General features: G+C 39.1%; 1 long non-coding RNA gene and 1 pseudogene across 1 annotated transcript; one reads left to right on the plus strand and one right to left on the minus strand.

Moving 5' to 3' along the window:
- Positions 1-47,547: 47,547 nt before the first annotated feature.
- Positions 47,548-52,882, minus strand: LOC132977348 (uncharacterized). Its single transcript, XR_009673817.1, has 3 exons — positions 52,798-52,882; positions 49,054-49,253; positions 47,548-47,921 (listed from the first exon to the last, which is right to left on the minus strand). It is a non-coding gene; the product is annotated as an uncharacterized LOC132977348 (long non-coding RNA).
- A 69-nt stretch (positions 52,883-52,951) lies between these two features.
- On the plus strand, positions 52,952-59,576 carry LOC132977248 (contactin-6-like; annotated as a pseudogene).
- The last annotated feature ends 12,513 nt before the right edge of the window (positions 59,577-72,089 follow it).

Below are 72,089 nucleotides of genomic sequence, written 5' to 3' on the forward strand. Positions count from 1 at the left end.
CATCTGCACCTTGCCTTGGGAAGTCTTGTCCTCAGAAGGACTTGAATGCCCTGTCGTCTTGCGACTGGATTTCATTTGCATCAGAACTGCAGATGGATGTTGGAAACAGTAATGGGTTTAACTCTAATAAGGCAGTCAAATATTACTCTGAAAAAAGGTGCAAACAATCCACTCCAAAAATAAGTAAAACAAATTAATGCAAGATATGCTTTGCTTGTAATTAGTGAAAAAATCTGCAGAGAGAATCACTGCCACAATTCCCGCCAGCCTCAACGTCATCTATTGGCCAATTTTACATACTGTGCATTTAAGGTCGAATCCAAACATCTGCCTATTGTGCCCCTCAAGGCAAACTACTAGGCACACTAAAACTGCTCAACCTCTAGCATCTATTCTTTATACAAAGTGCTTATTATTGTAACATTTAATTTAAAGGTTTTGGGCTTACATTAACATGAACATTTGACCGACCCATCCATCAATACACCATTTTTCATTGTCTCATTATCATTAAGGATGCACAATATTGGATTTTTTGCTGATATAAAATATGATGATATTTTACAACTCAACTGGCCAATTTATCCCAACCCAATTGCTTAGTCAGTTTACGCTCACATTAGATAAGCCTAAATCTGGGCTAACTAGGTAAAATTACAACCAAGAATCAATAGCAATGAAGGTGGACTGTAGTAGCCTTGGAGGGAGAGAGGAAGCACTATCCCATAGTCCACATCTGACCACTGGTTGGCCTTTATTTGCCAATAAAAGCTTTCCACTCAGCTATGCTCTTCTTCTTAGGTGATTTGGGTTCTTTCTCATGGATTTTGTCCAAGAAGACCTTCGTCTGTATGACTGAAAGCAGAGTGGCTACACACTTTGGTTATGCAAGTTTTAGGGTATAATAGTAGGCCATATGGTATAAAGCAGCCTCGGTGACCTTGTCTTTTGGGAACATAGTTATTGACACACCTCCTATTGTTGGAAGGCAGTTAGACAGACTCAAAATCAGGACTGGAGAGAGGGTGCTTCTTCAAGTAGGCATTAGGGTTATCTTTTTCCTTTTACACTTAACACAGACAATCCTCTGGCATGATAATGCACGTTTGTTTCAAGGATCATTTTGGTATTTTGGAATCTAAGCCAGAAGGTAGAGGGGGCGTTTACAAACGCATAACTTCGCAAAGGAAAGTTCTGACAAAAGTTGCAGTTCTGAGAAAGCTACATCTGAAATTGCTGTTTTTAACTATCCCCAATGCATTTACTGTTCACATATGTCTAGCCTTCCAAAGAAGTGGACACCAAGGCTATAGGCTAGTCTTGCTTGTTTTTTTATAAGGGTGATAAAACCTGCTACCATGTAATGCATACATTATAATGTAATAATAATCTTTCCAAAATAAATGTTTTGGGTGTCTCTGAAGGCTTAGAACATACAGTATGTGAATAGGAAATACATTGGGAATCGTCAGAAGCAGCACCTTCAGTTATAATTGTATCAATACTACAGTCAAAATGATCCTTCAACATTTTACATAGCTTACCTCAAGGACATGCACCAGAGCCTCACTTGCATCTATACCCTCTTTGAAGGAGTGGAGGGGGACATTGATTGCAGCAAACGCAGGATCTCAAGAGCCTTTTGTAATGGAATCGCATACAATTGCATGTAGGCACACAAGTACACACCTACAACAATGCCACACCCCCACCACACAGTCATGAGGCAGTTAGACGAACTCACTATCAGGACTGGACAGGGGAGAGGGTGCTTCTTCATGAAGGCTTTTGAGTCTTCTTTTTCCTTAAACACATAATCCCCTTCTGTGGACCGATCCATAATGATTGTTGAGTCACTTGAATCAATTTCATCGCTGTCTCTTGGCTGCTCATGATGGCGCCTCTTTGTAGAGATTCATAGATAAGTCAGTTAATCATTTAGTGGTCAACTCCTAAATCAATCAATCCATCGACTTTATTTGTATAGCACTTTTCAATCAAACAAAAAGTGAAAAATCCAATGACAATGACTTTGTAGTTGTAGTTAAATAAAACTCCAAACTAAAAACACTTAAAACAGGAACTTATCAATTGCATCCCAAGTGAGGAAACACTAGAGGCAGATCACCCAGTTACCCAGTACTTTGACATGATTGATAATTTTAAGTGATTTCTTTCTTTCATTCGTTTTGGGAAAAATGTCCAAATATGATTTCATCTTCTGAAATGTGATATTTTATTGCTTTTTTAGTCCTCTATGATAGTGAAATTCATATCTTTAGGTTGTGAACTAGACAAGACATTTGAGACCTTGGGCTTTCGGAAAAAGTGATCAACATTTTTCACAACTTTTTGACATTTTTTTGATCAAACAACTGATCAATTAATCTGGAAAATGTTAAACAGATTAATTTTTGATTAAAAAAAACATTGGTTCAGCCATACCTCTTTCAATGTCTCCCAGGAGTGTTTTTTTGGGGGGATCTCTATGTCTGAACCAAGGCACTCACTGTTAAATCAATAAGTTTATACGTATTAAAAGGGATTGTCCTTTACGACAGGCTCATTCCATTATTCCCATTCTGGTCTTGTGGTCATGTAGGTTAATGGTAAATCTATCTAAATTGGCAATAACAATTAGCCTGTTTAATAATGTTAGGCTACATAAAAATTGAAACATTTTACTACAGCCTACTGTAAAGGGGAAGGAAACAAAAACGTTTCTTGGGTGCATACATGAGCATTCGCCTTAATAAAGGTAGGTTTGGTGACTGCCTACTGGTGTTACAGCATGAAAAATAACTGCTAAAGACACAAAAACAGAATAAACTTAAGTGACAAAAACTGAATTGAACACACCTATAGGCCACCATGCCTGTTCCAAAAGCAGTGCTGTTAGCTCAATGTGCTGCTGCCAACTAAAATAGGTGGTTAGTTAAGGGACGGCTGTGGGGGAAGGTTGGGGGTTTGATCCCCAGCTCCTGCAGCTACATGTTCAGTGTGTCCTTGGGCAAGAAATTTAACCCAGAAATGCTCGCCGCTGCTTCGTCGGTGGCGTGTAAATGTGTATGAAGCGGATTAGTTACTTCTGATGGTCACTGTACATAGAAACCTCTGCCATCAGTGTGAGAATGTGTAGGTCTAAAAGAGCAATGAGTAGTCAGAAGACAAGAAAAGCACTATACAAGTCATCCGATACACCATGACAGGCACGCCAGACTGCTTTACTCAGATAAAAGTTATGTGGGCCTGGGAAAGGTTTCCCGCATGTCTTTACAATACAGGGTGCCCATCACTGCCTTGCTGATGTTCGCAGCTATGAACACATTGAAAGACAAATATAGCCGGATGAAGTAGTGCCCTAGAAATAAAACCACGCGGGACTACTAAAAGTTGACACTTAGCTAGTGCTATAACCAGTTTAGAATAGAAATGTAGATACATCATTGGCTGCTGCTGAATGTTGTATATAAGTTACTAGTATAACTAAGGCTGACCCAACTAACTCATTTGGGGCCATTCCTAGGTATCTATTTTGAGTGGCCAGGGAAACATAATGGTTTGAGTTCCAGGTCTGAGACAGACTGTTTCAAGTAATCATTGTTAATAAAAGTACAAAACCCTAATAATGAGCTTAATTCATATACATTGTATATCCAGTGTATGCGACACACTGGGCCAGCCCCCTGTTAATTACATTGGCCATGGTCTATGCCAAGTCCAAAAGTCAAAATGTATTCAATAAAAATATATCCATGTAATAATTTCCTACATTCATAAGCCTCCATCCCCTCTTCCCATGGAACAGTCAGCTTTGCCATGATGAATATCCTGGAGGGCGCAGACCAGAGCACAATGTCCGGCTGTAGAGGTCATGGTAATCTCTTCGGGGAATTTATGCTGGCGGTAGAGGTCAACTGTAATCTTCCACTCTCCTCCTATGTCAGGAGGGACCTCTCCTTTGTTGTGACAAACTGGATCGGCCGCTGGTACGTATTTGGGCTGGCCATGTTTGCTTCCAACCTGCGGGTCTCCAGTATTTTAGTTACTTTGAGCGAGACCTGGTCATGCCGCCATCTGTACCGGCACTGCATCAGTGCTGCCTTGCAACCAGAGATAATTTAACTGAGGCTTGGGTTTCAGGAGTTGCAGAGTAGGCAGGTTTCTTCTTAACAGTACCAGAGGTGCAGGTTCCAGGGAGTGGGGAGTGTGTCGTATGTGGCCTTGGTGAGGAAATAAAGCCTTGCCTGGGGCATCCTCCACATTTCGGCCCTGTTTGTCACAGCCTCCAAAGTGGACCAGCTCCCTCGCCAATGTTGGCCCACAGCTTTGACCCTGTAGCTTTCCTCTTCCATCTTAAGATGACAAGATTTTTCCTCTTCTTCTTGGAGGCTTTGGACCATCTCTTTGGCGCCTTTACCCATCCTATGTAAACTCTGCCTGATTGTGTAAATCCGACAATCTCCTGATTTTTAAGACGATTGATGGCCTGGTCTCCTGCTTGGGTCACATTCCACTTGAATCCTGTGCAAACGGAGATTGGATAACTTGGATGGAAAGGGTCCAGTGAGTCTCTAAGCTCAAATTTGAGCCTCACCTTCTCCTTTTTGTACAATGTTAGTAATATTGTTAAAAGTATGTGTAATATTAGCAGTAACAGCTAAGTATGATACTAGACTGATCAGTCTAATATTAGCATAGCAATCGATTGATGATGAAACGTGGAGGACTGATTATGTTAACTATAGAGGTGGAAGTTGAGCCGCTCTTTGATTCACTCTAACATTTATAATAATGCTAATAGATGTAAGGTTAATATTACAAGTTTGTAGCAGTTGGAGCCGGAGGGGTCCACAGCAGCAGGCAGTCCAACCAAACCATCCGGCACAACCAAAGGAATGTTTATGTGGCTAGTCGAGCAAATCCCTAATAGAGATGCAAATTTGGCTTTCATTACACATGAATACCGTGAATATTGTAAACCTGTGACTTTATCTCGGACCTGTAGATAAGCCACCAATTTCCACCTTAGCTCCATTTACTGTAAACATTCTGAAACAAGTGAAAAGACCTTCTTCAAAATGTCTAGTTTAAAATGTGAAACATTTAATGTCATCTTTTGAATGTTGTTGCTTATATTACTTTTTGCAGCAATTATTTAGTTCTTTGTGAGCAGTTTCTTACAAAAACAAGATGAGAGTGCTTTTGTTCTCAGCTTATGTTTTAATTATAACAGGTTTTTTTTTTACCATTACCTGATATCAAATTAACGACATATTTGGACAAAATGTTGCTTTCATTACCATAAATTAAGGTAAGCGGTAAGACGGTGGATGATAAATGAGTTGATACTCTCACCAGAGAGCCACCTGCAGTCAGAAGTGCTCTAACTTTTTATACAGGGGCGATCTTGCCATCAATTAAAGTGACAAGAAGATGTTAAAGGTGTCTTCACAGGAAGTCTGCCTCTACGATTATAATGCACTGACAGGGAATAGAAAATGAGCCTTATGGACTGCTGACTGCAACGACACGGTTCCAGTGTATGTGCCAGATAGTGCCACTGCAATTAAGAGCTAAGCTTGTCTAATGGGGCAGCAACATGAAAAATTTGCGGTGGCCACTACTGTGAAAGGCTCTTACCGGCTCTGAGCTTCAAATCAACTGAGAGCAAACCTGTCGTTAAACAATATCTAGCAGATCAAAGTCACAGGATTTCAGCATGGATAGAGACCTGAACCAGGGGGCAGTAATGGTAAGCTTACTTACTTTACTTACTAAGTTTCTGTGCAAACTTTATGTGCAATAGCAAGAAAGCTTTATGTCTAATTGATAATGAATGGATTGATATTGCTAGTAGGGGTGTTGAGGATTCTGCATTCATGCAATGACAGAATATTATCGATGCTGACTAAGGCTGGAAATAAGCATCTGACACCCACCAGTCGCAGTGTCAGGTAAAAATACTCAAAATACATCCGAAGTTAGCAGACGTGATGTGTGATTTGTGACAGAAAACAAAGTAAAATTAATCCATGTTTGTTGAAATATGAACCAATGAATGAAAATGATTACTTGAAAATAAGAAAACAATTATGATTGGTTTGTTAGTTGTGTCTGTATCATGATGACGTTGCAGACGACGGTGACCCGCTGTGACCCTGCGAATTTGGTCAAGAGTTTGCGGAATAAGCGAGAATATCGGGCATTACGTGTGAAAGTTGGTGGCATCAAAAAGAAAGGCCAAGAACGAAAAGCATAGCAGAGACATCGAAATGAGGAAAAACATACAGACTATCTCGACTTTTTTTTTCAAAAGTCAGCTCGCTAGCAAAGAGCATCTCGATGATGCTAAAATAAATAGCGAGGGGACAGTAATATTAATGCAGCAGCCACTAATGTTTCTAGTTCACTCCCACCTCAAATTGAACCAGACCAGCATCCAGCATGACATCGAGACAAAGAACCCCCATGTCAACTTGAGCCCAACTTCACAGACTAAGAGGCCCAGCCCGACACCGAAGCGGGTGTCAGAGACCTGGTGGCAGGTACCAGTTTCGACAGCCTACTTGAACCTGAAAAACCACAACCAGGACCTAGACATGGCTCACCAACGCAAGATGACTGGGTTAATAATGTTATAGTTTAATGTGGAGACACGACCGGCGATATTTTGAAATCGATCCTCATCGAAATGGGTGCAATGGGGGCTTTTCAAAACCGCAGACCCAACTACCCAGCCTCTGCAAGGGATAGGACAATTGGTGGTAAAAGTCTTTGCTTCAACAATGACTTACTTTCTTGTCGTTTACCAAATTGTAAAAGGATATAGCCACTGGAAACACTTTGGGGATCACAAGATAAGTGGTGAGCATAGTAGCTGCATGCTATCTTTACATCAGAGATGCAAGGGCACCGTAACTATTGACTCATCTTTGATAATTCAAACGGAAGGAGCAAGACAATATTGGAGAGATGTCCTCAAAAGAGTCGTAGCGGTTATCAAGTTTCTCGGGGAGAGAGGGCTAGCCTTTAGAGGAGATAATGAATTGCTGGGGTAACCTCTAAATGGAACTATTTGCCCATTTTGACCCATTCTTAGCTGAACATATCGAAAAATTCTTATCTGTCATCGACAACCTGTGAAGAATTTATTGATGTGATGGGAGAGAAAACTAGACAGACAGTTGCGGATGAAATTTGGGAAGCAAAATATTTCTCAGTAGTTCTCATTTCAACCCCAGACCTGTCTCACGTTGATCAACTTACTTTCATTTTCAGATTTGTCAACAAGCGAAAGTCGTTGAACGTTTTCTTGCTTTTGCGCTTCCTGATGAGTAACATTAATTTGTGATACATGGTTATCCGTTTAAGAAGTGTCCTTGTTTTATTTTGACTGTAACCTTGATTTTGATAATAGATGGGTATGACAAAGTTTTAATTACAAACACAGAGCATCCCTATAACCTTAATTAACTCACTTGTACCTGCCTACTGAACACTAGAAGAGGTAAATGAAGAGCTGCTCAATGAGATCACTGTGAGCAGCATCCAGTGGAAATAAATGACGTCTTGTTTATAAAATACGCACACACAAAAACTGAGGTCCGCACCTAGCTGACATCATAGCCTCCATGTTTCTTTCTCCATGTATTGGCGGTGGGCAAACGAGAGTTAACGTGTCTTTAGACGAAGTGAAAATAAAATTGTAGCCACTCTTTGTGGCCACTGATTTAAATGTCTCTATACTAGTTAGTCATTAAATGAACAAATTAACTCAAAGATCGTATTTTTTTATTCTATTTTATTCCCTTTTTATGAAAACACACATTTAATTCTCCACAAAGCTAATACAAATGAAAATAGCAAATAAATAACATTTGTAGTTTTCATTATAATCTGTTTTTACTTGACTTTATTTTTGGTTGTATTGGATTTAGGTATTTTGAAGCCAACTTTCTGTAAACTTCATGCTTCAGCTGCATAATAAAGATCTGATTTTCACTAATTTGAGGTCTATTTCATTGCTTAGAAATGTATCCTATCTTTTGTAAAAAAAGAAAAGATGAACAGAACGTCATAAAAACAACCCACGCACTCTCGTACCTATCCATTTTTGCGAGTAAAGATAACATTTAAAAAAATTGATTGCTGTTGCATGTAGCTGAGACAAATGAATCCATGTATCCGTTTGCAGACACTGGATGGCGGAAATTTAATAATTTAGTTTTTCTTTGGAAAGACCTTCAAACCATGGAAAGTATTGTAGCTGATAAGGGATTTCCATAAAGAATACCGGAATATAAATCACACTGGTCTGTTGATGGGGGGTTTCCGAGAAAGAAAATGTCTTCCTGCGTGCAGTTTTTATTGTGTTCAGCAAAGTCTACAGTGTGCAGTTTGTGTACAGCTATATAGCTCTTTCGGTACCATTTATTTTCGCTTTGTGGTCTTACTAGCTGCAGTACGGTAGATCAGCTTTTAGCCTAAGGTGAAAGTTGTGACATACCCGCAGCATGCGAGCTGCGCTGCCCCGACTTCGTTGGTCACTCGTTAACTTTAATATAGGAGTCTTTCAATCCGAAGAGCACTACACAAGTTAATGAACAATATGCCACTGTTTGCTTCAAATGCATGAGGGAGGGTGAAAAGATGGTCTGTGTTGATACAGTATGAATCCCTACAGCTTGACACAAGCAGAGATGATGATTCTACAATTGATTTAGCAGACACTTTTGTCCAAAACTATATACTGTACATAAACCTATGTTTTATTTTGTTGTTGTTGTTGAGTACTTACAATAAAAATAATTACAAAAGTTATCACAACCAGAGAATTCCTTAATGTTATTGTTGTAACAGGAGGTGTCTTGACATGGCGGCCCCCATAACAGACGCTTCATGTTAATCGTTGCTATGGAAACACAGGATATTATGTCGAAACCCGCTAAATAAGGAAGCGGGGCGACTGTGGCTCAGTTGGTTGAGTCGTCGTCGCCTCTCAACCAGAAGGTCGAGGGTTCGATCTCCAGCTGGGCAACATGTCCGATCTGTCCTTGGGCAAGACACTTAACCTCAAATTGCTCCCGCTGCTTCAGTGGCGGTGTATGAATGGGATTAGTTGCTTCTGATGGAAGTAACTAATAGCGACCATCAGTGTGTGAATGGGTAGGTGTGACATGCAGTGTAAAAGCGCTTTGAGTAGTCGGAAGATTATAAAAGCGCTATATAAGCTCAATTCCATTTACCATTATAAAAGCTGCCGTACTGTTGCTGTATTTGCGGCTGCTGTGATAAAAATGTAATGTATTTTACGTGTATTTTATTTTTATTAGCCCATCCTCAAACATCTTCATAATGTCTGTTTCGCTTGTTCATCTTGACTACAGTAAACTTGGAGTTCATTGTCATTGTGGATTGGCGTACCAGGACAAAATAAATCAGTAAAAAGTCTGACGTGAGTAAGCAGGCATGGTTTCCATAACAAGGGTCGCTTAAGCCTGGCTCACACTGTGCGATTTTTCCCCGATTGTATAAAAGTCAGGGTGGCATGTCAGCTTACACTGTACGACTGAATCGTTTCAGCCTAACCAGACCTTGCGATTTATGTGCTCACACTGTACGACCCGATTGTCGGGCACGGCCGGAGAGCTCACACTGTACGAGTGAAATTGGGACGGAGCGTTGACAATTGTTAATAAAATTTTATTTGAAAAAAAACAAAGGACGGCGGTTGGTGAAAGAGAAGGAAGTGGAACTTGTTGTAGGATATAGAAAAGTTGATACAATCGTAGATATATGGATACAAGTTTCAGAAAAGTGCAGCACTGATGATCTGTACCGAAAACTAAAAAAACAAAAAAAAAAAAATTCTGGGTTTGCGTCCTGCCGCTGGTCGCCATGACTACACTCCTCCCTGTCTCTCGTGATTATATTGTAGTCCCACACAACTTCTGCCGGACCCTTTCATGACGTAATCGTCAAGATTTTAAATTCTAAATATCAAACACGTTAATAAATCGGGGCGTCCCCGACAATCGCCGGGCGGATCGTGGACATTAAGATTGGATCTTTGTAGCACTCACACTACAAGATAATGTGAGCAGATAATCGGGTCCGAGCAGCCTTGAGTCGGGAGCGACCCTGCGATTGTCGGGAAGAAAGAATCTGAGCTCAAATCGACCCGATTATCCTGCAGTGTGAGCCAGGCCTAAGACAGTACTCGCAGCTGAATAACATTCAACTGTCAGTATGTGGGAGAGCAGTGGGATTTGAAGATGGATAGCTGGTTACTCCTGCTATCTGTGTGCCAATTGAAGGCAAAGTTTTTGACATAAAGTCTGAGCCTTTCACCTCAACATGTAGACAACTTGTTTTAAGTTTTGAGGAGTGGAGAGAAAATAAACTAAGCAGTCAACGTTTTGTCTGTCTGTAGGCCTATTTCACCCATTTTGGATGGTTAACCCGTAACCATATCCACTTAACTTTCTGATATTTGTATTAGAAATAATACTGCTGCCATGTGCTTCAAGATGCGCTAGATTCACCTCCGGAAGGAATTGTTCCTCACTTGATTAATTATTGCGATTTGTGCCCATCCAAATTATCAGGTTTACTGTATGACCTTGTATGAAGTTATTAATAATAATGATAATAATAATAATAATAATAATAATAATAATAATAACAAAAGACAACAAACAAGAAATAGTCAATGGTGGTTGCATAACTTCTACTTCTGTGTTGCACACTGTCCACTGCATCGCTAAACCTAAAGCTGGGAAAGAGTCGTGACATAGATGAACTGTAGTATCACTAAACTGGATTTTTCACTTGAGAGTGAGACAGGGGTGCACACTTGGCAACTGCTTCTTTTACTCTCAGGTCATTGGGCATACAGCTCTTGCTCACCTGCAGATGGAGAGAGGGGGAACATACATCCCTTAAAACATTAATATTGAATAACCTGCCACACTTGTTTGGGACAATAATGGCTTTGGAGAGGAGACACTCTCAGGTTCACACAGACTCACGACTGACTAGCCTAAATGTGGTTGTCCTTGTCTTGTTTCCAGTGCTAGAGGTAAAACAGGACACAAGCCCTAAGGTGAGTTCCACACGGTAAAATGAGCTCAACACCTGCTTCCAAGAGAGTGCTCAATCTGCCTACCGGAAAAGATTCAAAGAAAAAGTTATTCACTGTGAAACACTCACTGCAGAAAAGTTTCCCCGAGCAGCTCAAGAAAGAAGAGATGAGAGTCTGCTTCTACACTTTAGAGACAGGGACTTGGCGGCCAGTGAAGTGCGATACCACTGCAGGGATATTAATGAGGATAATCATGACTTTGGTGAGGAGACACGATTAGGTAAAAGGGCAATATACAACACAGATGGGAAATTATTCAGCAGGCCAAAGCTACTACTTCAACATCTTTATCAGACCAACTCTCTAGACAAAAAAGGACAAGAGTGGTCCATTTAACCTCCACCCGTTAACCTTTTGCCCTACACAGGAGAGAAGAGGGCTGGTCCACAATTTTCTGTGTTCAAGGTTGGTGATCTTATGTATGATCACCATGCTGCATACTTCCTGATGAAGGTATCTGAGGTCTAGAAGAAAATCCTTCCTGGATGGTCAGGGTTTAACATAATGCTAAAACATGACACCATCCTAACCTCTACAAACATAGGCTACTTACCAGTCATTGCTGCTAGCCCAACAGATGTTACTACTGTCCACACCATCCTGAGACACTGTTGCAATTGCTGACATCCTGAAACAAAATAATAGGTGATATTTTTGGATCAAGCATACATGCCATGGCCAAAGAGATCCGTTAGCAAATGAGCACTTACTCAAATACATTTGTAGTGAGGATGGGAACATTTTACAGCTATGGCATACCTTTCATGTATTGGGAAGTTTTTTTTTTTTTACAAATGCAGGCCTTCAGGATGGCTTAATTGATTCTGAACTGGTGGCTGCAGGCTCCATCTGTGGAGTCATCACAAACTCCTGATGGTAGCGCTCCAGAGATTCCACTGGCAGGCATACCTGGAAACAGTCTCACAAGGAACATGGAGCAGCTTTAAAAGTTGCAACAGATTGGAGAGAGGCTTTCCATCCTCACCTCCAATCCATTTCTGTATTTGCTGAAAGAGAATGAAGACATTTGTCGGGGGGAAAACTATTAAATCTTCCCATTTTAGGATTTTTTAAGATTTTGGTTCTCTTCATCAGGGCTACTAGAGAAGGGAGACAGGGTCTCCATTTGTTAGCTGTGCAATGTTTACTGCTGTGGTTTTTCGCAAGTGACAAAGTAAGTTATGCCAGGTTTCTCACAGCATACTGGATTGAGAGTGACAAACACACACACTTCATCACACAGGCACCGTCATTCAGTTAACTTTGTGGCACAAAGGCAACAAAAGCATGGTCAAGTAATTATACAAACAACCAATCAGGGCTAAAAAAACAAAGGGAGGCATCAGTAGTGTCTCTCTAAACAAGGCCACAGTTCATCAATGGACCCTTCCACAAAATGAGCGGTTAGCCATCACACTTGAAGGTAAAACAATGGCTGGACAGCGCTCAGTTTCTCATCTGAATTTGGATGCCACCTGAATGCAGAGAGATCGGGCTGATTGGATTAACATAATGACCATTATCCCAAACATTGGTTAACCCTTTCAACCCTTTGCTGGATTGAGAGTCTCTCTTACAAAACTCCTCTGGTCAGCCAGCATTAGACAACATTTCCAAAGACTTTACCTGGGGAAAGTAGAGGTGTACAGATTCTGTGAGAAAAGGATTGTCAAAGCAGAGGAATCATTCTGTGACCCTATAAAGAAAATTGAAATTGAAAACATTCAAAGACAATGGCCAAAGCGCGGCCATAAAAATGAAATGAAATCACCCTAATGTCCCGCCATAACTTGTTTGCCAGGCTTATAGTTTTGGGCAATGTTTTGCAAATAAACATTTCTGAAATGTTGAAATTAGGAAAAAAAATATGAAACTTACAGCCTGGGTCCTTTGCCACAATCACTTGTGAACATTGATGGCTCTTTGGTTAAGACAAACAAAGTGAAGCTGATGCACATCTTGGAGGAGGACATCAGGCCAACTGCAACAAGAGACATTCCAGATGGCTCTGTTTGGATTTGCGATTCAATGATTCTTGTATAACAGTTAAAGATACAGCCAACATTTGCACTATATGCTGACCATGTACTGAGGAACTTGGTAAACCACATATTCAGAAACCAGAGCATGGGGTGCTGGTGGCGCAGTGGTTAGTGCGCGCGTCCCATTTATGGAGGCTATAGTCCTCAACGCGGGCGGCCCTGTGGCTCCTTTCCCCACTCTCTCTCTCCCAGATTTCCATCTCTATCCACTAATGCTGAGCGATGTAGGCGAGCAGAACAGGGTTTTCAAAAAAATTTAAATATATGGAGATGACCAAAAAACACCAAAGCAGTGGATAGAAATTCCTAGCATGGGGCAAAAGAAAGAAAACTTGCTGGAATATACTGTATTTTCCAACGTTGGAGCATATCTGCAAAGAACATCATTGACAATACAACAATCACTGTTAGACAAATGTCACAATTTTTGATAATTGGGACACAAACCTTGAAGAACTGGAGGTTCAGTACCTTGAGACAAATCAGGAGGAGGTGACACCAGACTTATGATGCATGCAGCCAAAAACGGCAGGGGCATGGTAATTCAGAGCCCTGACACTGATGTCTTTGTGCTGGCTCTCCACCTATATATGTCCCCTCTTGACAGTCTCAACAGCAGTACTTTTCATAAAGTTGCCCAAGCCTTAGGGACATTTGTAATTAAAGGCTTTATATGCAAAGAGATGTGTGACGAAACTCAGGCTTCTTCCATTAATATTCAAACTATATGCTTAGCTTTCTAAACAGCAGCATTATTGACTCATCTACATTAGAAAATACATAAAAGCAAAGCTGTCTGTTCATTTGTGGACTGTATTGTAAGGGGAAGATAAAAGTAAACATCCCCAAAGTTGAGTTCTGTTGAGTGCTTTGTCATTTCAAGCAATTGAAAAATGTGTCTGTTTAAGGGTGGAAATTGCCCAAAACTGGCAGTGTACCTTAATTTCCTGTTTTTCTGTGGTTGTGGTGATGATAACAATCACACATTGTTTTGAGGAGAAGGACAAACCTAAAAGCATGTGCTGCAGCTCACCAGTGTGTTCAGTGCTGCCCTCCAGGCCTCCGCACTGTTCATGTGACTGAAAGCAATTAATGGATACTGTATATCTAAAAGAATTAGCAAATTCAACGAGTAGCAACAAATAGTTATTTCACTTTTTTGTTTAAACAATTATCAAAATAAAAACACACAGCTAAGACATAATTTTCACTGGAGGCAATCAATCTGTGAGGAAAGGCCTGACACGGTTGAATATTTGGAGGCCTGAAATTCGAAACTATGAATAATTCATTTGTGGCACTTAAAGGAATGTGAAAAGAGCTTCCCTATCATTCATAATCTGTACAGCCGCTGTAATGCGAGTCTCTTGCCGTGGGCACTTAGTGGGATTTCCTGCACGCCATGTGATACCTGCACATGTAGAGAAGGGCTTGAAATAAATGTCCAGTGCATACAAAGATAGAAAAAAAAGCTAGAACTATTGCAAAAATCTGATAACCTTTTAAGCTGAAGTCCCAAAAATTACACCAAAGGTATAAAATCATGTGGTTTGAGGACTTTTATCTCACTCTTCAAAATATATGGAATACATGCATACATAACCTTTAGAGAAACAATATCCCAAAAGATCTCTCTGAAGCTCAGATATAGGTCATCTTGTATATATTTATATTTTTAAGGAAAGGCATATAATACCTGCGAGACACAAGGGAGGACTTAGATGAATGGTGACAGAATTTCTCATCATGATTTATAAGCTTAACTTTAATAAATCAATAAAAATGCACCATTTGTCTCATGAAATCTTGCATGAAACCATCATCTGTCATTGTTACATAAATCAAATAATTATAAATATTACAAGAGAGTAGGCTAGCAGCTATAAAAATTGAAATAGGGAGTGAGGTCTTAAATTTGTATGAGGGTTTAAGAGGTGTTTTCATCATACTTTAATATCTGGGTTCATTAGGTCAGTGAGTAAAGCACCTTGTGCACAGTGAGGTGTTGAATCCCTCATACTTAGGCTCAGTGGAAAGCCGAGAAAAAACGTTGGAGTTGAAGGGGGGGAACTTAAATTTATGTCTATCTCACTTTAAATAAAGCTCATACTGAGTTGTCACTATTGCTTCTGATGCTTTAATGAAATGGTTTCAGATAGTGTAATTTAGTGAAACTAGAGGTCTTCATAAATGTACATATTGGATTAATTATTTGGCGATCATAATCAAGATTTTTTTTACATCAGTTAGTTCTGATGTAGTTATTTAAGTTGATGAATGTGTTAAAGTTAAAGGTACACCGATTGTAATATACACTAATATCAAGTAAAAAATGTGATGCTTTGGTATAAACAGAAGTCCCTTCGCGATGCCAACTACATCTCATATAGTCATTCCCAAATTAGGCAGACACTGAATTATCATTGAAGAAATACATTACCGTATTTATAACAGGTCAGGTTGTGTGTTTGTTAATTTTGATATATTCTTCAACTTTGTTCTCCCCACCTTGTTTCGATTCAGTTGTATTATTGCACCTCTCCTCTCAATACACTCACAGCTTGTCCTGCCCCGACTAGTGCTGTGTCTCTTTGCTTGTATATGTCTTATACAGTCTGTTCTGATCTCTTGGCAATACCAGCAATACGTTTCATATAGGCGCCTAAATAACACAAATCGTGGAATGGTTCTCCCCCGTTGTGATCCTCATTTGAACGAGGCTTGTTCATAATGTAGCCAATCAAGACAATCATAAACTGTGAAGTGGAATGCAGAGCATGTGATGCACCTAGCAAAACTTTGTGAGGAGATCAGAGTGAGTTGAGGTTGTTTATTAGTTCTTAAATCCTGCATGGCAATCTTACAATGATTGACAAAAGGAAACTGGTTAAATGGTCAAATATACTTGAGCGGTCCAAAGTACCTGGGCAGGCTACCCAGTTACTGTGTGTCCTCAAGGAAAGACTGAGAAAGTCCACCATTCAATGCACAAACCTTATGTGTCTTAGGGAGGGTAGAGGTCGAGAGTGGGCCGCTGGTGCTCTAAGGGCAGGGGGTCCCAAACATTTCAGCCCGTGACCCCCTTAAATAACTGAGAACTGGGGACCCACCATCGTCCCTGGGGGTGGTTAAAAGATTTACAAACAATGCAAATAGTGGCGTTAGAACAGTACAAACAGAAACGCTATAGACGAACACACATACTCTCCTGAACTATTTTTTTCTTTGTATTTTCACAATAATGGATAAGATGTGCTATTTTACATTTTATTCATGACTTTGGAAGAGATCTCGCGAACCCCCAAGGGGTCCCAAACCCCCACTTTGGGAACTACTGCTCTAGGGATCCAGACCCACATCGCTCGATCTGATAAGGTGTCTCCGACTGGTCTGTGCACAAATTTGCAAACATTTGCTGTGCATCATACAGAGGCATTGCAAGCAGCATTGTTAATTTGTGTTGGATTTACTGTTTCTCAAGACAAAGAGGCTCTCTTCCTCTGTTTTTTTTTTTATAGTATAATCAAGTGATTATGAAGGGTTTTTTTTATTATTATTATGATTGCCTGTGAAGGCAGAGCTCTATCCACCTGCAGAATCAATCTGTCTTTTTTGATAGCTCTGCTGGAGTCTGTCTTGTTGGAAACCAAATTACACTGAGTAAATGGCCTTAGCAGTGCCACTGCAGACATTACGATTGCATTTGTTTGTGTCTGAAAGTAGATCTTTCTGATGTGTCTTTTTTCCTCATAAATGTTATCTCTTGTGGAAGCACATTATCATATTCAGAAAAGTGGGACTTGTGTAAGGTTTGGCAGAACATGTCTTTATATTGTTAATCCTCTGTATGAACTGCCTCATTTGGAGAGGAGGTGCCTCTGCCCTGCTTTAGTCATATGCAGGCTGCACCTTTGTAGTCGTATTCCTTTATAAGAGGGAGGCTGTGAATTAGGTCACTACATTGAAGCTAACTGGAAAGGTACAGTACTAAATGAAGGAGTTTGAAACTATAATGAAGCCTTTGCAACAATAGTAATCTAAACTTTGACTGATTGGAAATTATTAAGAAAATCTAGTAATTCAGCCAGCTGAGTTTCTAGGATTATAAAAACAGCTACTGGACCAAAAAACGACCATTGTATACTTATGTCACATATTAAGTTCAACTTTATTTTCCATTAGGATTGGGGAAGCATTGTTGTTTTCATATTGTGTTAGTAGGGGTGTAAGAACACACTGAGTCACTGAGTTATCATTTGGTAAATTTTAAAACATGTATAGAAATGTTAATTATTTAAAGAAGACTGTGAACATTCATTATTGACTTCAGAAGATATCCTGCCTTTGACAGTTTAGGCATTCAAATATTGGAAATCTTCATTGTTGAAGAACAAAAATGTCAGTATTACTCCATTATTCTCACCTGGAAATGTCTTTCCTAACTAGAGATGACACTGTGGGGATATTATTGTAGAGAAACCTTAAAACGTATGTGAACAGGGTGAGAAGTCAATTCGTGAGAGGTCAGGTTGGTAATGTGGTCTCATAGGTAATTTTTACACCAATGGCTTGTTTACTAAGTTCCAATTCAGATGAAAAAGTTATACTTTTTTATATTCTCCCTTGGTCGCTGAAACATAAAATCTGCAACTGAAAAAAAACAAAACCTCAAATATTAAAATATTTATGAAAGTGAAAAATGAAGATAAATAATTTATTCAAAAGAATTCCAGAATTGAATCAAAATTATATTTAATTTGAAAAAACGTTTCGTATACTTATTTTTATTTTGAATATATTGATGTATTTTTCAAAGTTCAAGCTCAAAACTTGAACTTTCAGTTTTAATTTTTTTTTTTTTTCAAATGAAACTTTTGGCCCTGATTTAGCTCCATATTAGAGAGCCTAACTTTTCAAATAAGATCTCTTCTGCTTTTGAGAAGCCCCATGGCAGTAGAAACCACAATTTCTGCACCCAGGTTTATTTACCCTGATTTTCCCAAAACATATAATATGGTGTTTTGATATCCGTCCAATTCTCTACCAGTTGTGTTTCAGACACTGATCAATCGACAGGCAGTGAAATGATAGCAATTATTATGATCCATAGTCTTTTAAGACTTACAAATTGGAGCACAGCAGTATCATACTGAGAGAGACTTTGAATGGCTGCCATGATAAATTTCCTCAGATTTGTCCAGGAGAACAGTGGCAATATGTACTTGTTAGCAAGTAAATTTACTTTGACGCATGTAAGCTCCTTTCTGAAGGTGTGAAACATGTTAAAACACGAGACATGAACCATTTAAAAAAAAAGCATGACACCACACAAGCCCATCAAATTCTCATATAAGCGTTAGCATCGCAACAGCCAGGCAAGCGACAGACACTTCACGACCAGAGGCAATGAACAGAGATCATTGGATTTTAAAACCACCAAGAACAAGCAATATCATTCATTACTTATAATATTTCATTGGCACAGCAGCCCATTATTTCAAAAAATGGCCAGGGTGCAGTACTTCGGTTTTGTTAAAAGCAGGTGACCTGAGGCTTCCCTCTCATTGGTTGTCTGAAGTATACCACAGGATGCAGCTCTCTGCGCCCCAGACACTCCTTCACACCGCCATGAACATGAAAGAAGTCAAGTCATGATAAGTCAAATGGCTAGAGATAATTGAACTTAAAAAACAAGTGCAAATCGACCCTGCCTTTTGCCTTCTCTGGATGTGTTTGCCTTATTGTGTATCCAACCTTGGATTGCATTAAACTACTGCCTTTTAAACGCTCCCTCTGAGTCTGTGTGTATCCATTGTCTGCCGATCTTTGTGTCTCATAAACATACAAAACTGAGTCAGACAAAAAGACAAGACAAAATAGATTGACAACTAAAAATTGCACATAAATATAAAAGGATGACATTCAGTAGTTTGTCAAAACTTTGCTACATACCCTTCTCTCGCTCAGTAAATGTAAAAGTCAAAGGACAGTTCATGTTCTTTTCATCTTTTTACATTGAGAATTGTGAATATTCTTCTCGTGGACTTCTCTGCATGTTCTATACCAAAACATTATGTAAGATTCTGTTTGCTGACCCTGTATTGAACCAGATGGATGTTAGCTTTTAATATCCTCCCCCTTCTCTTAGTCAGTGTGTAATATGCAATATCCAATGTTTGACAGATCTGAATAGTGCTGCATCTGAATTGAAGCACTATTCATATTCTCTGGTGGCTGGCAGGATTTGAGATGGACTGTAATATGAGATCAGGGGGCTTTTCTGTATATTAACAGCATGACAAAGATGAATACTGAAGCTGAAGACACTTTCTTAATATCACCATCAGTTTATTGTACAACCATGTGTGTTATATGATTTTTAGCTGTTGAGGATCTGGGGCATCATAATGGGATGTCATGTTGTCTTTATTGGCTCTGTGAAATGCTAAACGCCATGCGATTCATTGTATAACTCTCTTCGATATGAAAAAGGGCTCTAATTACCTCTCAAAAGGCTTCTGAAGTTAATTTCTGTTGTCACGTGTCTAACCATTTGCTCAAAGTGTAATGAAGTGAAACATGGCTCACCATAGTTCATAAGACACCCTCCTTCCCCATTTTTTCCCTTAGTCTAGTTTGTCTATTCCGGTGTGGAAAGCTGATCATCACTTAATATTCAACCAGGCAATTCTTTGCTCTGGATATATACATTTATCCGTGTCAATATCCATTCCTCGTTTAATCATTTCTCCACAGCTATCTCAATATCACAAGCTAGTGAGAGAGGCGCAGGGGGGAAGACATTATCTCTGCCACGGTGTTACAGTATTAGGGATTATCCCTGACAGATAGTTTCCCTTCTAGGCACCATTAGCTTGGCCTCATCCCATTTGGTATTTCCAACACCTGCGACCACCATCCGCCGGGCACAAGAATTATTACCATTGTATTTTTTCCAGGGTATATAAATTAATCATGGGGATCACAAGCAACTACTTTAAATTTCTGGACTGTGACCAAGAAACACATCCTCCCCAAGGATGCAGGGGACCTATGCATCATTAAAACAGAGTTGTGCTATCTGAGGAACATTGCCAGCTTCCTCACTTACCTTACGGGACTGCATCCCCGACATCCTTACCCTATGCATAATAGTTACTGTCAATGGCTAAATGTAATCAGGGGTCCTTGAGTCTGACTTTGAATGCAAAATGAACAAGAGAGCAGAATGCTAGTAGACAAAATAAAGTTGATCAGCTTGAAAGTGAAAGTGGACAGCTGACTACAGCGAACATAAATTAACATTGATTATTGGGCCGAGCAGGTACGCTAATGACTCAAGGCTGCAGGGGCTTGTTAGAATACCAAGGCAATGGACTGTAATGGTTCCCATATCCTCACAATCCACTAAATACCAATGGCTGTAAGCCCTCATTGAGCAACCATGGTATCTTGGATTTCCTGCATGAAAACGATTTGTTGGCTGCAGGTTAAGATATTACAGACTTTTTCAGTTATACTTAAAATTCTTGAGATGGTTCAATTAGATCCACATTTCGCTGTGATGGTGAGAAAAAGCTTTAAACTAAATGCTTTAAAACCATCTGAAATCAGACTGAGGTTTAGAAATGGCAAAAGCATAGTTTTAAAATGGATAAACAGAATATCTAACTATTTCAGTATGTACTTGGTTCTAAGACAGGGTTAGTACGGCCCAAATATGACACCGAAATTGAAAAGGAATTGAACTTTTTCAGCTCAGTCGAATTTGCTTTGCCACATTCATACAGTGCCTGGCAAGAACATTTTAAATTTAAATAACGGATTTGGAATTTTTCACAGGTGCCAAGCTACATATACACATATATTTGTTACAGTGAGGCATTTTTGGAAACTTCTGGACAACATTTTCCGTTTATTTAGTTTCTCAGATCCAAAAATAAATTAAATTGATGATGGCAAAGTTTAAATGCAAGTTTTGATTATCTTTACCCCATACTCATTCAGCACCATAATGAACATAAGGTCCTTGACACTTTGATTTTAAATTAGACTGAGAACAGCTTGAGACAGAGCAGTTCATTGTGAGAAGAGAATCCTTCATTCTGTCGTCTGTTTTGAGATGGATAAAGTTTCGTCATTGGTTTTCTCCAGAAGAAGCAAATACATCAACCCAGTGAGTCTAATAAGAAAAGATATCAACCAGATCTCCTGTTATTGATCCGTCCCTCTTTATGTGATTGAGACTCATGACAGGACTGTTGGCAGGATGACAAACCAAAAGGCAGAAGGTTAAAAAAGTTGAAACCAAATCAATGATGATGACTGACAAGATGAAGCTTTGATGGTTGGTATCGTTCCCCCTTCCAATAAATAATAAAGAGCTGAATAAATCTACTTCACTCCCTATATGCTAATGCTATTGTCCTTTCCCCTTCTTGGTTGATGATTTCTCTTTTTTATTCATTTGTCAGCTAAAAGTTTCCAAAATAACTGACGCTGAAAAAAAAACAATGCAAAAAATAACTTTAATTAAAAAGTAATTCTTCTGATTTGTTGGCATTTAAAAATAGACTTACAAATACTTATTCTTTCTCCTTTTCGGACTCATACTGTGCTAGTCCTGGAAAACTGATACTTTTTTATACCTACTCTAAGTTGGTGGTGTTTCAGGGTTCGCAATGAAAGGTATACTTTTAATTAATTTAGGATCAATACATGGTACACGGGCAACATATAAACCTTAAGAAAGTCCCAAAGAGTTGAACCTGTGGTCTTGCACGAGTTAAAGTCTCATCTTGTTTTTTTTTAAAGATTCGATTTTTAGCTTTCTATGCCTTTTTTGTCGTAGAGACAGGACAGTGGATAGAGTCAGAAATCGGGGTCAGAGAGAGTATGGAATGACATGCAGGAAAGGAGCCACTGGTCATATTTGAAGGGTTAGGGGCCGTCTGCTTTGAGGACAAAAGCCTCTGCCTCTGAGGACTAAAGCCTCCGTACGTGGGGCACACAAACTAACCAGTAGGTCTACAGAGTCCCAAAACTGTATTTTCTGATGTGATGGCAACTTTGGGTCATTCTGAATAATGCAAGTGTTGTACAATGTGCTCTAAAGTTATTTCCATGCACATAAATGTGGCAGAATAAAGACTGCATCAATACAGCACGGATTCTATCATGTTTATCACAATTTTCCTTGGCAGGGATGATCAAACTACACATTCGACATTCAGATTAAATTTCGATCGTTCTTTGTCTTTTGAAGTGCTTTGGAAAAGTTGGCAACATAACACCTTTATTTGTTACTGTGTAGTTTGTGCATCAATTTACCGTCTTTGTGATAATTACCATAGTTTGGTACAATTTATTAAGCAACTTATCCTTAATCAGACATCTTGACTTTACAGTGTCTATAAAACCTAACATAACCTGTAGCAGGGGTATTCTACTCTTCTGTTGCTGCTGTTGAGAGCCTTTTTTCCTTTTCTCTCCAGCATTGTATCGGCAGTATGTACTGTATAAACTTCATATTGGCTCCCAGTACAAGCATTTAGCTGACCTTTTGTCATGGGATTTTGGCTCTGCTTATTTTGGCTCACAAATTATTAAAGGCTCATACATTTTTCTCTCCATTTTTTTTTCTTCCTTTCTCCCTGAAGAATTCATGGCCACTGCCTCTCAATGATGTTCATTTGACCCCCTTTTTTTCCAGAGCCAAACTGAGGAGCATTTGCCTAAGAAATATACTCCACTCTATGGCAACTGGATGTGAAGAAGGAATATTTTTGACCTTGGAAATTGAAGATGGTGTTGCCATGGGAACTGTTAATCCTCCTGTCACTCAAAGACGGACTGTGTGGTGAGAAGCCATGTCAAGTCGCCTTTCATGACATACCTGTTATGCACACCTCTCACTGGAAGAAATGCATCTATCTTATGCATTTCTTCCAGTGAGAGGTGTGTTATATTTATTTTATTTGAATTGGAGGATTTTCAAATAAGAAATCATATTTTAAGTGTTTTTTTTTTTTAATCTGGGAAAAATATCCCATCACTCTTTTAATAGTTTGACAAAACATGCAGCATATATTCATTTCTCTTTAGTTCTAAAAACATATGCAGAGAATTACATAAAAGAAACAAGCTATGTTAACTTTGTGGGGCACGTTTTGTGATCACATAAAGTTTCCACACGTTTAAGTGAAACTGCCCTATCATTCATGAGACTGAATGTATTGAAAAGCATTTGTTAGCTGCAACAAGAATGAAAATTTCCCTTTCAGATCACTTTAAGATTCATGTTTGGAGAACGATAAAGGTCTGAGACAGAATTCACTCTTTGCCTCTCTGTTTTATTATGTCATTGTCTCGCTTTATGTCGAACTGTTGCCGCAAAATCTGCTTACTCTTTCTCAAAACCAATTTATTCTGTTTCTCTTCCAGAAACATAGACCTATAGTTAACTGAAGGTGTATCTCACCACTGAGAAGGAGACAGAGCTTTCACTTCCCTTCACGTGTTTGGGCTTCAGCTTTGGATTTACAGCTCCCACCTATGTCTGGATATGTTAACCTGCCAGCAACACCAAATAGGATATAATGTCGACATTCACATTTGACAGATATCGTAAACTCAAGCCAGCCGTTTGCAAGTCATTAAACAAATTCATTTAAATATATACAGCTTATGGAGTTGGGTCTAGTGTGATGGGGAGAAATGCTTCCATTTCCATTGATTTAGAATATTATCCTGAGTCAGCAGATTCACTGGGCTATATGCAGACGGCCAACACCAGAAAGACAAAAGGTTTTTGCAAAAGAAGACACATGCTGTACTGACCCCAAAATATACTTTCTATTGATCTAACATTTGTGTGCACTTTCATGAAAACTAATTAGGTTTAATTTGTATGGTTGTGTTCATGCATGCACTTAGCGGTCACTCGCGTTTGTGTATTTACAGGGCAAGCCTCGTTTCAAGCGTGGACAGAACCACTGGATCATTTCCCTGGTGAGGTTGTGTGGCTATTAAAGGTGCACTAATTTGTTTCATTCAAAGGACATCACAGCCGGGGTAAAAAAATTCTGCACCTCCCCCAGAGGCTGAGGAAACAAGGCCCTTACCTGAGGCAAAGACTCCCACTCTCATTAGGATGATGATCATCATAATGAATGCAGAACGAGCATTCTTTGTCCTATTCAAGGTTAGAGATTTGTTAAGAAAGCCTCTCGTCCTCCCAATTGCACAAAATACATTTCAAGCATTTTTCAGAGAAACACCAATGGCAGCATGGCAGATGATACACAGTGTCAGATAAAAGGGAGGGCCCACACCAGTCTGAACCATCTATTTAAGAAATGTTAGATTTCACAGGAGTAATTAGTACTTCACCCGTTAATTACTCTTGTGAATCGATTGGGGTTTGTTGGGGAGAAACAAACCATAAACAGCAAGCTCAGACTGAGCAGACATACAGTACTGAGCTATAGAGCTCTTCAGGCTCTCGGATAATTATATTGTAACCTAAGTAAGGCAATACTCTGATATGGCAACTCACATGTAAACAGCTAAATCAAATTATCCTACCTATGTTAGCATCATAATGAAATCAAGCATAACCTAAGACGCCAGCTGGTGTACTTGTATTTCTTTTACATGTAGTATAATATACGTATAGTGGTTACTGTTTACATTGAGTTAAATTAGGTTTGATTTTCCAATAATTCTGAACAACAAAGGCAATAGTGATGTGTGTGTGCTAAAATGATCTGTGATTGGTTGCTAATCCCCCCACATACAACAATTCTATACATTGTAACCTTAAGGTGCTGCAGGCCTGTCAAGCTCTGGATTCCTCCATGTGCTTTGAATGTACGTTTGGCTTTAGACAACAGTGCTCTCTATGTCACCTGGAGAGGTATGTTCTTTAATTCAAAAGATGAAAACAAAAGAGCTAAATTGTAAGGGTTGTAATCATCAGTATGTGTATCTACTCTGACATAATCTGCATCCCTTGGCATGCAAGATAATAAGCTTACTTAATACAGTTACCTCATTAGCATCCAGTCCTTAGCCAACACAGGAACACATCCATTACTGACTACATGAATTATCCTTCATATTTGTTTTCAATGAATAAAAAGGTTATTTTTTATAAATACACTGTTAAAAATGTTTTACACCTGCTATAGCAACAGTCATCTGCAGTTACGGGCTTTTCAGTCCGTGATACCAGATTTGATTTTCTTCTGTCTGAAATCAGAGACCACTCACTTCGATAAAAGCAGTGATAAAAGGTTTGCAATGTTGTGCGCATGTAAAGTACTCTTTTTGTCAAATTCTTCATACATTTTCTTGCACTCCGTTTCGTTGGTGCACTTAAAATATTCCTGTGTTTGTTCACATTCTTGGCTCATCTAATGGGTGTAGAACAACATTGCATGGATCAACACTTTCATGCAATCTAGAAATTAGAAGTATTTGTGCACAACATTCAGTTAACTTGTGTGTGCTTTAATCCATTACCCTAACCTGAGAATGTAATATGTGAACTATGTTAGAAATAAAAAGCACATCTGAGCATTTTATTAAAGGCTACTTAGCATAATGTGTCGGTTAGCTTTTATGCTATAGGTTTATAGATAATTGCTCTTTCAATGCAGAACATTATCAGCCACATGACATGTGCACGACGGGGTTTATTAGTGTAAATGCAGAATCCATTTAAAGAGCCATGTTGGCAGCTAATTATACGGGTGCAGAGTTTACAGTTTTCTGAAAGCTTAGAATTTCTGTATTAATTCAGTGACACTTGCTCAGCACCACTGTACCCCTAATTTATTTTTTAAAAACATATTATACAGAGAATACAAGCCATGGTCCTGTCTTCACACAGGAGCTTAGGGACTGTATTTGAATATAAGCAGACATTTTTTAATTACAAATTGAAGGGGAACCCACCTCACCATGAAGTGTTTTTTTTTTTTCCCTTTGATTGTTCATCATGTAAAATGGGGTGAGCAATACTGAATGTGAAACAATTGCTCTGCTTAGCAGTAAATGATACCCGGCTGTGGTAGTGACTACATATACATTTCAGTGTAGCCATTCATTAGAGCAAGAAGGATAATTCAATCCTAAACTGTGTGTGTCCTGGTGTTTTTCGCTGTCAAATAAACATTAGACAGAGTTAAAAACAAGGTGGCAAACAGCTTTCATTAATGAGAACAAGTTTTGTGCTTGATGTTGGTGGAAAGTTGTTGTATTCAAACTTGTGGATGGGAACCTGGTAATAAATAATCCACATAAAAGAAGAAGTAGTGTATCTATGCATTACCAACGACACACTTTGGACCTGTAGGGCTGGGAATCTTTGAGTGTCTCACGATTCGATTCAGAATCAATTTTCAATTCAAAATGATTCTGGATTCATTGATCCATTGATTCAAAGTCTATTTATGAATTAGTCCACAATTCAGGATCTGCTCCAGTCAACTGTAGGACTGGCTGGATTTCTTGTTGCTCTATTTGGCATTCTACTGAGTTAAAGAGCTAGCCTTAGCACTTAGCAGGGAGTGACTGATAAGCCCAAAGAGCAAAAATAAATCGATTTTTGGAAGTTATGAATCGAGTCAGCAGGGTGGCAATGGTCCTGTGTGACTCTGAAGTCTTTCTCAGATTGTTGTAGGTTTTCTAAAACTGGCTGAAACATGATTATTTGCATCATCAGTTTGCCAGGTAATGATTTGTTGTAAGAGGATAATGAAGTGTCAGGATTTTGTGGGGGGGGAAATGTAAACTATATCCTGGCTTTCCATAGCTAAACTATAAAAGTGTCTCATCATTTCTAGGGTTGCTCATTAATGTTTTATCATTGGGATCACGATTATTGAATTATCTTGGCTCGAACTAAACAAATCATGCCAATGTCTTGCTATAAGTGACAGATTCAAGAAGACGGAAGATAAAAAAATCAAAAATCGTTTTTTGCAAGACAATAAGATGCTAATAATTTTGCTGTTTAGCCATTCCATCGGACTGCTTGCTTGTTTGTTTTTTCTGTACTGTCCAGAGGTTGCTCTCAGTCTCGTGTCTGCCTGTTAAGTTTAGACTTTTAGGGGGGTGGAGAATGAATAAGTGCCATGAAATTTGCTGCATAGTTCTTGTGGATTCACTTTGTATCTCCCCTTGTCAAATTTTTCATAATACCTTGGGCAGTTTATGCATCATTTTGTCTGCGGCCTTGGGAACTCAACACATTGCAGCTTTAGAACACATTTGCAAGTGGACAAAACAGAAGCAAATTTGAAAAGACATGCCCAGCATTTCTGAAATCTGCTGCAGAGAAAAAGTCCATAACTTTACTACAAATACACAAACCACGTCAGCCAACAAAGAAGATGACATGAAATACTTTAGTATGTAGTATGCATCCAAACATTACCAACACTGTGATATTATAGTCAGTGGACTACATCAAGTAATGAGGACTGCAAGTCTTGATTTGGAGAACTTTTAATCATTGGAGTTTTGACTCGACCACAGCTGATATTTGCTTGATTCCTCCGGGGAGTTGGTTGGCATTTCCAAGATGCTCGGATTGATATGTCTTTCCACTGTTTTGTACTCTTTCACAGCTCAGCAGCATTTAATTAAAGGTGAAAGTAATCTCCCAGGCTTGATTGTTGAAGAACACTTTGGTGCATCCTGTACCTTGTCTCCAGCATGTGTTGTGATGTTAGCAGGGGGACTCAGGTTTTTTACCCTTCTAAGCAATCTAAACAGACAGAGGAATATTCAACACTATGAAATAACCCTTTTGTGGGTGTCACATTCTGACAAAGTTTTGACAGCTGTCAAACCGTTTCTCAACGTTTCTCATTTTTTAAACATTATTTTCAACTATTCTGCAGAATTTCAGCAACAAGTCAGGGAACACATTATCAGTGACAAAAGGGTGAGCCCTGGTTCTTCTCTGATGTCCTCGACTCCATTAAGGAGGTACAGTCCGAACTCCTGCCTGCATCAGCAATCTTTATTGTTCCTCACCCTTCTGCCTATTATCTCGCTGTAGCACTGCTGTGTCTCCTTTGTTTTCTATACCCTCCCACCTCCTCTTTCTGCTGCTCTTCTTCTCAAACTGTGACACTGTTTGCCACTCACTTCTTCTTATCTGCCAGACGAATAACTCTACCGCTCTGCCCAGACCCATGCCTTTACATCTCCAGTTCAGAGCTTAACACTTTTTTACCCTTGAGCTCACTTTTTTCCCGCCCATATGATCCGTGTCCACGCTGTCATATATAAAGTCGCCAACGCTCCACATCCCGGCTGTCATTTTTTTTTCCTCATGTGGACAGGTTATCTTTGGGTAATAAAGGCTGCTTGTGGCCACTGTGGCTGCAGGAGCGTTTATCCCGTGGAACAGCAGTGAGCGGCTCATGTGTCTGTGTGCAGCTGATTAGCAGACCCTCAAAGTGGCCTGCACTCCTGCAGCCATGCGATGCCCACCAGCACAATTTCACGCCAGCATACCAGCCACTCTCTGTTGTCAGCTGAATCCTGCGGCCTTGTGGGATTCCACACTTTAGCAATTTGCCCCTCCAGTTAAAAAAAAAAAGAAACGTCCCCACTCCCTGACCCTTTAAAAGCCTCAATTACTTTACTTGGATAGCATTTACGCTTAAAGATAAGCTAGCTCGAGGTGTTTTGAAAATGAAAAAAGGTGCCAAAATTGTGTTTATTTTATGACTCAAGCTGAACATTTTGAAAACCTTTTTTAATGATTGCTTTCACCACTTGAGTGATGCACCCTAATAAAAGAGAAATCATCTGAAGCTTCTCTGAGCAATCAATATGTAAGCGGACTAAAAGGAGCCATGCTGAGAGTCAAACTCTGTCAGAGGACAAGCGATTATGTGCCTGTAAGTCCTCTGTTGCTCTGAGACTGAAACTCTTAACCAGACCAAGTCTCTGATAGACCTTAATCATGGAGGTCTGTCGGTTTCTGCCCTGACTATCCCTTTAATGAGTTTAATTCACTGTTCTTCCCTCAAGGAAACGAGTGGGACTTTTTACAGTCTGCCTTGCAGAATGTCATGTGTCTAATAGAGGAAGGCTGCCCTAAATTCACTTTGTAGTCCCTGTAGACCCCCCCCACCCCACCCCACCCCACCCCCACACACACGTCTCTCTACATGTTGTACACTAGTACAACGACATTCTAATCATCCTTTCCATTCTGGATCCTCTGTGAAAAGAGTGGAAGGGATACAAAATAAATATGTCCTATAGCATATATGATACAGAAAACTATTATTTTGCCTAGGCCACCCTTGCAGTCTGATTGGCAACCCCAGGGTAGACCCCAAAATCCTAAACTCTGAATGGATATTTCCCTTGTCATATGCATTACTTGTGTTAAAATCATCTATATTGGTTTTTGTGTTACATGCCTCTAGTTGCTTTCTCAGCACACACACACACACACACACACACACACACACACACACACACACACACACACACACACACACACACACACCACATATACACCTGCACCTGCACCTATCATACTCAAAGCAACTTGTCCTCCCCCCATGCACCCCGCTGTATTCTGTTGCTTTGTGGTTTTTGTGTTCTTCTGTTTTGACAAAATGGATCACTTAAATAGGATTACGCGCATTTTGAAACTTTCCACTAGTTATTCCATTGTCACATCAGGCGGTCCGTGTATTGATTGATGATGTTGCGTATCACAAAAATCATCCTAAACTGAGACTGCACCACAGCATTGGTGGCACGCAGGTGCAGAAAAATATTGAAGCCAAGGCACGAGAAGCCTCAGTTTCGACTTGAGCCTTGCACCTCATTGGTGTATTTACAATGAGAGGGATGTAAAGACAGCAGACCCCTCTCTTTCTGGCACTATCTCTTGTGCGGAAGGAAATTGTATGAATACTGTAAATAAAAAAAAAGTTGGAAATTCACCTGAGCATACCGCTAGAGTATCGTCTATTTTTGGGAAAAACTGCATTTTTCTAGTCCTTATAGAATAAAGCACATGTCCAATCTGTTGTGTTCCTTTTCAAAGTAAACAAATATATATATATACACAGGACTATAACAAATAAATATAATTATTTAGATATTTAATTTTAGTTGTTAAAGTTAATCTGATTAGTGGAGATAGAGAGGGTAAATACATATTATACGTAAGTGTCTGGATCCACCTCTACACATGTGTGGCTTTTTATCTGTACCTTGACTGCTCTGTGATCCATGCAGTGACTCAAACTAACGAAAGGCTATAGAGTTCAAAGGCAGAAAAAAAGCATGCCCAGCAGTTATTTATACAACACAGAGAGGTAAATAGCAGATATACCTTGCTCCCATTACAATACAATCTACAAAGGTTGTCCATTGACACATATTGTATTTGATGGAGCACATATACATTTCTTGCTGTAATAAAAGTTCGACATCTGCTCAGGATGACACTGCATTGTTTTTGAGCAGCTTCCACTGTCAGCATCCTCCACTAAGGAACATTGTGGTACAATTCAATTCAATGAGGGGGCTACATGCATGTCACCAGGTGTTGTTGTGTTTCTGAGCTCAACCTTTGACTCTCTCAACATGCTCTGCAGCACCAAACCAAAAACATTGCTTCAGAAGACACAAGTCTGCAAATAAATAAAACATAGCTATACTTTTTAAATTACATCCTTTTTTAAATATTTAAAGGTGTAATATGTAGACTATTTATAATGAAATATCAAGATTTTAAAAAAATAATGACTAAACCTATGTCATATTTTTTGTGAGTACTAACATAACCTCTAATATGTCCCACAGTTATCAAAGCCAGAGAAATCCTTCATTTTGCAGTTTTAACGCCCCGTGTCTTCTCCCGGTGGCCGCCATGACAGAGCTGCGATGAAAGATGGTGCTTAGAGACAGTGGGCATCCTGGTTATATTGTGCACAGAACAGACACACATTGTTGGAGGGAGGGAGAGCCAGAGAGATAAATGACTTGTCTTCAGCGTGAATTTGTTTTTGTAAGGTTTTTTGGCCCATTCAAAAACCTCTGAACTACACAGGGCAAGAAACCACCTCTATCTGCATGAAGGCACATATTTACATAACCAGAAATGTAGCCTCTGCTGACAAAGATGCATGCAGGCACACACAGTAAGGAGCTTGCAACACATACTAAACCGCATCAGGACCATTTATATGTTCCACTTTAGATTTGAGCTGAGTCAGGTATGTAATCCAAATTCATCCATCCGCTAAGCCAGATGCTGTTGTAAGCTATAGCCTGTCAACACGGCTGCACACTCTGCCAATGTCATCCGGGCCACAGCTCTTACATCCAATATGAATTACATGGAAGTGCATGTCCATGTTTTTTGTTTTGTCTAATTTGATTTGCTTGCATCCTTCAGTGGTGATGGGTGACTATGATCCAAAAATGTAGCTTTGGTTACCTGTCTAAAGGATAATCAGTACATTTGGAATGCTTTGCCTTTGGAAAGTATGTCAGTCAGAAATACAATGATGGATCAGCTAAACCTAACACAGCATTGTCAAATCTGTAAAGTGGCCAGACGTTCTCCGTTCCAACAAACAAACTGTCACAAACAAAAATGCCAGTAGTCCTTCTACTCAGTGTGAAGTTTTGTTTGTGACCTTTGAAGTCCTTTGGCTTCACTCTCATGGAGAAGAGGTGATAGAAATCCACTTCCTGGCAAGATTAAAATCAACAACTCCACTGTGGTTCTGGAAATTCCTTATTTTCATCCAGAGGATGCCAGTGTGTACTAATTTATAGCAGGAAACAGCAAAGGACCAAATGTTGCCGGAGGGCAACTTTTATTCCATGGTTAGAACCATTTAGACTTTTTTTCTCTCTGTTCCTAAAAGATGACTGGTAATTTTTCTTTCCTTAGCCAATTCCTCTCAGTATCCAGCACTGTGCTTTATTCATTAGCTGCTGCAGTTTTTCAGCACTTCTTTATTCATTTTTTCAAGATGAGATTCCTTTGTAATGCCAGGATAATCTGGACAGAAATGATACCCCTTTTCCTTTCTTTTTGGTGAGAAACGACTCCTCCTGCATACTAAGTACTTCTTTTAACCATTTCTGACAAATGTGAAATTCAAGGTTACATGACGAACCTAAATAAGAGTAAGCCATGTAACATATTAACACAGAGACTAAAAACATTTTACATTTACATCTTTTAAGTAAAATATTTTATTTTAAACTTACATACATATATACATATACAACATACATATTAACATATCTTACCTGCTATATCAGGTCAAGTCCTGCATGGACATGGATCCTCCCTTTTTTCTGTGATAGCATGCAGGCGGAATTATTTATTTCGAGGAAATTTTGGCTTGGACTTAATTACCCCATTGAAAAAACTATTACAATTTCACTTGGTTATGCAAATAAAAAAGCAAAGGTCATACTGCTTAAGCAAATATAACTGTCTCTAACTACCCAACCTACGAATACATTTCAAAAGATGACACATCTCAACTTTATTTTTAGTCGTAAAGTGACACACTTCAAAAGCACTTATAAAGCTGCCATTTGCAACACAATTGTTCTGTTTGATACTTTTCTAATGCTCAAACATGAAAGTTAGAATTTATTATTTTTGAAAGACATGAAGTTGAGTTGAACAAGTGCCTCGCTCTGTTCTTTTGCACCCAAGAAAGGTATTAAAGTTAAATTATTATTATAATTAATTAAAAATGGACTTTACCTATGTTATATATTTTTTTGTTCAGTACTTCCATTAACTCAAATGTTTCCAAAAGTTAGCCAAGCCAGAGAAATCCGTAATTTTAAAGCTTTAACAGGACAGGTCTTGTCGTGGCGGCCGCCATTACAGAGCCGACATGTATATGGTTGTGTTGGAAACACCGGATGTTACGTCAAAGAGCTCTAAGTTAGCAGGAATTGCTACTGAAGGCTTCCGTACTGTTGCTGTATGTGCTGCCGTAATAAAAACGTCATGTACATTATACTTGGATACATCGCCGGTAAACATATTCTCTTCCTCAGATCGGTTTCACCTGTACGTCTTCACTACCCCGATGAGTTTGAGTTCATGGGGTAGCTGAGAGAACTCCCATGATTCCCCGCCAGCCTCAACGTCATCTTTTGTTATTGTACCGATGAAGAATGGTGGTGAATCTACATACTGTGCCTTTAAAAAGAGAAGTTCAAGCACATACATTTCCTCCTGTGTTCACACAAAGCATAAACATCACCTGGAAATTTTACTAAGGCGCTGGCAGGAAAAGTGCAGATTTTAAAGACATTTTCAGGACCTTTCTGCATGTGTGAAAACATTATGTTTGTCACATGTAAACTGAACATCGTGAATAGAGCTAAAGGACTTAAATATTGTTTATTGTGTGCTCAGTTTTTGCAAATAAAATGCAACATTTCTGAAGGGTAATTCATTTTAGTAGGTAATGTAGTTTCATTGAAAATGAAAGACAAATAATGGAAAGAGTCAAAAAAGGAAAGCCCACCACATGAAGCTTAACCAAGTTATTTAACAAGCTTTGATACTTAAATAGATTCTTAGAAAGAAAGTGGTAAATAAACAAACAATGTCTTAATTAACCATATCTCATTGTTTAAATATATGAATGTGAAATATGTATACAGAAGGGTGCCTAGTTTTGTACTCGCTGAACTCAGACTTGCCAATTAGTGGAACTGGAAGACTGTGTTATTTATTGCTCAGACATTTACAGCCTTGATCTAGCTTCATTTTGTATTTAGATACTTAATCTTTTCTTTTTCTCTCTGCTGTCTGACCTCTGCAGGTCTCTGTATACCCCTTATTTCCATGGTGATATTTTCATTGTTGCCAGGTTTGTTGATATTTTCCTGTGGCTTTAATGATATGAGCAGAGTGACAAATTAGTTTATGTTGCATTTTAAATGATGAATGGAATGTAAAGCCATGGTTGATTAATTGAATATACCCCACACTGCACACTCCACAGGCCCACCCCTCCCTACAAGCACGGCACGCGCAGTGCTTATATAGGGCCTCATCATCTAAAGGGGGCCTTCATGATTCCACATCAGGCTGGAATATAATATGAGAAATATTAATAAAGTAGTAGGCATCCAGCATCACTGTAATAGACACACACAATAGTGAAAGGCACTCTTTTTATGTACCTCTAAAGTATGCTGGTTCTGGTTTGAGACCTGTCCAGTTAAATGTCAACTAATGCCGTCGTTTCTGAAGTTCAGCTGTTTGTACGCGATTTCAGTCCGTTACATTACCACTCTGGTTTTGATTGTTTTAATGACTGCGCCACTTAACTAACAACAAGCATCCTCATTGCGCAACTCTATAGTCATACTGTAGGCTATCAACAGGTCTGCTTAAAAAATGTTAAGGTGATTTAATGCAGCAAAATGCTGATAGAGAGAGTGATATTCCTTTTTGATAAAGTTTATAGTGAGGGCTGGTTCAGGTATGGACCAGCCTCCTAGTGATGCTGCTATAGGCTTCGACTACAGGGGCAACTTGAGCTCCGATCCCTCCCTCTCTCTCTCTGTGCATTCACATCCTATCACTGCATGTCTCTATCTTTAAATCATAGTTATTAACAACATATTTTCCATGGAGCTCCAGCGCTCTCATGTCATGTCAGGTTCCTTGAAATTGTTGCTGGGGACAACCTGTTGCTATGGATACCCCCCTTCTATTTGTCGCTGGGGTCAGGAGTCCAGCAGAAGCCAGGCTCCTTCAAACCTTCGGCGAGGTTATCAGGCTCTTCTACCACCGAACGTCCCTGACGCCCCCACAACCACAGCCGTCCTCATTCATGCACTGCCTGCTCCGTCCTCCACCCCACCCCATGCTCTTTTGTAATATTACATTTCAAAGAGTAAGGTCTTTTACCTGCTGCATATTAAGTAGCAATCCAAAACATTTACTTTGCCTGCTGTTACAAAAATTAAAAATCATGGAAATTAATGTGTTCGGGAATAATTTGAAAGAAAATGAATGTTTTTGTTTATTTCAGGCAGGCTAAAACTTAATTTTGTTGATATACACAAGGGCCTTGCTGATACCAGCATTATATTTTTTATCAGGTTGAAGTTTTTGTTGCTTGTGTTGTAAATGGATGAGAGAATCTGAATTAGGGCCTATTTATTTCACATTTATTCATCTCAGATCCAAGTTTAAAATGACTGATACTTTGTTATTACTTATACAGGATGTCAAGTTCAGATCACATTTTGTTAAACACTCATTTTGGAGGTGCACAGTTTTGGTTTGTGTCTTGCCAGCCAGACCTGGGGGGCCTGACTTTGGCCAGGGGCAGCCCTGATACTCCATATTAGCAGCACAATACACACAATACATAATACATATTTCCTTTTCTCTGACATTGGTGATGTTTATAATAAATACCTCAGGTCACTCTAAGGCTGAGGCTGAATAGTACGCTGCATTAGTTAATCATGAGCTAATTACATGCAATTTGAGTGCAAATTGAATGAATCAAGTGGTGTAAATTTGCTATGGCCTTTCATACAAGTAAATCTGATCCAGAGATTGCAAAGTGAATCCAGCACTCAAATTAGAGGGAAATTTACTCCACATTAAGAGGAAAGAACCCATGTCCCAATTTTGGAAAAAAAGCTGATATGCTTCTCATGACGACTTTATGAAAATTGATTCCATCGAGCTTATTATCACAAAAGAGTGAACAATAAAAATACCTTTTAATAAAATGTCCTCCATTTACAATATGGGAGAATTTAGATAACGTAAAAAACAAACATGCTAGCGTTAGAATTTTGATATTTCTGTCATTAAATATTCGTATTCAAAGGTATTCACAGATATTGAGAATCTGCACTGGGTCAAGACAATAAAAGATGCTAATATAGCAATACATGTGCATGAATATAAAGCCACTGGTAGGACAAGGCCGACCTATTGAGGTATGGAGAGCTACTAGCAGAAGTAAGACACCACATGTTGAAGGCAGGGTTGGGAATTTTCGAAAACTAGCATGATTTTGAAGGTAGCTTTCCCTCAGTGCTCCGTCTGACACCCACCCTGTGCTCCCTCAAAACCAAGCCCCTCACTTACATGCAGGAGTGCTGTTGCTCCAGAAGCAGACCTCAGCTCATCACTTGCTTTGTGTCAATAGTATTTTATCTCATGTCTCATTCAGCGGTAAGTAAACACTAAACTTTATCATATTGCATGGAAAAAAAAACGTGACTATTTCACTACTCACAATGGCCAACGACAAACCCACAGTTTAATCTCAATGTCATCGTGCCTCGAGTGTGGGCTTGTGCACGCAAGGGGTAGAGAGCGAGCAGGGAGACAGGGAGGCATGATTGGTTCATCCAATTGGTACCTCGTAGCTGACATTGGTCAACGTTTTTTACAGGCTTACAACTGCTATGGATGACAGTTTGTTTTGAATGAATGATCAATGTCTAAGAACTTAAAGACAATTTCAAACAAAATCTTAAAAAGTGTATCTGTAAAGAATGACCAACCCTGCCTTTAAACTTGAATATCTATCATTTTATATTTTCATGAAACATCCTGCATTTATTCTACACCCTTCCCGAGTACAAAAAATGCACTTGTGTCCCCCTAAGAGAAAACTTTCTAATTACTCCAAATGTGACTAAAGGAAAAAAGACGATGTGTCCTTTCAACCTACAAACAGATAATGAGATTATTCCACTTTTATTGTCCCAGTCTCACATGGGTCAATGGTAAACTAGAACATTTTTGGGGGGCATTCTGTTTTTGTTGGTCCAATGTCAGATTAAAAAAAACAACTTAATTTCCTTCTATGACCATGCTCATGCCCCTCTGTGTCAAATATTAAGGCTGAATAATCACAGCCAGTATACAACTCAAATGACCAACAAAATGGTTGATCAGAGGAGGATTCTAGGTTGGATCATGCCTGTGTGTGGTAACTGGTTTACCTTGTCACTATCCTTCAACTTTCAACACCATGATTGATGTGTCCTGCCACAGAATAGAATTAAAACATTTAAGTGCAGCCACTCCTCAGAAAGGGATCCGCTAATTTTGAACTGAAAACACAAGACTTTTCCTCAGGTACAATATTGAAGTTCGAGCAAACATTCATTAGCTGTTTTATTTACCGGGGAGGATCTATGGGGAGACTGAGTAAATCCAGGACAAGTCTGTTGGATTCTGGGATGTTATCAGTGTGTGGCAGAGAATGAACAGGGAGCTGTCTATGCCAGTGCCAGCTCAAGGTTGAAGGCAAGCAGTTCCTTTTAAAATAAACTAACTTGAAAAGAAGGCAGAGATTATTAATGTATATTGTAACCTTGTGAAATAATGTTGCCTCTTTTCTGAGCTTTTATCAATTAAATAAAGATGCTAAACAAGCTCCCTGCTGAGTCATGACCTTGTTCTTTTATTTATCTATTTCATCAATAGACTTTACAAGTGTTTTCATATCATTTCCATAATTCCAGTGATTTCTGTTGATTCACAGCAGTTACACTGCCTCAAAGCAAGACAAATGGCCTAACACTGGTCTACACAGCAGCCTTCCACCTGACTTCATCTGGAGGCCTGTGAAAAAGTCAACAGTAATGCAGAAGGTGGGTGAGATGGTATCAGAGAGTTGTCGCCATACTTCCCCCAGGGCCACAATAAGCCGGTGGTAAACTCCTGCAGGACAGAAAGAGGTAGAGCATTATATTTGTTGCTGGTGGTCATGTAATCATTTTCTCATGGAGTCCTTTAAATGTCTGTTTTGTCAAAGGCACAAACATCAACAAAATCATTCACTTCTTCGCAAATGTTAAAAGAACCAAAAGTGTTGGATCCAGAATGAGGGCCCTTGGAAAAAAACAGCTTTGGAGGTAAATATGTAGACAGGGTTAGATAATAGAGAAAGTGGGGAACGACATGCAGAAAAGGAGCCACAGGTCGGACTCGAACCCAGGCTGCCCGCATTGGAGGACCAGAGCCACATGGGGCGTGCTGCGTGCCCACTTACCACTTCACCAGCACCCCTTAAATTATCGTTTTTGTTATGCATCAGGTCAAATGTTAAGTGCATAGCTGTTCCCATGCCTGTTCTCTTTCCTTTTCCTTTCCCGCTGACTCAAATCACATTGTACAGCCATATTTCCATAGGCTTTCATAACTCACTGAACCTGCCCCAACATGTGATTTGATTTGTTATCATGTTTTTTCTTGGGTTGGTCATGAGGAAAGCAATGAAATGTACCCAGGCATTACCCAGGCATCGCATTTGGAAAAGAATAGAAATTCACAACATTGAAGCAAGTTTCTCTACAAAGCAGATAGTTCTTTATGTATCCTTGTTTTGCAGCTCTTGCCCTCAGGTCATGTTCTCAGCGCGCCTCCATCACTCAGTGTTTGATATTTTTGTCAATAAATCAGCACAAAGCACCCTGTTTCAGACCTGCTCCCAGGGTCTCAGCTCGGCTTGAGTGAATACATATTTATTTTCGGGAGCTAATGTGAAATTGTTTGAATTTTTTGAACTAGCTGTTCACAGTGTTCGTTTGATTTACTGAATCCAAAGGTCACAACAGGAGAGCTTCATCCCCCTCATTCATGCATATGTTTACATGCTTTCAAACTTGTTTTTTGTCGTACCGAGGCTCCAAATTGACAGTGCTAGCATAGAATGAGAAGAGTAAACCGGTTACAGCTGCATCCTTCCTGGTGTTACGGCCTAAGTGAGCGACATGCACCATGCGATGATTTTTCAGTGATATTTATGGTCTTGGTCTTGTCTCTCCCTGCCTTGCTCTCGGTCTTGACTCGTCCTCGATCTCTTAATGTCTTGGTCTCGGTTAGTGTCGTCTCCACTACAACACTAAGACGTACATGCTAGAATTTTTCATCCAAGGTCTCGTGTGATTGTATGTCACCAGCAAAAGGTGCATGGAAGCCTGACTGCTGCAGGAGTCTTTGTGAAATCAAATGTAAACCCTTGATTATAATGTATTTTTACCCTTTATTAAATCTTATTTTTTACTTTTACAAATTACAGAAGAGATATAAAACATCGCAGGAAGAACCCTGATAGTAAAGCACAAGCTGTTACACCCAGCATACATTGGGATTGATGTTTCTCTGATTAACTGTTGTAGTGATATTGTTAATCATGTTTCTTTCAAGCGCTCATTAGAATATGGGAGACTTCTTTATCTCTCCCTTGTGACGAGGTTGACTTTTTTGTGCGAGTGAGATGCCTCTCTATATGCATACCCTCATGTTATTACTTTTCAGAAATGGTTCATAGCCTGTTGATGTTATCTGCACCTGTTGTAGACCGATAAGGCTGCAGGTAAAGATCCCATTCAAATGACCTCTTTCCATCGCTGTGCTCCTCTTCTATCTCTGTTCTGCCTGGCCGTGGTGCCTGTTGTGTATCCTATTAATATGTGCATTTAAGCCTCTGTGTTGTCGATACTATGCTGACCCTACAGAGAATCTGTTCTGCTCTTCAGCCAAGATAATTGTTATCTTCTGAGGCGTAAAAATAGACTACTGAAATAGATTCTGAAAGCCTTCATTCAAAATGAAAGAAACGTGAAAGAAATGTCATATTGCCTGAGAAAAGCCGAGAAGTTGTGAGTTTAGTTTGTTTCATCACTTTTGATTCAGTAAACAAATTAAGAATTTTTAATTAATGGTGAGCTATGTGCGTTTAATGCCTTTAGTTGGACATGCTGGTGATTGGGACTCTTATCTATCACAAACATCTCTAAATCCGATGGAGGCAGGTACACACGTGTGGTAAAATAATAATTGCAGAACATACAGAAAAAACAGAAACACTGACTGTGAAAGGAATGTTTTTCTACACAGGTTTCAATGCTCTATCTCTTATTAATCCAAGAGCTAAACTTTTCTTTAAGGACAAAAAACAGCTCAAGCATGAAATTGATTATGAAATACATAATGTTTTATGGTCCTCCTGCTTTGACAAATGTATTTGTCATCTGTGGTTGTGTCAGCTTTGAGTTATTGTTCATGTGGCACCTTTTTTTTCTCGTAGCTTTGAATGAGGATTATTTCATCACCGACATTTGATTTAAAATGAGCTGCTAGAGCATTTTAAGATTTCAGTTTTTAAATGACTATTAAAGGGAGTTCTTCTTTCCTTTTTGATTGCAGTATGTTTAATTATTAATAATTGAGTTATGGGAAGCATTCCTTTCCTAGGTGAAGTTGTTTCAGGCAACTTAATTACACTGATATAGCAGAACCTGTACAAATACTCTGAGCTAAAATATGCCTTAATACCTTCTTTATTTTGCTGGCTTTTAGAAGGATAGTCTAACATACAGTTAAAATACAACCAAGATTCAACCTTTGAGTTTGGAAGCCTCTGTGGGCCAGAGCTGTGTGTAGCCATGAAAAGGTATAGGGAGTTGTTCCTTTGTAAATGTATGTATATCGTGTTTTTGGCAAAGAAAACTAGTTCTAAAGGTTTGAACTCCTTTTGTTCACCTTTTTTTAAACAAAAAAAATAGCTGATTTTGAAGCTCCTGAGGGCAGTGCTTGTTTTATATTTCATGTCGTTGAAAGCCTGTGACATTCTTTAAAAGATTAGGTTCACTGTGTCTTGGCCCCATCGGTCCAGGACCTGGTTCTTATCATTCTGATCCCAGCAGAGGGCTGGATTCAGACTGCAATACAAGTAATAAATGAATGAAACTGTTAAATTCTTCAAACCAAAACAATTCAATGGTAGTTTACATTTCATACATTGTTTTTAGAACATTTTGTACACTGGTACGCTATTCTGCTTAATTTAGGATTGCAAAATAAATTGAAGGATTTTATCCTTTTGAACAACTGGGCCCTGGTTCTAACATGGTCACCAGGTGGCAATTCATGAAAACAGGTTGGCACATAGCCTAAAACAACTGGTAAATGAATTGTTTTAATGTGGTTTCTGTATAGCTTAACACAACAGTATGTTGATTAAAATGCTTAAGAGGCAGAAGTTAACTGTTTCCCCATTTTAAGCCCTAAAGCTTTGCTTACCTGCTCATGCTCCTAATTCTTAGTGCGACCCAGACTTTAATCTCCCCAGCAACAGTTTCCAGCTCCTCCTGGGGGATTCCAAGGTGATCCCAGGCCAGATGGGATATGTAATTCATCCAGCAAGCTCTGGGTCTACCCCGGGGTCTCCTCCCAGTTGGGTGTGCCCAGAAAACATTCAAGGGGAGTCATCCAGGAGGCATCCTGATCAGATGCAGTGCACCTCAACTGGCTCCTTTGTTTACATGAAGGAGAAGAGGCCTTACTACGAGCTCCCACTTAATGCTCCTCACCCTGTCTCTAAGACTAGCCCAGCCATCTAGGAAGAAAACTAATTCATCTGGTTACTGCGCATAGCATATGATGGGGATGAGGGTTTTAAAAAGATTGACCTTTATATTGAGAGCTTTGCCCTCAGGCTCACCTCCCTCTTCACCATGACGGTACAGCACAACCGCCACCCAATACATGACCCCTGGCCTAACTGTGCCCGAAAGGGCTCCATCTTCAGCTTGATGGGTTCCTTCACCGCTGGTGTCCACCTGTGGGTTCTAAGGTTCCTGGCACGACATGCACAGACGGTCATCTGACTGCAACTCCTAGCAGCTGCTTCCGAAATGGAAGCTTTGAACATGGACCACTCAGACTCCATGTCCTCAACCTCCCCCAGGATGAAAGAGAGGTCCGAAGATGGGAGTGAAGACCTTGAGGACAGGGGCCTTGGTCAGACATTTCCAGTTCTCGTGCACTGCACATTTAGGTTATCAGGTATGGCAGCCTTCCCCGCCATCTGCTCCACCAGGTGGTGAAGAGCTCTGCTCCTCTCTTCAACTGAGTGTCCAAGACATATGGCCGCAGATCTGATGAAACAGCTACAAAGTTGATCATTGATATTTGGCCTAAGGTGCACTGGTACCTAGTACAGGTATGACTATGTTCAAAATGGTGTTTGTTATGGTTAATCTATTACTAGCACAGAAGTCCAATAACAAAACACCACTTAGCTTCAGTTCAGGATCAGGTTGTTCCTCCTCCAGGTGTCTCCATCCTTGCCTACATGGACGTTGATTTCCCCCAGTAGAAGTATAGAATCCCCCAGGCAGATCCCCTTCCTGGATCCCAGGGAGCCATGTCTTCTGAACTGCTGTTGGGTGCATATGTCGCAGGGAGATGATACTCTTGTTTACCTGGGAAACCCTCAACACAGGTGTGCTCCGTCCGGGGCTTGTGAGTATCTACCTGGCGCCTCTCAACCTGGGCAACTCCGGAATAGGAGAGTCCAGCCCCTCTCCTGGAGTTTGGTTCCAGAGCCGATACTGTGCGTTGAGGTAAGACTTACTATATCTAACTGGTAATGCACAACCTTCCTTACCAACTAAGGGGGGGTCTTCTTTTGGTGAAAGCATGAATTCAGTTTCTCAGTTGAAAAAAGGCGGTTGTCATGTCATGTCATGTCCTTTGATATATTTCACAATGCGAACAACTTTTTTCCTTAAATGAAACCATGGTTACAGACAATGTCCTTTCCAGCTTCCTCCTACATTCTCTTCCCAACACGGCTGTTTCTGCCTGTCAGATTTTTGTCTCAATCACTCGTTATCCTTTACAATTGGCCCAGTCCAGTGTACACTTTGTAACTGCATAGTCATTCAGCACATCAAATATTTGTTCACCTGGTGGGGATATTCAGACGACATAATAAGTCCTCCTATAAAGTAATTTCCACTCACATATCGTACGTAAGCCAGCAATGTTGGGCAGTCTGGCACATCAAGCTGGATGGAGAAGTCACCCACTGCCTCTTACCTTGAAATAAGCTTTACCTCCAGGTTGGTGAAATAGTCATGAATACTTCATGAAACTGTGTTGTTTCTCAGGGGGAAACATTCAATTTTTTTCCACTGACTTTGCATCCATCACTGTCGTCACCATGTCCATTGCAGCAGGCAGGATTTATTTTTCTGCGATGGTATGCAGTTGCCTCTCTTTGGCTACAAAATATGAAAACCATATACTAAGCAAGTTAGGCGTTGTCAATTAATGCCACTTTTTTTTCGGAGAACATTAGCTGATGATTTTATTTTCTGTACCCTCTTTTTTTTTTTAAATCCAGCGGGTCGTTTTCCCAATCATGGTGAAGTGTTTCCAAATGTCTTTTGAGTTTAGTTAGCTTTAAACTATCATTTGCTAGTCTTTCGCTGCATATCACACACATTGGCTGTGTGGAAAGAAATATTCATAAGTCATTTGGTGACCCAAAAATAATCCACTCGTGGATTTCGGGACCCAGACTTTGACAGTGAGTGTGTCAGAGCATGACATGAAGAGTTGGCAGCCATTAGGTGGTGCAGCTTCTGTATGTTTCTGTGTTCATAATCTGAGAGTGAACATTGTTAATACCTGCTGATCCTCTTCCTTTCAGCAGGTAGTCGTGCTGAGGGCTCAGTGCTTCTTTTGCATACTTTGGGGTTTAACTGGAATTTCAATGACAGTTATCCAAGTCCCAAACTGTTTGTTTGATTTAATGTAGCTGCTTAAGACAAATTAAACGTAGTCTTGGTCATTAATGGAATCTAACATTTTGTTGAGTAATTATTTCTAACATCTTTAAACAAAAGTTTAAAAGCTAAAAACTTCATGAGGAAAGCATTATGTATTTTTTGTTTTGTCTTTTTGGATGAAGGTACACTGTTAAATATTAATATTGCTATAGTTCATAAACTGTAGAGATTTTCCACAGCGGGGGAAGTTATGATAATTTCACAAACAAAAACTGACTGTTCTAATGTAAAATTTGACTGACACAGAGGTCTAACATAAGTTCCAGGAGATTTATACTATTTAGAGTATTGATTAGACTTACAATGCCAATAGAACCAATGTGTCTGTGCCTGTTTGTGGATGTTGCAGGGCCCCCTGAGGAGCTAGTCGTGGGTGACATTACTAACACCACTGCAGCTAACCTGGGGTCCTGGACCTTAGAACCATAGCCCTGTTACCAGGGCAATCAAGGACCCTCTAAAGGATTGCAGTCTGTAATAACAGTTTGGAGGAACAACAAATTCAAACAAGACTCAATCTAATATAGGTCAATGAAACAAAAACTCTTTTTAGGTTATTGTGTAATTAAGTAAGCATAAAAATCAAATTCCTGACAGGTGAGGTATTGTGTACAACAAAGGTATTGTCATGGAATAAATCCTGCCAGCATGATACAGGAGTTTAGGGATTACTGCGCAATATCCATAATAAATGCAGAATACTATGTGGAGTTAGCATTCTGCTTACGCGCTGAATTTACTGTCATTGAATTCATTCTGAAAGATTGATAACTGTTCATTTACAAGTGTTTCATTTGATTTACTTCTCTAGTTTTTTTAATTGTTTCCAATCCATGAATTATCCATACTGTTTTTTTTTTTAGCCTATCCAAGCTGTCTGAATCTTTTTTTTTTAAATGTTTTTAAAAAACTGTGAAAAATGCCTCAGTGAAACTTTTAATTTAATCACATCTAAATGAACAATCCTGGTTTCTGATTCTGTGCCGGGAAAGATGATGCATGCAACAGTGAAAGATTTGAACCCCTTGGTGGATTACGAACTCAGGGTGGATGCAATTAACAGTGTTGGTGTTGGAGAACCCAGCAAGCCATCAAAACAGATTCAAACCAAGGCAGCAGGTATCCTCTCAATGTGTTGTTTCTTTTCATAGCAAATGAATCAAAAAATGTGTTTTCTTCAGGGCTCCCTGTGTTGTTACTCATCCCACAGCTGCTGTTCATTTCCATGCCAATTCTTTGATAACATGCAAAAGAAGTAGAGATTGAATTACCCCTTAAAACACTGCAGTATCAGCAACATGCTTGTGTGACAGCACTCTGAAACAATGATTAATTAATAGATGCATTTTACTGATGCGGATCAGTAAATGAGTGCTATTCACACATGCCATGAGGCTACGACATGAAAGTTGCTATTTTGAGCTGGTAAACTGAGTAATTCCATCCTGCTGGTTGGATCACAAGGGAACAGGTCTCCTGTTGTGCCTCATACATGGGGCTGACATAAGGTACTCAGCTAACAGCACCGTCCTCAGGGGGTAATGCCACTGTCAACAAAAGTTGCTTTGATATGACTTTAAAACGATTTGTACTTTTTGGAAACCCAACAGAGTGGCTGTTATCACCCCATGTAGAAAGGTATTCTTAAACTACATACTCTACACCGGATTTGAACTAAACTGATCAATGATGAGCATGTGTCCTTTGTGCTGTTTCTAGTTACCAAGGTAACTATTCATGTGAACGGTGTAAGAGGAGCTGGAGGAGGACTTGTGATCATATTGGAAGTATGCTGATCATGCACTTTTTGGAGTTGGCCTTTATTGTGATAGAACATTTAGTTACTATTTATGCATCAGCCTGGTCTTCAGTGAGACAGCTTAATTAAAAAGCAGAGATTTTCTGCTTTGCTGCCTCCTGACTCCCTATGTTGTGTTAAAAGGGGGATAGCGAGCTGGAGCAAAATGTGTGTGTAAATTTAGAATAAGGTGACATCTTTACATTTCTTGGATGTGGTTCAAAGCACAGATTGATGCTGTATTTGCCCTTTTCTACTAGATTTTTTTTACAACCCTCTTTTTATTATTTTTTTAAATGAAATAACTACATAGCGTTTTAAGTATAACTATCTGCCACTATTTCATCCAGTCCCAAAGGAACAGCAGAGTAGAAAGGACTTTGGGTATGTTGTGGCTTTCCGCCGACTTGGCAGCAGCACCTGGATCCAGACAGTGTTAAGCTCACCTGGAGACGAGTGAATGAGGTCTTATCTCTTACGTCTGACTTAGCTACGACCGACTTCTAGACTTGTATTTACACTGAATGCACAAAGCAAGTATCTCAGAACGGTTATAGTTGTGCTTGGTTGCCAAGTAACTCACTTTCATCCTGTCAAACCTCTCTCATAAATGCATCGACAAAACATTAATAACACTAACTGAAAGAAACAGAAAAAATATTTTAGCAAAGTATAACAAAGAAAGGAAACTCTTGGAGGTGTAAGCATAACATCAAAACATTCCAGTGAACAAGCTGAACATCATCAGCACAAATCCTGTCAATGCAGTGACTTTGAATAGAAGGCTTGCTATGCATGCGAATGTGTTTGAAGGCTCATTTGTCGAGCCAAGAGAACAAATCTAATGACCTGGCATGCTGTTGTCCATTGAACATAATTATGTTGCCCAAGGTTTTTTTAAATTCCCCTAGCTTATGACCTGCTCCACTGTCTTTAATTTCCAAGTCTTTTCAATCAAATTAGCAGCCCACAAGGTTACTTACTGAATAGTAGGCCTCTATCATTGTATTCCTTAAATACATGGATGATTATGACAAAGTGAGAGAAAAGCTTTTAAAATTGGGCATCGGTAGGGCAATCGACACCTGCGGGACAGGGGACAACTCTGTTTCTATACGACACATGCCATAGCGGAAGGGAGAGCTATTCTGTTTATTCAAACAGGGTTTGCCTTACTGTATTATTTAAACTTTCAGTTGGCAGATCATGGATGAATCTCTCTTGTCTTAATGCCTTTTAATTGATCATCCTGTTATCCTTTCTAAGTTTACTATTTTCTGATAGTATTACCTTGGATACTAGTCTGACTTTCTAACGTACGCCTGCTTCATCCATAGGCGTAAAAGTTATACCAAGGTGCAACAAAAGCTCAAGTCCAATCAGTGCACAGGGCATAACTTCAGGTTGGTTGTAACCTTCAGCTCTAAATTGGCATAATGTTACTCTATGGTGTATGCATAGCTGAAGCACTCAACTTCTAATGCATTAAGATATATTAATACAAATGAAAGAATCTCAATTCTATCCAAATTTAAAGCAGAAGTGTGAGTTTACAACAGCGTTGGACATTGAGCCATGTCACTGTGTTTTCTGCAGAAGTGTGAGTGTGTTCACTTGAACATTGTGCAAACAGAAACAAAGTTAATCATGTTAATTATAAGACACCTTTCGCCTTCTAATTGCAAACATGAATTATTCATTATCTATCACATTTAGTGCCCTCTGAGGCACCTCCTAGTGTAGCCTATGGGAGTGCGATGTGCATCAGCGTGAGGTGTGCTGAAGATTATTGCAGTGAGTTATGAAAAAAAAAGCTAGAAGAACGGTGTGATATTCAGACAAGAAATAGGCCTTCATCCCTGAATGACGACGAGCACAATAAGTTGGCGTTCATTTGAATATAACAGCTGATGGCAACAACTTGAAATAAGTTGACATGAAAATACTACATGTTGCATGAGACTTTTCATAGGCAATCTAGGAGTCTGTTGGCTGCCGTCCCACTCTCCTAAAGACCTCAATACCAGGGCTGTCTGAGAGCTGCTTTTCAAAAATAAATAAATAAAAGAAAGTGCAAACATAATACATCACTTCCCTCTGCAACAAACACTCTCCTGGGCTCTGCCTGAGAAAAACCTAGATAAAAATAACATTCTCTTCTAAACCCCGAGTTATTTGTACATGGTGGGGTATGCCCAGGTGGCCTGATCCCTTCTGAGAAGCTCTGAGGTCATTGTCAGTGATTGGTACACACCTTGTAAGACAGGGAGAGAAAAAAAAAAGTTTTAGCAAAGTTGATCTTAATGTTTGAAATATGTATGCACTAAACGGTGAAACAAAAGATGTTTCTCATATTTAAAAAACATAGCTCCTCTGCAACATCAATTAATTATGAGGGTCCCAAGAGTAATCTCTAACATTGGGAAAACATCTTTTACCTTTTGTGCTGCGCATACCTGTACACATTACAAAACACATTAAAACTCAATGCAATGGTTACTCTGGGTCAATTTAAAAACCTGATCACAATTCACTGTGTTCATGATTGTAAATGTTGTTAACTGCAGTTGCCTGCTTTGCCGCTTATTCTTCTGGTCTTATAATCTATGTATTTGTCTTTGTTGTTTTAGTCTTTTATTAGTTTTAATTGTACTCTCAACATCATTGTAAAAGAGGGCTTGCCCTCAATAATTTCTCGAGAATAAATAAAGGTAAAATGAATATTGTGTAAATGCTAAGAATTATGAATGAATTACTTCGTAGTCAATTCAAGTCACTTAATAGAAAAAATAAAAGTATTGAACATTTTTCCCAGTATTCTCATGTTCAAGGTCTGCCAAGCATCATCTTTAGATATGGATATTTGTATAAAGTTTTACAATTGACAACCTTTCTGTTTTCAAATTATTTTATCTAATTTAGATATTTATTCATGCTTATTTATTATGGTTTTATTTATCTGGTTTAGGATTAAATGATATCTCGAACCTTGTTCAGGTGAATCAATTGAATGACTGAGGCTGGGCACAACACCGACAAGTGTAATGAACAAGGCAGCTTCTGCAAGCTTTGCTTTCAATTTGATGAATACTGAATCTCAAAATTTGGAACAATTATCAAACATTTTGTCCCAGATGAAAGATACTGATTCTGCTTTTGGAAAGCCCAAACTAATTTGGCCCAGTTAGTAGTGAGCCCCTGTAAGTGAACACTCCTACTCACATCCCTTAGTTATCCCGGGTGCTTAGACATCTATTAGTGTACAAGAAATAAACTGTAACACATAGGTGACAAGTAATCATGCTGATATGAAGAACCTTTAAACAAACAGCAGTTTTCCGATACAGAACACCATTATCGTTGGTTGGAGGTGTGAGTCTACTGACCCGTCATATTGAAGCCAAACATCCTCTTTGCTTTAGCTCGGATTTTGGTTATGAACTCCTAAGGAAATCTGGCCTTTTTACTGCGGTAAAGTGCTCCACTCTGTTCACCAGCTTGCTGCTCACTTTGTCTGCAGATAAAAATTGGACAGGCCAGTTTCTAGAATTTAGCTGCTATTTCTGAAAACAACAGCTTGCTTTAGCTGAGAGTAACAGAAAACACTGATTAAAGCAGAGAGTGTATATTCAAACTAAACACCATCCCAGTAAGCTGGAATAGTACTACTGTGGTCTGTCCTGTAGCATTAGAACTGCTATGGCATTACGTAATGCCGCAATTAAAAAGTGTGAACATGAGCCCCATGGGCCGGGCTTAGAAAATACTACAGTTCCACCGATGTTACAGCTAGACAATTGTGTAATATATATATAGTTAATGTGGATAAATGAACACAATGACTGGACTGGTTAGCTCCTCACAGTAAACAAGTAGAACTTTATTTGTACAGTTTATCAGAAGTAGCAGTGGCTAATTGGGAAGCTAAGTAAAGAGTACCAGCATTTCTTTCCAGAAAATAGCTGGCTACACACTTCTGTGCCTTTTGACCTAAATCTCAAGTTGATGTTATTGTTTTCACAGGCTGTAATTCTAACTAGCACAAATTGAATATGATTTGTGTCTTGACAGTAATTAAGCATGATGACCTTCTTTACTGTGTGACAAATGGTTTCAATTCCTTGGTGGAAATTGCCTGTTACTTTCAGTAAACAGGTTTAATTAGTCTTCAACATCAATAAGGCCTGCATGAAAAATACATACATGCAGGTTATATGTACATGTTAGAATAATTGTTTATACATTATAATCAATTATATACGAACACCTGGATACAATGATCCTTGAACATGAACTGACAGCTGTGATGCAGATAAACTGGAGAGATCTTCCTTTATTAGTCTGTTGCAGCAGGGTAGATAGCTTCTTACATTTCTGCTTAATAAACTGATATAAAAATAACTTTTAATTGAAAAAGAAAGAACAAGCCTTTTTACTTTATTACAGACGTGAAGTAAAATTATAACCCAAGATGTGCAAAAGAAATTTAACCAAACTAAAGGGGACTACAAAGCTAAAGTCGAGCAAGTACTTTCAGATAATAAAGGACGGGAGGCGTGGAATTGAAACAATGGTTGGCCTGAACAGCAGATTGATGCTGCATATACAATTGAGTTTGCCAGCTCAAATCATTTCTTTGCATGATATGAGATTGATAGTCAATTCTCATTGGTGTTTGAGGTAGACTGAAGAAGGTGTGGCACCTCTATAAAGGTAACAACTGAGGAAGTGCAGTGTGCCCTCTCCAAGATTAATGTAAGAAAATCCATCGGCCCTGAATGGTTGGAAGTTAAAGGGATACTTCACCCGTTGAAACATGAATCTGTATTGACATTGGGTCATATATGTAGTAGAAATGTGACATAAATTTTGAAGTTGGTGCCTTCTTGGCCGAGAAAAGGCAGAAAGTGGCTTATGATCTTTTTGGCTCATGTGGATGAGAGACACCAAATCCCAGAATGCACAGCACCGCAGGCCACTCCAACTAAGGTCAGGTTTACAGACATGTTTACTTCAACACATAAGGCCATTTACACAACTGATTCCGAGATTTCTTCCAGAAGTAATTGGCATCTTGGAAATTCCTGGCAGAAAACAGACTCTATGTCTGTGTTCATAGGCAAACAGTGAGAGCACCGACACTACCAGTCCGCCCCAGCTCGAGCCGGCCCCGGCTCCTCGTCCTCACAGCCGCGGACAGGCAGGCCTTATGTCTCGGCTGCTGAGCTGGCAGCGGCCGGTGGCGGCCAGCAATATAGCCCCGAGACGGTTGCTGCCGACAGGCCGGTTTTGTTTCTCGGCTGTTGCGGACAGCGGTGGCCAGCTGCCGAAGTTTCACCCCGCTAACCGCAACAGCTTCCAGTGACGCAAAAATCGTCATTTTGCGTCAATGGATGCTCCTTTTCAGGAAAATATCCAAATCATGGAAAATATATTAAATTACCCTACAACCAAAAACAACAAGCCCCTCTGAATTAAATGATTTTAGCCCATTGCTTTGTCCTCAGTTGTTTTGAAATGTTTTGAGCATGTAGTTGTATCTCATTAAAGATCTGAAACTAACAAACTGAGCCAAGGGAGGTGTTGATGATGCAACAGTTACATTTACTAACCAAGTAAATAAACACCATCGTCCTACGTGTTTAATCTGTTTGCTGACTTTTAATCTGCCTTTAATACATCTATTGGCTGTGAAGCTGGAGTTAACTACACCCTCATTAGGGGGATACAAAACTTCCTTTCTGAGAGGCAGCAGTTGTTAATATTGCAACAGTCATCATTAAATATCACTCACACAGGGGTCCCACAAGGGTGTGTTGAGCTTCTTCTCAACATTTAGCAAAGTTCATATGCTACTTCCTTTGTATACTAATGACTGTATTAAGACCACTTTTACAACTTGTGTGCTGATAATTCATTGATTTGAAACACCAATAAAATCTTTTCTCTCACCTGTAATTATGAACAACACAGCCACTGAACATATACAGCAGAAGTATTTGTGCACAATTATTGACAACAAACTGACATGGAACGTTAACACAAATGCAAGAGTTGCAAAGTCTCAACAGCACCTCTATTTTTGAGGAAACATTTTTTGTTGATAGTACTCTGAAATTGTTTCAAAAAAAGTTTCATTGAAAGTGTACTGATCTTTTGTTTTCAGTGTAGTGGGAGCATTTTCTTTACAAAATGAGAGCAAACTAGACGGGTTGTTAAACTAGGCAGCAAGATAACTGAGAAACCAATGTGCAGTATTTCTTACTTGACAGCACTACACACTGAAGTAAGCCAAAGAGATTAAAGCAGACCCACAGCACCCTCTTTGGTCTAGTATGCACTTATGTCCTCAGGGTGCAGGTACAGAATTCCCAGGATGAGAACCAAAAGAGGCATTACATCTTTTGTACCACACAGTATTCAGCTAATCAACAACCTAAATTAAACAGTACTTGGAACTCTGCAGTTTATTGAACTTGCTTGCCTTACATGTAATCATGCAATACTTTAATGATGTATTTTAATCGTTTTTTGTAATGATTTTGATTCAAGATGCTGCTCTGTATGGTTGTTTACATCTTTCTGTTCGTGGTGTAGGCCAAATTCCTCAGGGGCAGTAAAGTTTTCATTCATGCATTGACTCAATATGTAAGAAGATAACAAATAAATATTTTGGACAGCCTTGACTTAAAGAGTAGATGGGGAGTTTTAAGTCTGAAAGAGCCTTTTCAGTTAATAACGTTAATAACAAACCATACAAGAGGCAGAGCAGACAATAATACTTAAGGTTTGTGTATGAGTAACTGAAGTTGTAAGCAGCGTTGTCCAGACCATCATGGCTGTCAAAAAGAACCCCAATAGTTGCAGCGCAAATTGTCAACGTTGCAGTTTCCAAAATGCAATTGGAAATGTCTTTGTGGTTGCCAGGTTTGCCAGGATGTCAATCCAGCCTTGAATTTCACCCACTGTAATGTGAATGTTTTTGAAACACTTCCTGTGACTTTAATGAGGGCTGTCTCCTTCATTCACTGTTTGTCATGTATTCAATTCTAAAAAACGGTAGAGGACCCAAATGCCATCTATTAAAAATATGTATTTAACAAAAGATCAAAAGGGAAACAAAAATTTACTAGATGCAAATCCAAAAGGGGAAGCAAGAAGCTACGAGGAAAACACTGGAAACACTGCTAGGAAGACTTATGACCACGGGGAAAATCTGACAATGAACTGACACTGAAGGGTAGAAACACAGAGACTAAATAGACTGGGTAATAAAACACAGGGATGACTAACGAGACACAGGTGAGACTAACAAGACACAGGTGAGGACAATGAGGGCAATCAAAACTGGTGGGAAACACACAGGCAGGAAGAAACACTATAGACATGATACACGGGGAAAAAACTAGAACAGGAAACACTAAAAACTAAACTCAGGTTTCTCAACACAAAAATAAAACGGGAACTCACAACTAAGCAAAAAAAAAAAATGGAATAAACTAACTCAATAAGTAAATCAAGACATTGTTGCTTCACTGGTTTAACACTTACAATGTATTGTGACCTTTTAGCGAATGATCCTAAATTTCAACAGGCAAAACTGGGGTTCTGACTTTTGCTTGTGACTAATTAAAAAAAAAACTTTATTAAATAAATATTTTTTCATTAATCTGGTTATATAATATATAATTTTCAAATATTTTAGCTTCCACACACACATTGGCGATTGTACACTTTGCTACTGTCGCCATAGGACTCTAAAATGCAGCTTGAGCCGGTCTCTTTAGATCCCTCTCTTTTATCCCTCTATGAGCTTGTGTTTAGATTCTTGCCAGAAACAGAAAGCAGTAAACTTCTTCCACTCAGGTATTTCCCATGTGCTGGTATAACTGCTATAATTAAACCACTGATGGAAATAAACTCCCCTCAGAAGCATCTGTTATCAGCAACTCCAGGCCCTGTTGCTAATCTGCCTTTCCCAAGCAAGATCCCTGCAAACCCACAGGCAGTCAGTTGAATAAGTACATACTCCCAAACCATCTGTTTGACATTTTCCTGTCTGATTCTTCTGTCCGATGTTTTGGTCATAAATGATCTGCCAATGGACACAGATTTTGACAAGCTCCTTATCCAGAACTCCTCAGTCCCAGGACTTGTTTTTGGTATTGCTGATTGATACAGTGGTAGTTAATTTATGTGGGACTGCCTCATGACTTCCAATAACTGAGCTGATAGCAGGTTAGAACTTGTTTGTACCTTTTTTTTTTAAGGAAGACAATATAACACTAACCCCAAATTCAAACAAACTCTGTGCGTGCCATGGTCCGTCAACGTCGCACACTAGGCCATAGTTAGCTGCCACTCAATCATTGTGTTCACACAGCGGGTGCTGCGTGCCACCAGCGCCACTACTGCGTTTCAAATATGCTGCGGGTCTATTTTCGACGGAGTACGCTGCAGTTTAACGTCAAGCTAGACAGAATATCACAAGCCGGACAGGAAGTCAGACAAGGAAACGCACAGAGCATACGGTCAACTTCAAAATAAAACACAATATACTTTTCATTTCATTTCAAACCTTTATTTATTCTCGAAAAGACACTGCGGTTTCCCTCATTTCCAATGCCGCCGAGGTTACAAGCACAATAAAACAAGCAAAAACACATCAAACACTCGGAATCTGTGACAAAAAAACCACTGAGATCAATTAAAACAGTTACAATTTGAAACAAAGTTGTTCGAAATCCAATTCCTAAACTCTGGAACAGAGGGAAGAACTCCGATCCTTAGAGTTTGCTCCACAAATTTGGGGCATCAAAAGAAAATGCTGATTTACCGAGTTCAGTAAAAGTTTGAGGGACTTTAAGAACGAGCCAATCAGAAGAGCGGGTCATGTAGGCACTCGTATTCCACTCCAACAGGTCTGTGATGTAAGGTGGAAGTTTACCAATAAGAGCCTTAAAGATATATAAAGAGAAAGCCAACAGACCTTCTCGTACAGGTTACAGTGATGAGTGTCAAATCGATCACCAGTTATAAACCTGAGGGCCTGACGGACTCGATCTTTTTTCATCACTTTATCATCACTAGGTCAAAACAGGCACCGAAGGAACAACAAATCATCCTCAGAAAGACAAAGCAACATGTTGTTTGCACGTTTTTTTCTCTTTATTCCCACGGGATCTTTTAGTTCTCCTGTGATGTGTGTACAGGGTGCGCGCCGTCCGATGGAGAAAAAAAACGTGGCGCTGACAGACCGCGGCGCGTACGGAGCATGTGTGAATTGGGGGTTACACCTTCTAGCATATTGAAGCAGTAAATGTAGATAAATGTCTTCAGTCATGATTAACCAAAACAGAAGCCCAAAACTAAGATTCCAGATTCCAGAGTAAACTTTTTGGTTTACTACTAAATACTAGAAAACAGGCTTTGACCCGACTCTGTGGCCTCTACTTTTAGGAGATAAGATGGCTAGAGGTTTGTGGTAACCCCTGTGTCTCTTGTCAAGATTCTCTTTTGGGAGAAAGGATCTCTGCAGAGTAAAGCAGCGAGAGTGACGATTACTAACACCACAGCTCTGCTCTCCGGCTTGAAAGGCAGCACAGTCTATCTGATATCAGTCAGAGCAAGAAACAGCGCTGCAATCGGAGCCTACAGACCTGCTCCTGACTTAACCACCAAGAAACCACATGTGTCCACATACAATTATCCTGTGATATTTCAAGTACTTTAATGTGTAGGTAAGGGAAAAAGTGACTTTCTAACTCTGGTCCAGAAATGAGTCCTTACTGCTTAATTTTATTATCGAGAAAATGTTCGTCGATGACCTTTTTTTCCAGGAAGAGGACTAAACGTTCATGAGCTAAAAATAGATCTTCGGATATCAAAACAATTAAAAAACTTGTGCATTGTTTTCATTAACCAGACAAGTCAGGGTAAAAATGTCAGTGGTGGGCTGTCAGCATTTAAAATTAATGATATTTTCACCCACTATGCGTCAAATCTGTCAGTCAAAACACAAGCAGAAGAAAGGGAGTTTGTGTGTGCTGCCAGGAAGAGAGCAGGAGGAGGTGTGTGTGTGTGTGTGCATGTGTGTGTGTGTGTGTGTGTGAGAAGCAGAGCGACAGAGAGCACAACCTGATTTACTATGACATCTTTTGTCTTTAATGTTATACTGAGGTCAAATTTTTAATTCATTTTTATTCTTATTTCCCATGTATAGACAGATGTTTCAGATAAGATGTATGAGCCTGTTCATTGGTGGGGCCACACTTGACCCAACGTCACAGCTGATGTCCTGCAGAACCCCCCAAATTCAGGTTTTATTAAACCATCAGCTTGTAAGAAAGTGTATATGTTTCCCCCGTTTTGTGGAATATGTAAATGTAGTACACCATAATGTGTGATGGCTTTTTTTCCCTGTTTACTATTACAGTCAGTAACTTGTTTATCTTACTTCCTGTAGAGTGATACAAGTCACTGCAGGTCAGAGCTTTTCATCTTTACACACACATCCAGGGGTTTCCAGGAGTTTTGAGATTGTTTCTGTCATTCTTGTAATTACTTCAGAATAGCTTATGCCGGTACACAAATCCTATTTGGATAGTTTGTTGTCTAATGAAATGTTAAAATAAATTAAGTCGGTATGAGCTGCTGTAAGTACTATGAGTATTAATAATCCTGCACATTCAGATTTATGAAAAACGAATATGTGCAGCAGAAATAATGATGTCACCACATAGAAAGACTTCTCTTAGCTTCCTAAACTGAAACTCACTCCCAGCGCCCCCGCTCTTTGTTTTTAAATCAAGTACAAGGTTACCTTTGATTTGTTGTCTGTGACTAGTTTGACACAATACTTACAATGAACAGCTTTAAAACTCTGCCTTTTATTCCAGGTAATTCTCAGTTACATCCAACAATACATCTGTTCTTACTCTACAATGATTTAAGATTTAATTCATGATGTGTAGATTTGATGTCTGCTGTTTGTTTGTTTTTACAAACCACATTCAGTACGAGGTAGTTGTGTCAAAAACACATTGTCAAGTTCTTCTGGAATAAGGGATTTTTATACTGTAGAGACAGTTACTTTAGAAGACACTCTATGTAAATGTTTCTGAAGTGCTGAAGAGTGCTGAAGCCACATAATAAGTTAAGGTTGGAGTAAGGGTTTGCACTGGATGAGGGCTGCATTTTGTTCTCCATAACTTCCATTGGAAGCGAATTAGAAAGCTGAGAACTGAAATATGATGCAGTGAAGACTCTTGTGCTCCTTCAGGGTGAACTTTTCATCTCAATTGATTTGTTTTCACACACATGAATGAAAGGTGAGTTATGTTTCTTGACCTCCATTTATTTCTGGTGTTCAACGGAGGATTGAAGACTTTTATCAAATGCACTCTGCTGCAACATACAGGCTAAAGACAGCGTTAAGAGAACACATTTGGTTGGTGCATTCACATGTGAAACTTGTTCTAGGCTACAGTAATTACATCTCCAAGTCATTCTGCGGTGAATATTTAGTGGTGAGTAACCAACTCTAAAATCTCCCTAAATTGGGAACATGTCAAGGTGATGGAAAATGAGTCTGAGGTGACAGGCTGTAAGGTGAGTTTGTCGGCTAGAAACTCCATACTGGGGAAACAAATAGAGCCTCAGCAGCTGTCATCCCAATAAATGGCTTTCACATCGCAGTGGAAACATTTTAAGCACTCCTCTGTTACAAGATGTATTGGTGCTGTCTGGCCTTTCAAAATTAAAAGATCTGTTGGAGGTGATAAAATAAAAGGCATCATGCCACAGAAGAAATCCAGCTCCTTTAAGACAACAATGACTCATATCTGATCCCATTTGCATACATGTGTGGCAGAAACATTGCTTTTGTTAAGGCTTCCCACGCACACACATACTGCGTGCAGTGCATATTAGGCGGGGATGTTAGAAAAAAATGTATGAAAAGGCAAACCTTGGGTCTAAAATTTCATGAATATTTTTCCTTTCAAACCAAGGTCCTTTGGCTGCTTATTTTTCTTTTGAGCATTGATGTTTAAAAAACCATGGCAGTAAGGTTAAATAAAATTACTTATGTGCGGTAAATTGTCTTTTTCACCCTGATCTTTTATGCTATGCCATCCTTACCCCTGCTAAGATTCATGTTACTCTTTAGATTAGTAAAATTAGTGCAAATAGTGAATTGTGAGTAAGATGAAATATCTTAAAAGCAGACAATTCACTCGTATTCTTCATCTGACTATAACCATTTGTTTCCACCAAACATCTACCATTTTTATCATGGTTAGAGCAAAGTTTATTCTCCTTGTTTATCACAATAAGACACCCAAATATGTGACCAATGTTTTTAATCGCTGTTTCTGATTAACTTCCTCCCATGAACCCAAGAACCAAAGGCAAGTTCCTAAAGCTATTTCAATCAGGAGAAACTTATTTCAGAATGAACAATTATCTATTGAACAATTTAGTCTTTGGGGATTAGACTGCATCATGACGTCTTCATGTACTCTGAAGGGTAATGAGGCCGACAGCAGGATAGGATACCCCCCTATGGAGTCTAGACCCTGGTGGTGGTTGTGGTGGTAGAAGAATGCAGGATGTGATGAGGAGTGGGTTTCTGAGCCTGAATCTTGACTCTGATATTAGATAATCTTATTTTATATGATTTTGTAATCCATTTTCTCTAGAATAAGATTTGATTTTTATACGATTTGATCCAATCTGATCTCTCATCAGAACAACTAAGTTCAGATGATAAGTTAAACCTATTTAACTAAGTTCAGGAATTTTGATAAATCTAACTTAAATTTCCCTTTTAACTTGTCAGACGCATGTTTAAGTTGTACTTTTTCTGTTTTTTAGACACAGGAGTTCCAGCCCACATTTCTCATCATGCAGTGTAATAAACTGGATAATTAGTCTGTTTTTCTGAATTCACTCATTATTTTTTTGTTTGTTTTTTTGTGTAACATGTGTTTTTTGATCCTAATCATAATTTGGTGTGTCTGTGTATTTATAATTGCATCATTATGAAGCTGGCTGTAGCACTTCTTAACAGCATCTGTATTTACAGTCATTACAGGCTGGACATCTTTGTGTGGCGCTTGCCCAAATTATTTAATGTGTGTAAATTGCAGACTAAAAAGTGCATGTCGTGGCCAAAAACATCCCTTGAAAAAATAATTCTTTAATGAATTTTTAATGATTTTTTTAAGGAATGTTTTTGGCCACGACATGCACTTTTAGTCTGCAATTTACATAAAGAAAAGCAATACGCACTTGGGTTAAATGTAGCCACTCGTATTAAATATTTATATAAATACATTACTTGACTACAAATGAAGCCTTTTTTTGTAAGATGACTGAGGGATGAGTTGAGAAATTGAAGCATATTTTCTACATAGTAAGAAAATACTTTTTATTTTAAGACTTTCCAGTTCTGACAAAACCCCGACCTGGAGGAAAATAATTCTTACTCTTTCAAATAGATGTGCTTGTTTTGGTGTGGAAACAAGAGTTTAAAGATGTTTGCAGGTCCTTTGATAGCAGACATTTAAACCCAACATTGCCATTTTCATACTTAACTTCTTTTAAAGCTGCCTTGAGAAAAAATTAAAACGACAGATTCTCCTTCAGGTACAGTTAGAACTGGGGTGGCCGAACTAGCGTTCTGGAAACCAATAAAACCAGTGTGAAGCTGCATCTCCCCTCTGGAGAGGACTACCTCATTGAGATCAAAGCTGTGACTGATGGCGTCAGCCGTGGCCCCTCCCGCATACCAAAGATGCCCAGTAAGTTGCACATGCTCCGCAGCATGCAGATGATTGGAGCTGGAATTACACTAAGAGGCAGTGGGTTGGGTGCAGACTGTGTAACTAATCCCCTGTGTGACTGATACTGTTTATCAGCTTTACTATAGCTTGAACAAGAAGGATACACATAGCAGTTGGAATAAAACTGCAACATATGAAGGAGAACCAGACAAAAATGTGAAAATCATTACAATCAAGAGGGCGGTCTTTTCACTGTTTCAACTGTTTGTGGCATTATATCCAGGGATGAACTGGGAGCTGCCCGAGGACTTTGAGATGGAGAGGCCTTAATATTAGGTGGAGCGTTTCGGCCGTGATGCCAAATATTTGGTTATTCCCATGGAAACTAATATGTCATGAAATTAACCATACGTAAACTCATGCAATTTCAGAACCACTTCACATATGATCATTGCTGCTCTTCTAAATTGCAGCCATCGAATTTGATTATTCAAGACCAGTGGTGCTCAGACTTGACCATATATGACCCAATCTTAATATATCTAATCATATGCATAATATGATTGCTTACCCAGGCCTGCACATTGCATTGGTCTTTTTTTTTATTCACTGGTTTGTGCTCTTCTCCTCCTGCTCCTCCTCCTCCGCTTCCTCCTCGTCATCATCATCATCATCATAACCATCATCATCACCATGACTGACTTAGAGCTGTCCATCATCACCTCCAAAAGGATCACAGGCCCGGACAGCACAAAAATGTAAATATATAATTATATTTATGGAATTCCCAAAATTATTTTATCGTGAGTCCTCCCAAACCTCCCCGATGGCCACCACACCACCGATTATTTCTTAAAAACCCTTCGCAAAAGTTTCACTACACGAGACAGAAGCATTGTATAAATGGCACATGAGACCATTTAAATAACAGTATGATCTACTATTAAACCTTAGAAGGTAATACGTTTACAAAATGTAGTCTATATCAAATATGCTTTTGGTATACATTGTGTTTTTTGTGTTTTTAAAATATCCCACTGTCACTGCTTTATTACATTGCTTGCCATAATTAGTTCAACCAAACTGGATAACGCATGTAAGTGGGATTAAATGTGCAAAGGATAAAAAGGTGTCATATGTGTGGCGAAATGTTTCCCTTTATACAACTTCACATTTCTCAATGACCATAAGTATGAGGTATCAAGTATCAGAGATGACAAGGGATCTTAATTTAGTCTCTAAGCCCTCTCTAAATCTGGGATTTAGGTGTTGTATGGTATTTAGCTCAATAAAACAACATTTTAAACATTTGCAGAGAAAATAGCTTTATTGAGGTTGTCTGATCAACATATCAGAGGATTTCTGTCCTAAATCTACCTTTACTCGTTCCTTCACAGTCTTTAAAGGTCACATATTGTGTAAAATAGGGAATTCACGCGATTTTCCCTTTGTGACATCACAAAGGGCAGTAACTCCTCCCCCAGGTCAGTGAAACTCCCACAGCTCGTCTGCATTTAAAGTTACAGACACAGAAACAGCCTGTTCTGAGCAGGGCTGAAAAATAGAGGTTTATAGGCATGATCAAATACAGGATCATAGTGGATTTATAGCAAGAAACTTCACATATATATTTTGGGGAGCTTTGAGACTTACTTAAACTTGTTGAAAAGGAGGATAAAATTTGACTTTTAACTCTGAAAGTGTTTGTCAAGTTCTAATGGAGAGTTGCAGAACGTAAATGTTTTTTCAAATCTTTCAAATTTTCTTCTATTGCTACCGTTTTTTGTTTTTTTTTACACAATTCTTGACAGACGATTGAATACAGTTTATGATTCTCTTCTACAAGTCAGATTTGTGGAGTGTGCTGCTAACTAGAGAGTTTTTGGACTGCTGGTGTGCAAACCAAGACCGGATGATGGGAGTGTTCTGACAGATTGTCACATTCCCACAAATCTGTCGCTGCGCTGTTACTCATAGGCAACAGCACAGTTACAAAATATTTTCAAATGCCTATTTTCAGGACCACTGGAATCCTGCAGCATGCAAGTGTTTGATAAAAAAAACCTGTAGAGATTAATATCTTATCTGTCATTTTGAAATGAACCTGAACTTAGATTTGTGTCCTTGTGTAGGCCGATAGCGTTCACCTCATGTAACCTTACAGTTTATTATGCATCACACCATCTGTCTGTGTATGATCACTGGATTTAGTGCCAGAATAAAAGCCAACTTTCGGGGGAACACACAGATGGAAAATTGTTTTGTTTATATTCAAAGACGTAAGAGCATTCACTTTTTTTTATTGAGTTTTTTGTATCCTTGGTTTTCTCCATGTCATACTGTGTCATTTTCTGTTGATTATTCTGAGTTTAGTTTTCAGTGTTTGCTGATGTCACTTGTAGTTCTTAACCCAGTGTTTCATAGTTTAACCTCCTGGCCTTGTGTGTTTTTCCTCCAGTTTGATTCACCTGTCTTGTTTGTCACACCTGGAGTTGATAACCTCATGTCTATTTCAGCTCTGTGTTCGTTCCCTTCCGTGTAAGTTCGTCATGTCAAACCATCCTGGTCAATTTCTCTGTGCTCTCGTGTCTTGTTTGTTTCTCCCGGTGTTTGGACCTTTTTGTTAGACCTTGTTACTTTTTGGAATTTGAACTTTGTTAAAGTAAGTTTTTGGTTTGCCTTTTTGTTTAATAAATATTTTAATTGAAAAAAGTGTTCTGCCGAATGTAAATTTGTCTCACACTTCGTTATTTTGGTGTGCACTCCCCGGCCACCGTAGTTTGTGTATTTAAAACAGACGGACACCGAGATGAGATCAAACCTATCTTTTGAAATCAGTTTTTCACCTCTCTTTAAAACACAAAACTTTGATTGTATTTTCTTCATTTGTAAAACTGTGTTGAATGTAACTGTGCCTGAAGAAAACCTAAACTACAGTCAGTAAGTTTTACATTGTTGGCCTTAGATAGGACAAACTATAAACATTTACTGAATGCATTTCACTTTCATTCAACATAAATGTCTATTTGCATAAAGCTCCTCCGACCCACTCTTTTGTCTAAATGTGAGTGTTGTGAATAATTATGAAATCATTTTGAACACAGAACTTCTGTGTTTGGTGACAGCTCATTTGACTCATAAAGAATCAAAATATTATCTGTAAGATGAAATACTTACGGATGTGTTTTTTCAAGGCTTGTTATGCACTGATACCATTTTAGATATACATTTTTTATGTCTGCCTTGGGTTAGCAATTTTGAACACATCAGGGAAAGATCTTTTTAATTCATGTGTCATAAAATATTAATGAATAGTTTTTCTTTTATGTTTGTTTATACTTAACGTCAATTTTTAACCATATTTCATTTTGATTTATATTTTATTATGCTTTACATATGTATCATCTTATTTTTGCTTAAAAGGAAGAATGTGCAACATTTTACATGTAAATATAGCAGAAATCAAGTATATCATCTGTAAACGTCTCTCTGATTCATGATTGTCTACAATGAGTGAGACGCTTGAGTCCCTCTGGCTGTGCTGTTGTCGGAGTCATGTTTACGGCTTTGCGTTTAAAGCTGTTTTAGTCAAGGACTAGAGAAAAGAAGAAGCGCCTACTCACTGCTTATTTGGATATCACATAAGTGTCATTAGATCATAAGGTCATTCTGTGTCAATTTATATGTAATGTGAATTTACGAGTTAACCAAAGTGTGCTAACATTAGCCTGCTAACACAACAATGCAGGCCACAGGCGATTGCAGCTCGAGCAAAGGACAATTTCTTTGCCGCTCACCTTAATGGAGCTTGATTAAGGTGCGTTCTTATTGATAACTCCTTCATGTGAACGTAAGTGGAGAGGGGTTGGAGGTGTGCGGAGGCTTCAGAATAGTGGAGGGGTCGCCAAACAGCAGTTTGTTTTGGTTTCATGCTGGTGCTCAAGGATCTACTACATCTACTGAATCAGAAAGTCGCACATTCTTCCTTATAATAAATAGTGCTTCATACATAAGCATGCCTTACCTTTCTTAAGTGCTATTTGGCAATTATCCTGTCATAGTTTGAGTTTGTAAAAAGATAGTTTATTTCCCTCAAAGTTTTTATTTGTTTTTTTATTCATATATATATATTTCAAGAGTACCTCATAAAGTTTTCTATTTATGAAAGCAGATCTTTCATTTCTACTTCATGCTTTAATCTAATCTGCAGTTTGTTAGTGATGCAATTTAATACCATTGTATTGATATCACAACATCACTGTGAGATAAGTAACACTCAATAAAGTTTCACATTGAAACACAAACTGTCTATGTGTAGTTGTTTAATAAGGAGACTTCCAAGTAACAGCAGAGAGTGCAGTAGAGAATCACAGCAAAAATAATGAACACACCTTCTCTTTCTGACTGTTGTGAGACTTTTACTGAAGCACTTCCTGATTTTTAATTATCGTGGGATCATCAGCTGAAACACACCATGTAACACCCAAAACACCTCGCCTGTCTTTCACACTCATCTGTTCCTTCTCAATGTAAAGTAAAACTTATTTTTCCCTGACGTTGTGACTTTCTGGCTCGGGGTGTGGAGTGATGCCATTATCTGTATCTGTATCCGTTCAACCCAAAAATGATCTGAATCTGTAGAAAGGAGGAGAACACATCAGATGTAATCAAATTTCAAATGATTATTATATTAAAGACAGCATGTTAATTCTGACAATGCAGTTGTGCTTTTCAATGCGTACAAGTGATTTACTATTGGGATGTATTTGAAAATATTTCTATCTCCTCACGCTGTATTTTAATTTGTTTATCTTCCTCGTTCTTATTATTTTTGATTTCAAATGAAGTTTTATGAACTCTCTGTATGCTAAGTCAAAATATAAAGAAACATGTATGATCTCTTTACATTTTAAATGTAAATTGACTGAGATAGTATAACCATGGACTGTGTATAACATACTGTATATGACATTATTTACAGTTTATAGGTATAACCAGCTGTCACACCAGGTTTCATCTAGCCAGTGCCTGTTAGCTCTTTTAGCTTTTTTTTTAAAAAATGCATCCATCTCATTTTCTGTGCCTCTCTGTGTTCATATATACGTTTTTGGGCTCATCCAACAATGCAGATCAGTGCCTTTTTATTCTAGTATGCTTACCTGATTTTTATCCTGCAGTTAATGAAAATAATTAATTAGTGCTTTTATTAATCCCATAAATGTCATCAATGCATTAAAAGGAAAATCGTGCAAATGCAGACATTCGAATTAAAAAAATGCCCAAATCTTAATTTAGTTTGAAGGTTGTTTTTGGGGTGTTTTTCAAAGAAGCGATGTGTATAAGGTTAGTCCTTTGTCTCTGATATCAGTGCAATTGTCAATTTGTCATAATTTATTATAGATATAGAGATATTGTATTTCATTTCTTCTCACCTGATCTTTAGAGGAAATTATTTAATCAAAGCCACATTTAATCACAAAGTCAAATCAGGGGCAATGATTCTGAGGCAATGAAGTGTACGATGAAATAAACATTTATCCAAGGCATTAGTCCTGGAAGATAAAATCAGCAGCAATATGAGACTCCTTAGAGCTTTATTATCACAGCTTCTCCAAGACTATGTCATAAAGACATTGATTCAATGTAAATAAAGTTGATATTATCAACATTAAAATTACACATTGTTAGTTACAAATATATCAAAATAATTTTTAGATTGAAGTCACGTGAGCTGCATTTTTACAGTATTCCAGCTTATCCCATGCTTAAATTTGAGGACGTTACAGTAAGACATGTATCTCAAGAACTTTAGGAATTAACATCAATATACTTGTCTGAAACTCATTTTTCAATTTTCAAAACTGCTGCACAATCTCTGCCTGTTCTGCTGGTGCCACATTCACTCTTAAATATGTAAAGCAATGAGAAGAACCAGAGCTTGACTCACAGCTTGGAGTTAATCCGCTATCCATGAAAATCTCCTGAGAATGGCAGCATTTGACGAGTCGCGTTTTCCTTACGTTTGCTTAGCTGTGCATGTTGTGCTGCTTTGAATCCACCTCTGCACATTATTATCAACATGTGATGCGGCGTGTGGGATTATCCGAAGAAACTGCTTTGGTCACCTGATGATCTGTCGTGAACTAAACCAGCTCTTATCTCTTCATATGCAATTGCTTTAAACCAATCTCACATACACACACACACACACACACACATATGCACACACAGCTTAGACAAGTCAAATATTGAGTTGATTGGATTGGTTTGGAGAGGTACGGTAGGCAGGGGGCTCCATGCCTACATCATGTTTGAAAATATGATTTGCTGCTCATATTGGATGTGAGTTGGCGGAGGGGAAGAGCTGACAATATTTTCTGGTATTGTCGAGGTATATATAGGCTGCACGATACGTCAGAAAGTGACGGTGTGTGGACCTCAGCTGAGCTCTAAAGTAGCGTGTGATGGACAGAAGATTGGCTTTGAATTAAAAAGACCACGGGACAGGTGACAGCAGCCTGTAGTGCAGCCTGTAGCGCGAGTGGGCCGTTGTGCGTAAGGCCACTGCTGAAGGAAAACACAACAGTCATCAGTCGTGGTCTGTGGAGTCCAGCGTTTCTGCACAGAATGATGAGCTGAATGCTCGGCTGTGGCTGCTGAAACCAAGAATAAATTCAAATTTAAATGAGGAAATGACAGAAGCTTAAAAAATGCTTTGATAACGCTGCTGCAGAGTCAGTGATGTAAAACAAGTGAATGTTAATGTAGTCGCTTAAATGGACAATTGAAGGTTTACTGAAAGTGTATTTTTCATGTTCACCATTATTCAAATTATTCACCTTAACCTTTTTCATTGTTTTTGTTTTTTACATTGTTGTTCTTGTGTGTTCTTCTAGTGCGTCTTTTTTTTTTCTTATATCCAAATATCTGTGGAAATACAATTGATTGAGTTTTTTTTTTATCTGTGGACAGGGGAAAGTGGGGAGACAGGAAGGGAGATGACAGATGAAGAAGGCGTGTCTGAAGAGAGCATTGTTCTCTTTGGGCAGAATATACTCCTGAGAATTCAGCTCGAGCCAACGGGAGGGAAGGTGATGTTTACATACTGTGACTGCTGCACGGTGCACAGAGTGTCATCATCCCCGTGCACGTAATGAAACGGCTGCATTACGCGTTCTGTTCGTCAGTATGTTGTTCTCCGTTTTTTTTTTTTGTTGACACTGTGATTCCACTGAACCACACGTAGCATTGATACAAAAGGTAAATACTGTCATTGTAGCGTTGTGTAGCGAACTTTAATGCTTCCCTCTGCTACATCCACGTCCTTTTTTTTTTACATCACGGCTTACCTCGGGATACCCCTCCCGTCCGACAGGGATAGTCTCCCGCTGTGAGGAGCATATGTGAACAACCAGGTCAGGAGAAAGTCCTGAGCAGTCCTCCTGAAATGATCTAGATTTTTTTTAGGAGTGCATACTGAATGTAAAAACAGCTATAGTAAGCCTTTAATAGGAATATCACCAGCAAAGGTAATTAAATTTCGTTTCAAACCAAAAGTTATAAGAATGAATTGACCGTCAATAGCGGGAATACAAAATCATGAATCATGTGGGGACGGCCTGCTGCTATACAAATAATGATTGATTGATGAATGTTGTTTGATTTTATTTTATTACATCCATGTGTCTGGACCAATGTGTTGGAGTAAAGTCAGACACATGCCTTTAAATTGGCTGCTTCATTTAGATGCAGTGCTGTTTAACATTAACCTGAGGCCGGCGTGGTTTGGCCAGTATTTTCTCTGTCATGAAGGATAGGAAACAAGCAGTGGGAAGATGAACGGGGCCGGTTTTGAATGATGTTTGGGAGTAGCTTCATCTCATGTCAAAAATAGAGGACAGGCGTCAAAACCAAAACATGTTCAAATCAAGCTGCAGAAATGTGACGTCTTTTGTCACTGTCACTCTTCCCGTTCGAGTCTTTTCAACAGGGCTGTCATTTCATATTGGTGTCAGATATTGGTTACATCCTAGAATAGTTACAAAGAAAACCTCCAAAACATCTCCGATTTCAGCAGGGATTCAAACAAGCATGAGGGTCTGTGTAGAGTCTGTGTCTCGTGTGGATGCTGGTACCAACCACACTTTTTAATATATTCTATGTGTAGTCTGCAGTCATTTAGCACAGCAAGTCTTCTCTGCATTGTATGTGCATTCCTGAGCAGTTTGTGTTTCTTCCATTATTGATTACCTGCTGCAGGGCTGCAACACTTACAGCAAATAATCATGTCCTCAATCCACTTTTAAATGTATTTTATTACTTAAAGGAACAAAGTATTTACATGTTTTGCACGTGTCAGCTTTAATTCTTTTCTCGTCTGACCTCTTTCACCTCACAATACCTAAGATGCACTACTTGCTTGTCATCCAGTACAGAACAATAATGTCTTCTTATCCGTCATACCCTGCCAAGCGACCTCAGCCCATGTATGTCATTAACCTTTGTAATCCACTGGGATCCGGACATTACTGTGTCTATCTCTGCTTTGTAAATTATTCATCAGCGAAACACGAGTTTATGAGATCATACTGTTGACTAAATGTCATTGTATTTCCCAGGAGGCTAAACTGCATATTTGAGACTTGTTAGATTAGCACTGCAATAAACTGAACCATGCAGATCTTCTGTTTTATATTGATTGTGTTTGCACTAAATAACATTTATTAAACCTCTTTGCCAATAAGATTTTTATTTTACGGACATCTTCTTACAAACCCTGTCTGACAGAGCCTGAGAACTAGGAACGTCATCGCAAGAGACAGCTTAAAAGTCAGTGTAAACGTGACTGGTGTATAGGCGATAGAGAACAGGTAATTTATGTTAGAGAAATTCAGCTTGTTTTCTCGGGTTGCTCAACAGAATGCTTGTTTTTATTTTCTTGCGTTGTATATTTTTTTTCTAAGCTGCATTTTTTTTTGCCAGCAGGATAATCCATTTATTGTTGTTGAGATAAAAAAAAAATGTGATTCAAGTTCAGCAACGCCCTGGATGAGTCAGCTTAATGACTAGATTTAAAAAAAATATATATATGGGGCAAAAAAATGCACCCCTTCCAGGATTTAAGGATTTTTATCAAGTGTAAGCATTTATTTTCATTTCAGATTTAGTATCAGGCAATCAGTCTGAAATGAAAAAGACATCTGAACACTGTGAGCACTGGAGATGGAAAGCAGAACACAGGCTGGATGTAACTTTGCTGTGTTGTTTATGGTTGGATCAGAGAGTGAGAGCCTGACTGAATGTCATCATCAGAGTAATAAGACTAGACTGAGAAGTTAAAATTCACTCATTTGGACTTATCAAATGCATTACAAGATGACTGGAGACTCATAATGAAGATGGGAGGAGCCAAAGATGGTTACATTTTCTGTATGACAACGACTTCTTAAACATTGAAGCGTGCTGCAGAAATGACTGCATAACCTCGTGAGAAAGAAGTGTCAGGATCCGATCAGTCAGATAACACATTAAAGTAACATCAAGATGACAGCAAAGAATTTCTTCTTCATTTAAAATATTCATTTCTTGGATTTTTCCACTGCTTACTTTTAATACTGGGGCAGTTCAGTTTGTAGAGTCAGTCATCTCTTAATTAAAGGGAAGGTCGGGGGTTCGATCCCCAGCTCCTGCAGCTACATGTCCGATGTGTCCTTAAGAAGACACAAGTTGCTCCTGCTGCTTTATTAGTGGCGTATGAATGTGTACAAATGGGATTAGTCACTTCAGATGGACAATAAATATAGCAGCTTGTGCCATCAGTGTGTGAAGCTCAAGTCCATTTACCATTACTGAGTCAGAAAGAGAAGGGTCTGTCACATTCATTTTTTAAACATAACATTCATCTTTTGCTGTTATGTGAGGCTTTATTCTTGAGCATCATTCTTTTTATTTTCCCCTCAAACATTTAGACCCAAGAATAATTTTCAATTGTTCAAAAGTCACCATAATTAATGATAAAATCATGATTTAATGATACAGGTATCAGCCATTGAAACAAGTACTGAATAAATCATACTAAGACATTCTGCCAGGAGTGATGGTTCCTTTGCTTTTTAGCAGCAGTATGCGGTGTGTAAGGTGTTTGGAAAACAGGTAAGTGTCTAAAAAGATAAAACACTGCTGCTCTGTTGATGACAACTGTGAGTATATGTGTGCTAACACGTACAGCTGTTGAAGCTGAACGACAGTTGATTCAGCTGTGATGAGCTGCGACTGTCACCAGAATGTGCCACTTAATATTTCTCTCTACTTCCTCCCTCCTTGCAGGGTTTCCTTGCTTTACTCCTTGACTCCTCAGTGGGAGGGACTAATGTGCAAGGAAAGACAAAGGTGAAAGAAATGCCGATCCAATTTAAGGAAAATGAGATGTACCTTTAGACTGCTAAGGGTCTACACATGCTGCACTTACTCAGCCCCCTCTTTTCTTGTCTCCCATCTCCATCGATACACACTTAGTATTCATCGCCACAGCTTATAAGTTAAGACACAATTTTTTTTTTAATTAATGCTTTTTTGTCATTGTATATGATAAAAAACGTCTTTACATTTCATGTACCTCTTTTTGTCTCCATTTTTACAGTGCTGCTATCTTCCCCTTTAACTTTTGAATACAACGATCATCTGCTGCAATTGAAATACTGTTATTTATATTTTATACATTCTTTCAAAAATGTTCTTTAAAGTCTTCAAAGTTGTATTAATTTCTTACTCTGAATCTAAATCTTTCAGAGCAGATTTGTGCGGATCAAAACAAATTCTCTCCTCAGACACATCTCCTTATACATCTCAAAGTTGATTCAGTTGTTATGTATTTGTCTTTTTAGGTCCGGAGAAAGTGTTACTGTGGTTTGAAAGTCAGTCGGTTCTCTTTTAGATCTACTCTTCCCAGGACACTGTTTTTATGTCCCTAGACTAAGCTTTCCTGAGTGGGCGCGGCCGTCTCTATTCCCCCATGTGGTGGAATGGTCTAAAGGTTGTGGAGGGAGGGAGTCACTAGAAGAAGTAAAGAACCTGTATGCAACAAGTTTGAGCCTCTGTGCACATTGTAAACAAGCTGAAGGAAGCACAGTCATGTGAACACAGAGCCAAGAAGAACATATTTTTATCGGCTATATTTGATTTTTGCTATATTTATATTCAGAATGTAGCATAAACCTTTAATGATATGAGACCCTGTATATCATCAAACAAGCAAATATGAAACAGGACATTGGCGTGTTGACCTTTTTGAAGGTTATATATCAAGGTCCCCACTGAAAAGTTGCAAAACCCATATGGTGAACATAAACAAATGAGTTATCCTCACTCCTGGGAGAATGTAGCTGTTGTGCGCTGAGTTCATTAACCCAAATGAATTTTCAAGGTGAAGGGGACCAGTGGGGGAGACACTGCAGGTGTGTAAACCATGTAATTTGTGTGTATGTTGGTACCAGGAGTGTTGTGGAAATAATAATTGTTTTTCTAGATGATGTAAAAGTACAGTTAAGGCAACAGTCTGTTCCTCATGCCTTAGAGAAAATTGAAAAAAATTGCCGTTCCGCAAAAGAGATTAATGACATGCTGTTTTCAACTTGGCAATGGGTACTAAATATTATTGGCAAAGAGGGATTACTGCATATTGTATGTTAATACAGATATGATTTGATGAAATGATCCCAGTTTTCCCACTTCCCAGCTAAGTCTCTGAAGAAAAAAGGCATCAGCTGTACAAATTTCTTTACATGGTCCTGTCGGCAAATCACCCTCCATAGTAAATTATATTGTAAGGACATGTCCCATGGGCGACTCCAGTAAATGTTGCCAGCTCAGTCTCCCCACTAACAGAACTCAACAACAGGGCCATCGCACGCACCACACACCAACTCATCCACCTCAACCCACTTACCTTCAGGACGGAGGTAAAGGGCACTGAGGTGCAGATTGGCTCGCCTTGGGAAAAGCCTGATCCCTGCTGTCACAGCTGCCCTGAACAAAAGGCCTCGCTAAACAGGCCAGACTGGGAACTTTTGATTGTTGTTTGTCTTTTCCCCACGGGGACAATAAAGTCTTCATTGTGGGTTGTGCTGAAGTTTTCATGATGGAAAGTTCCCAAAATCTGTCCAACGTGTCCTTCCTTGCCGAGGGGAACTGACAGCCATTCAATACATTGATCCTTCAAGGACTCAGTCAGTCCATCCAGTTGAGCAGCACTGGCATGTTTAGGTTTTTTTCTGCTTACTACGCAGCTTTAATCAGGGCTCTTCGTACTTACATGTCGGGTTCCATTGATTAGCCTTCGAAGCTGCTAAAAGATGAGGCTAAAGTGACATAATGAACTGCTGCTCCTGCACCTCAAAAGCTCAAGTCTTATTTGCATTCACCAAAAAAACGACTCAAACTTCCAAACCTTTTGAATGCAGATTTCTAGAGTGCAGTAGTACTATTTTACTACACTCACCTCAGCAAACGCACAAACACACACAGGTTCCAGCACAAACTGGAATTAGTGTTTACACTCCTGGCTTTAGGACAGCCTATTCCAAGAGGCTCAATTCCCAATCTTGGCTCGAAGCCATACTTTCAACAAAGCTGGCATT

This window comes from Labrus mixtus, chromosome 7, assembly GCF_963584025.1.
Source record: "Labrus mixtus chromosome 7, fLabMix1.1, whole genome shotgun sequence".
Lineage (NCBI taxonomy): Eukaryota > Metazoa > Chordata > Actinopteri > Labriformes > Labridae > Labrus > Labrus mixtus.